At 45.7% G+C, this 71,751-nt stretch overlaps 2 protein-coding genes across 8 annotated transcripts; one reads left to right on the top strand and one right to left on the bottom strand.

Moving 5' to 3' along the window:
- Positions 1-25,961: 25,961 nt before the first annotated feature.
- Positions 25,962-44,502, bottom strand: CEP19 (centrosomal protein 19). 7 transcript variants are annotated; one of them, XM_038416882.2, is made up of 3 exons: positions 44,383-44,502; positions 27,331-27,531; positions 25,962-26,984 (listed from the first exon to the last, which is right to left on the bottom strand). In XM_038416882.2, exons 2-3 carry the CDS (start codon positions 27,458-27,460, stop codon positions 26,623-26,625), a joined length of 492 nt encoding a protein of 163 aa, XP_038272810.1. In that variant the 5' UTR covers positions 27,461-27,531; positions 44,383-44,502; the 3' UTR covers positions 25,962-26,622. The 7 variants fall into 7 exon arrangements, with proteins under 7 accessions (XP_038272810.1, XP_043348186.1, XP_038272813.1 ...); XM_043492251.1 differs by having other exon boundaries at positions 27,331-27,532; positions 44,378-44,497; XM_038416885.2 differs by lacking the exon at positions 44,383-44,502 and adding an exon at positions 39,723-41,342.
- A 4-nt stretch (positions 44,503-44,506) lies between these two features.
- On the top strand, positions 44,507-60,876 carry PIGX (phosphatidylinositol glycan anchor biosynthesis class X). The gene is given in 9 exon segments (XM_038416875.2): positions 44,507-44,554; positions 44,557-44,627; positions 44,629-44,650; positions 46,485-46,587; positions 48,031-48,094; positions 48,627-48,768; positions 50,041-50,254; positions 51,618-51,718; positions 60,200-60,876. Coding segments are annotated over 9 exon segments (909 nt in total). The 5' UTR covers positions 44,507-44,521; the 3' UTR covers positions 60,359-60,876.
- The last annotated feature ends 10,875 nt before the right edge of the window (positions 60,877-71,751 follow it).

Genomic DNA, 71,751 nt, shown 5'->3' with positions numbered 1-71,751 from the left:
AAGTTTGCTAGTCTAGGCCAGCTACAGGTGTCTAATTGCAGTGTAGACACACCTTTCGTTCACACGTCAAGGTGCCTGCCATCAGTCCCACTGTGCACCCCTTGGATAGCTGGTTAGTTTAGGATTGCCAATTTTGGTTGGATGTGTTCCTGGAGATTTAATCACAGGACACAATCTTTAATTAAAGATTCATCTTTAATTCCCAGAGACTCCAGGTCAATCCTGGAGGGCTGGCAACCTTAAGTTAATTACAGTTCCCATAGTGCATGCACCTTAATCCCGTTTCCCTTTAAACTGCTGATCTGCTGCATGTGGTAGGCTGAAACTCCAGTATTTAGTGCTGTTTGCACAGCCCTTGATCAAACATCATGACCAGAGCTTTTCCTATAGTGTGTCAGCACTCTGCAAAGATAGCCAAGATCTCATTTGCAAAATGCTCCGTTGTTTTGTGTGCCTGCAGACCCTGGGATAGTGCCCAGAAACTCTCCCATGCAGCTCACTGGTTTATACCAGAGGGCTGAAATCATTCACTTTGGATCCATCTCATTTTGCCTTTCCTATGCTCTCCAGGATAACACCAGCTGTTAGCTTTTCTCCCCTTGCCAATTATCAACATAGGGAAGTGAAGGGTCAACATAAAAATCAAGCCAATTAATGGAATTGCATCTGGTAGGTGTGTCTGGGAAATAATTACCCCTGGCACTAATGACTTTAGGCCTTCATTTGCCTTTCTGAAGCTATGAGTGACTCAGCTGGTGCTTTGGCCCTGATCACTTCTAACCAAAACTGCAAAACTTCACTGAACGTTGGTGAAATGTGACCCTGGTTCACCCACAGAATAGACAGTAGCAGAACCCAGTTGCAGTGCTACACAAGACAAGACAGGCCCATTACACCTTTAGACACTGAGTAGTATCCCATTCAATCATACCAGATCTGGACCTGAGCTACTTCTAAAGGCAGCAGTGCACACAGTTTCAGACCGAGACTGCATCTGGGTCAAGGAGCTAGCTGGTGATTCACAGCCTTAGTATCCACATTGGCAGTGGGATGGTAGCTCTTGCCACTGTAGCAAGGTGATGACTCACCGGCATGGCACTTCCTGCTGGTTGTCCTGGAATTAGCTCTGTCCCTCAGCAGGGCACCTCCTCTTGTGGGGTCTCACTCTCTGTCACTACTTCTCCACCGTCTCGGCTGTCTACGGGGACCTGCATTACTCCCGGACCACGGTGTCTTCTTCAGGACACAGCCAGAGGGCTGTGTCCCAACTTTGAACTGGCAGCCCTTCACCCAGCTTCTCGCCATAATGGCAAACTGCAGCCCCTTGCTCAGGGGCAAACTGCAGGCCACTTCCCTTGGCAGCCAGTGGGGCAAAGGGGGAGGGGGACTGCCCAGGCCCACCCGCTACTCTGGGCCCCCACACAGGGACCCTATAGATGGCAGCTGCTCACTGCCTCTCCGCCACTACCTGATTTCCCTGGGCCACTTCCCCATAGTCCCAGCACCTAGTTGGCCCCTGTTTCAAGGCCACAGTCTGGGAGCCAGCCAGGCTGGAGCTCCGCATGCTCCCCTGACCCTGCCCAGCACCTCTCTGTCTCAGGCTCTTCTCTCTACAGGCAGCTAGGTCCTTCTCACTCCAGGGCTGTGGTGTTGACCATTAAAAGTCCAGTTGGCAGTGACTCCAGGGCTGGAGTGAGACTCTCACGGCTCCTTATTCACAGTCCTCTTATCAGGGCCAGCTGTGGCCAGCTACCTAGTCAGCCTCCGTCAGCTGCTCTCATTCCTTTTATCCCAGGAGCGAGGTAACTGGCCCGCTACCCTCCAGCACCTCAAAATCCCACCTCCTGGGGTAGAGGGTCTCCTAGCCTGCATGACTCAGAGGTGTCCTGCCAGTCGCTCTCACTTCTCCTCACTTTCTTTAAACTTTAGGGCCAGGTCCTCCTTCTCCTTGTGGGCTTTTTGAGCTCCACCTCCACCATCCAGTGGGCCTGTTCTGGGGCCATCAGTCACATACATAGGCTAATGTCCCCCAGACCCTCTAACTTCAGGGTCTGGGTTCCTGTTGTAGCCTGCTCCCTGACAGTCTGGGTTCCCACTTTCTGCTGGGCCCCCACTGTCCCAGTACCACTGTTGGATACCTTCCATTGAGCATGGCTTCCTGGCAGGTCTACTGCAGTGTTGACCCTGCCACCTAAGGACCCCGGAGGGTCAAAGGCTCTCTCTTCCCTTGAGGGGCCAGTGTCTCCTAATATGGCCCCTCTCCTGGCACAAGAAGCAAGCTCCTTGCCTCCTCCCAACCTTGGGCCTTTCCCACTCCTTCCAGGGCCAAGCTCTCCCTTGTCTGCCCTGGTCTGTGCTCCCTGGGTCTGGGCAATCCCTCCATAGGTGCCCTTGCTGCCCACAGGCCCAACATGTCCATCCCCTCTTGGGTTTCTTCACCCAACGGCCCTTCCCAGGGTCTTGTCCCTTCCTCCGTTCTGGGTGACACTCCTTGCCCCCAACCCAGTAGGGACAGTCCCATCTCAAGCGTCCCCACCTCCCACAGGCATAACAAGCCCTGCACTCCGCTCCGGGCCTCCTGGCCCTGGTGCTCAGCTTTTCATCATGCTCTTGGCAGCTCTTCTTGAGCTCCCTTCTCAGGAGTTGTACCAGGGCCTGCTGCTCCCTTGCCAGCTGCCCCACCTGCTCTTGGAGGGCCCACTGCACCTCCCATAGTCTCTCTTGGGTTTCCTGGATCCCTTGCAGCAGGGACTCCTGTCTCCCTTGTGGGTCATCTGCCCCCTTCCACCAGGTCCCAAGCAAGGATGGCATAAGCACCTTCCACGAAGAACATCTCTGTGTATTCGGGATCCATCATCCCTCAATAGTGGCACAACTTTCCCAGTCTGCAAAGTTTCCCTTGTATCAGGGGTGGACCGTACTTGCCTGCATTCTCCACCACGTGTGACAGACTGCCGACTCACCGGCATGACACCTCCTGCTGGTCATCCAGAAATTAGCTCTTTCCAGCCTCAGAGCACCTCCTGCTGGCTGATTTCTCCCTACCTGTACCTGCTTCCTCATTTCCCCTACCTCTGGCCCCGTGTCCCTCCCAGACCCAGTGCCCCTTACCTTGGAGTGCTGCTCCACACTCTGGGTCTCCCCTCCCAGGGGAACCCCCTCCCCCTATGCCCGCCTTGCCTCAGTGGCTACTACCAGTTGTCATCTAGCCCCCTTTCTCTGGGGCAAACTGCAGTCTGTAATGGCCACTCATCATTGGCAGGAGGGTTGGACCTGCTGCCTTTCTAGCCCCCAGCTGTCTCCCTGCAGCCCCGGTACCTCCTTAGGCCTTCCTGCCAGGCCTCAGCCTGGGAGGTAGCCAGGCCTGAGCTCCCCAGCTCAGCCTGCCCCTTCCCTAGCACTGCTCTGTCAAAGGTACCCTGTCTCTCCCAGGCAGCTAGGTCCTTCTCACTCAAGATCTGGAATGAGACTGTCACAGCTCCTTACTCACAGCCCTCTTATCAGGGCCAGCTGTGCCCTGATTGAGCTGGCCACACCTGTGACCAGCTACCTAGCCAGCCTCCCTCAGCAGCTCTTACTCCTTTTATCCCAGGAGCGGGGTAACCTCCACACTACATCCCATATCTCACAAGCACCTGGAGCAGGCAATGGAATCAGCCACGAACATAAACAGTGCAATGGCAGCTTTACATTCTGTACTACTGACATTATGTATCTGCTGTGGGGAAGCTCCAGGGAGCCGTACCAGGTAAAGTGGGAAGAAGTGCAATACTACACAGGCTAGGCAACAATTGCAAGCAGTGGGAATGGGCCAGTAGGGCACAGGATGGCTAGCATGGATACTGTGGACCACTGCAACTTGCACTGCTCTACGTTGTTGTGCTGTAGTGTAGATGAGGCTCTTGAGTAAACAGTGCCATCCGCACCCACCCCTAGAATCACAATGGGCTGCAAATCATAGATTTTAGCCCCTCACCTTGAAGTCAGGTTTCATCCTTAGGCTGATCTTGGGGTTGGTTTATTGCTTGAGGTCATCCGATAAATGTTTGCATGGACAACCTTTGATACTGGTTTGAGCCTTTCCTCCTATTTGGTTTTTGAGAAGTTCTATTTTGGTTTTCTTTGTTCTTGTTCTGTAACTTGCAGGTACCAACCCTGCAGGCTAGACCGAAGATGAGACTTTGGTCTCTGGTTCGTTCCGTCCATGTAATTAAGCGCTGGAGTCATTGCTTGCTAGGGCAGTCACTGCTGAGCTATGCTGTAGTTAGGAAAATTTGGGCTTGAGCTGAACTCTTCTTTTTTTAAAAAAAGAAAAGGAGTACTTGTGGCACCTTAGAGACTAACAAACTTATTAGAGAATAAGCTTTCGTGAGCTACTGCTCACTTCATCGGATGCATTTGGTGGAAAAAACAGAGGGGAGATTTATATACACACACAGAGAACATGAAACAATGGGTTTATCATACACACTGTAAGGAGAGTGATCACTTAAGATAAGCCATCACCAGCAGCGGGGGGGGGGGGGGGAAGGAGGAAAACCTTTCATGGTGACAAGCAAGGTAGGCTATTTCCAGCAGTTAACAAGAATATCTGAGGAACAGTGGGGGTGGGGGGTGAAAAATAACATGGGGAAATAGTTTTACTTTGTGTAATGACTCATCCATTCCCAGTCTCTATTCAAGCCTAAATTAATTGTATCCAGTTTGCAAATTAATTCCAATTCAGCAGTCTCTCGTTGGAATCTGTTTTTGAAGCTTTTTTGTTGACAGATAGCAACTCTTAGGTCTGTAATCGAGTGACCAGAGATTGAAGTGTTCTCCAACTGGTTTTTGAATGTTATAATTCTTGAGGTCTGATTTGTTCTTGAGGTCTGATTCATTCTTTTACGTAGAGACTGTCCAGTTTGGCCAATGTACATGGCAGAGGGGCATTGCTGGCACATGATGGCATATATCACATTGGTAGATGCGCAGGTGAACGGGCCTCTGATAGTGTGGCTGATGTGATTAGGCCCTATGATGGTGTCCCCTGAATAGATATGTGGACAGAGCTGGCAACGGGCTTTGTTGCAAGGATAGGTTCCTGGGTTAGTGGTTCTGTTGTGTGGTGTGTGGTTGCTGGTGAGTATTTGCTTCAGATTGGGGGGCTGTCTGTAAGCAAGGACTGGCCTGTCTCCCAAGATCTGTGAGAGTGATGGGTCGTCCTTCAGGATAGGTTGTAGATCCTTGATGATGCGTTGGAGAGGTTTTAGTTGGGGGCTGAAGGTGATGGCTAGTGGCGTTCTGATATTTTCTTTGTTGGGCCTGTCCTGTAGTAGGTGACTTCTGGGTACTATTCTGGCTCTGGCTCTGAAGTGAGCTGTAGCTCACGAAAGCTTATGCTCAAATGAATTTGTTAGTCTCTAAGGTGCCACAAGTACTCCTTTTCTTTTTGCGAATACAGACTAACACGGCTGCTACTCTGAAACCTTCTTTTTTAAGGTTCACCTGGAAAATCCTTGGGACAAAAGTTTGGTTGAGGAGGTCTGAATATGGGAGGAGCAAGAAAGGGACACACCAGTGCATGTATAGGAAGAGGGGGTCTCCTCTGTGTGTGTTAAAACTAGAGGGAGCAATTGGCATGTCCCCAGAAGTGACTCCAGCTTCTCTGCTGGCTTCCAGAACTGGAGCTGGGTGGCAATTGATTTTCCTATCCCAAAATGGGACAAAAAGTCAAAGTCTAGAAAATTTTCAGAAACAAAATCCAAAATAATTTTTGTTTGGGTCAATCTAAATGTTTTGTTTTCATTTCAACCATTTTTTATTTATTTTACTTATTTTTTTAAATTATAATTCACTTAAATTTCTAAACCAATAGTTGATTTGAACCAGAGACCCAGAATTTTTCATTTAGAAAGTGCCAGAAGAAAACATTACAACAATTTCTAAACTTTCTCAAAAAAATGTTGAGTAGAAAAAAAAATCACCAACACCAACCCTTTCCCACGAACTTTCCAGTTTCAACAAACCTGCATTTTCAGATGAAAAAATGTATAGTTGAAAATTTCCTGACCAGCTCTACACAGGACATGGTGCCCCATCAGTATCTGCACCCTTGGGCAGGGGGACAGGGACTAACTGCTCAACAGCCTGGAGGTCATATGTCCCTGGTAGAGACAGCTCTGGATCAAAATTTTCCTAAGCATGACACCTGACTCCTGCTATGGCTGCCTGGCTTCTCTTGGCATTGTAGGCAGCCTGCCTGAGATTATGACGCTGCTTTGGTGACCCCTACAGGAATGAGTAGTAAAGAGTCTAGATGCTGTTGCTCCTCACAAATCCTTTATGTGGAAGAGCTCTTTTGTCTACATTAATACAGTAGCTATGCATGGGGCAGGTAACTGGACTAGGACAGCAAATTTACTTCTGATTTTATTTTCTCTGTGGGGCAGAGAGTTTGTTATACCTTCTCTAGAACCTCAAATTATGGTGCTGGTGCTGGGATGAATGTCTATTGGAAGTAGTGTCTTGCTATGACTGTTTCTCGACAGGACTCTGGTCTACGCTACAAGGTTAGGTCAAATTTAGCCGCGTTAGGTCAATTTATAAGCAATGCATCTACACAACCAACCCTGTTCCATTGACCTAAAGGGCTCTTAAAATTGACTGCCGTACTCCTCCCTGGCGAGGAAAGCAGCGCTAAAATCGACCTTGCTGGGTTGAACTTGGGGTAGTGCAGACACAATTCAATGGTATTGGCCTCTGGGAGCTATCCCAGAGTGCTCCAATGCAGTGGTTTCCCCAGGAATTGAAATTAGGGGGGGTGTTCGAATTTACAGGGGTGTGTGTGTAAGGGCCTATGAGGGGTGAGACTGTGAGGGTGAAGGGGGGCTGTATGGCACCATAGTAAAAACTGAAAAATGCTTCATGACCATTTTATTAGATTTAACTAACGTTTTAAAATCATCACACAAATTAAAATTGTCTACTCAGCCTTCTCTGAAGCACTACGTCTACATCCTTCTTGGTTTCTTGTTATAATTTTGCACAACTCTGTTAACGAATTTCTTGAATGCAATGCATTCATCTTTGGTGGCTTCTCGTGTGTCCAGTACTTCCATTCCTTCAGTTGATAATCTCATTAGTTCATTCACATGATCAGGCAGAAGACAACTTCTTTCAGAACACAATACTTTATTCAATGATGAAAAAGAATGCCCAACTGTAGCTGTTGTGACTGGGAGTAGCAAGAGATGAATTCCTACTTCTTTCATCCCAGGAAACATAGTACAAAGATTGAGTCATAGATTCATAGATACTAAGGTCAGAAGGGACCATTCTGATCATCTAGTCCGACCTCCTGCACAGCGCAGGCCACAGAATCTCACCCACCCACTCTTATGAAAAACCTCACCCATGTCTGAGCTATTGAAGTCCTTAAATCATGGTTCAAAGACTTCAAGGAGCAGAGAAGCCTCTCTCAAGTCAACCATGCCCCATGCTACAGAGGAAGGCGAAAAACCTCCAGGGCCTCTCCAATCTGCCCTGGAGGAAAATTCCTTCCCGACCCCAAATATGGCAATCAGCTAAACCCTGAGCATATGGGCAAGATTCACCAGCCAGATACCCAGAAAAGAATTTTCTATAGTAACTCAGATCCCATCCATCTAATATCCCATCTCAGGGGATTTGGCCTATTTACCCTGAATATTTAAAGATCAATTACTTACCAGAATCCCATTATCCCATCATACCATCTCCTCCATAAACTTATCAAGTAGAATCTTAAAACCAGATAGATCTTTTGCCCCCACTGCTTCCCTTGGAAGGTTATTCCAAAACTTCACTCCTCTGATGGTTAAAAACCTTCGTCTGATTTCAAGTCTAAACTTCCTGGTGGCCAGTTTATACCCATTTGTTCTTGTGTCCACATTGGTGCTGAGCTGAAATAATTCCTCTCCCTCTCCTGTATTTATTCCTCTGATATATTTATAGAGAGCAATCATATCTCCCCTCAACCTTCTTTTAGTTAGGCTAAACAAGCCAAGCTCCTTAAGTCTCCTTTCATAAGACAAGTTTTCCATTCCTCGGATCATCCTAGTAGCCCTTCTCTGTACCTGCTCCAGTTTGAATTCATCCTTTTTAAACATGGGAGACCAGAACTGCACACAGTATTCTAGGTGAGGTCTCACCAGTGTCTTGTATAACGGTACTAAAACCTCCTTATCCCTACTGGAAATGCCTCTCCTGATGCATCCCAAAACCGCATTAGCTTTTTTCACAGCCATATCACATTGGCAGCTCATAGTCATCCTATGATCAACCAATACTCCAAGGTCCTTCTCCTCTTCCATTACTTCTAATTGATGCGTCCCCAACTTATAACTAAAATTCTTGTTATTAATCCCTAAATGCATAACCTTACACTTCTCACTATTAAATTTCATCCTATTACTATTACTCCAGTTTACAAGGTCATCCAGATTCTTCTGTATAATATCCCGATCCTTCTCCGAATTGGCAATACCTCCCAGCTTTGTATCATCTGCAAACTTTATTAGCACACTCCCACTTTTTGTGCCAAGGTCAGTAATAAAAAGATTAAATAAGATTGGTCCCAAAACCGATCCCTGAGGAACTCCACTGGTAACCTCCCTCCAACCTGACAGTTCGCCTTTCAGTAGGACCCGTTGCAGTCTCCCCTTTAACCAATTCCTTATCCACCTTTTGATGTTCATATTGATCCCCATCTTCTACAATTTAACTAATAATTCCCCATGTGGCACGATATCAAATGCCTTACTGAAATCTAGGTAAATTAGATCCACTGCATTTCCTTTATCTAAAAGATCTGTTACCTTTTCAAAAAAGGAGATTAGGTTGGTTTGGCACGATCTACCTTTTGTAAAACCATGTTGTATTTTGTCCCATTTACCATTGACTTCAATGTCCTTAACTAATTTCTCCTTCAAAATTTTTTCCAGGACCTTGCATACTACAGATGTCAAACTAACTGGCCTGTAGTTACCCGGATCCCTTTTTTTCCCTTTCTTAAAAATAGGAACTATATTAGCAATTCTCCAATCATTTGGTACTATTCCTGAGTTTACAGATTCATTAAAAATTCTTGCTAATGGGCTTGCAATTTCAGGTGCCAATTCCTTTAATATTCTTGGATGAAGATTATCTGGGCCCCCCGATTTAGTCCCATTAAGCTGTTTCAGTTTTGCTTCTACCTCCGATATGGTAATATCTACCTCTATATCCTCCTTTCCATTTGTCATGCTACCATTATCCCCAAGATCCTCTTTAGCCTTATTAAAGACTGAGGCAAAGTATTTGTTTAGATATTGGGCCATGCCTAGATTATCTTTAACTTCCACTCCATCCTCAGTGTTAAGCGGCCCTACTTCTTCCTTCTTAGTTTTCTTCTTATTTATATGGCTATAGAACCTTTTACTATTGGTTTTAATTCCCTTTGCAAGGTCCAATTCTACTCGACTTTTAGCCTGTCTCACTTTATCCCTACATGTTCTGACCTCAATTAGGTAGCTTTCCTTGCTGATCCCTCCCATCTTCCACTCCCTGTATGCTTTCTGCTTCTTCTTAATCACCTCTCTAAGATGCTTGCTCATCCAGCTTGGTCTACAACTCCTTCCTATGAATTTTTTCCCCTTTCTTGGGATACAGACTTCCGATAGCTTCTGCAGTTTTGATTTAAAGTAATCCCAGGCCTCCTCTACCTTTAGATCCATAAGTTCTTCAGTCCAATCCACTTCCCTAACTAATTTTCTTAATTTTAGAGTCAAGCCACTAGTGATGATAAAAAAGAAGTTGAAGTCAAATCTTCATTCATTCGTCGTATGATATTACACTCTGTGTTCAAATTCTCTATTCTGTCCTGGTGACATGGCACCCCATTGCTGGTAGTGCCTCAGTCCACTCAACTGTCGGTGTTTTATAGGACAGGCATCTGTAAAAGCTACATAGAGGTTGAGTAGAATCTATAAGTCGCTGTTGTAGATTTTTAAGAATCAAGTCTGTGTACTTTTTCAGTTGTCTTAACAAACACTTCTTGTCTTCTTCACTTAAATATTCAATATAAATGCCTTCATTAGTCAATTTCTGGACTGAAGTCTTTGCTTCTTCCAGTACTTTTTCAATGGATAGCTTTCTGATTGATCCAAATTTAGCTTCTATTGCTGGACAAAGATTTACTACAGTAACTCCTCACTTAATATTGTAGTTATGTTCCTGAAAAATGCGACTTTAAGCGAAATGATGTAAAGCAAATCCAATTTCCCCATAAGAATTAATGTAAAGGGGGGGGGGGCTAGGTTCCAAGGAAATTTTTTTTCACCAGACAAAAAATTATATTATACATAGTATAAGTTTTAAACAAAGAATTTAATACTGTACAGAGCAATGATGATTGTGGAGCTTGGTTGAGATGGTGAAATTAGAGGGTGGAAGAGGGTGGGATATTTCCCAGGGAATACCTTACTGCTAAATGATGAACTGGCACTCGGCTGAGCCCGCAAGGGTTAACACATTGTTGTTAATGTAGCTCACACTCGACAAGGCAGCACAAATGGAGGGAGGGGAGACAGCATGGCAGACAGAGACAGAGACACACACCCTGTGTGTGGGAGAGAGAGAGATGCGTATTGCCCCTCTAAGTATGCTGACACCATTCTAAGTACATTGCCTTTAAAAAGATCAGAAAGTTGAGACAGCAGCTGTGGCTAGCAAGCTCTCTCTGTCCTGAACCCTGTCCTGTCCCCACCCTGCTCTATATGGAGAAGGAGTAAGGGGGGCAGGAGTAGGGGGGAGGGGGACACCCTGACATTAGCCCACCTCTTCTCCCCTCCCATACACAGCAAGCAGGAGGTTCCCAGGAGCAGCTCCAAGGCAGAGGGCAGGAGCAGCACATGGCAACTGGGGGGAGGGACAGCTGAACTACCAGCAATTGATAGCCTGCTGGGCAGCTGCTGCACAGGGAATTTAGGGGAGTGGGGAGCTGATAGGGGGCTGCTGGTCCACCCTGGATCCAAGCCCCCACCAGCTAGCTGCAACAGGCTGTTCTTCCTGCAAGCAGTAGACAAAGCAGGCAGCTGCCAAACAACATTATAAGGGAGCATTGCGCAACTTTAAACGAGCATGTTCTCTAATTGATCAAATGTAACAATGAAACAACAACTGTGACTACTTTAAGTGAGAGTTACTGTACTGTTGTAGCAGATGCCTGGATGGCATTGTTTAATGATCCAAGTGGTTTCAACAGTAGACTTATGAGAGAGAGAGAATGGCAATAGTCTTCTCTGAATGTAGTAGCAAAAGTAATCCACCAGCCTCACTACTTAGATCCATCCTATCCTGGTAGATACTTTCCAAAGCCAGTAATAATGGCTGGAGTAATTTAAAGACAACAGCCAAGGATCACAATTTTAAGACAACAGCCAAGAAAGCCAGAGGGTTTTCCCAGGGTGGACTAATATGAACTTCAGACCAGTGTATCTTCTATATTTTCCAAGATATTCACTCTTTTTGGACTCTTGCTGAAAAAATAATATAATGAAGACATAAAATTTATAGCTTTTTAAATGTCTTTTGAAGATTCTGCAGCTCGTACTAGTGCTAGTTGGAGTAGATGGCCTCTGCAGTGTGTATAGGAGAGATTGGGGTTACACTTTTCTCTAAGCAAAGCTTGTACTCCACCATGTCTTCCAGAGAAGTTTGCAGCTCCATCAAATACACAAGCAGCCATCTGTTTGGGATCCAATTGACAAGCATTTGACTCTTCTAAGATGTGGGTTGTCACAGATGCAGCCGATGTGTCTTCTATAACTTGAACATCTAGAAATGCAGCTACTGGCCTACCACTGATATCAAGATAATGTACACAATGACTTAATACTTGATGCCCATTTGCATAGGTGCATTCATCAGCCATGTATGCAAATTTTTTGAATATGGTGCAAGAATTCTTCACTTTTTCAACTGTTGAGTCTTTCACTGTTGCATCACATGCTTCTAGCCAGTCAGTTGAGTTTCTTGCAGAAAGATAGTGAGCATTTGCTGGTCTTGTTTGGAACCAGTGTTCAACTTCAGGATGAACAAGTGACAATGCACTTAACATTGTAGTTTGTAGTGTGTGGTATCTCTTGCTTAAATAGAAAGTATGATGCCACAGCCATGTTTGTTCACATGAACTGTGTTGTGTCTCCAGCATTCTTACTAGCTTCATTAAGTACTTCTAAAATTGGCTTTGAAAGTGGGCTTATAAGGCTTTCTGCATGTTGATGCAGTCCAGAGGACTGGTGTTTTGCTGCCTTTTCATGTAGCTTGTCAGCGTTGGCTTTGCTGATCAGTCTGACAAACCAAGCTCCTCCACTTTTACCAATTATAGCATTGGAAAGCTTTCCTTCTTTAAAAAGAAAAGGAGTACTTGTGGCACCTTAGAGACTAACAAATTTATTAGAACATAAGCTTTCGTGAGCTACAGCTATGAAGTGAGCTGTAGCTCATGAAAGCTTATGCTCTAATAAATTTGTTAGTCTCTAAGGTGCCACAAGTACTCCTTTTCTTTTTGCGAATACAGACTAACACAGCTGCTACACTGAAACCTTTCCTTCTTTGAAAGCTTCATAAGACATGGGGAAGATTTTCAAAAGCACAGATGGGAGTTGGTGCTCAACTACCACTGACTTCACATGGAGCTGGGTATTTAGCTGCCCCTTGCGTCTGAAAGTCTCCTCTTAAATATTCTAATGAGTAACCGCATATTGAAGCATACATGAACTCTGAGGGAGTTCAATCTTTGTATAAGACACCGCATATATGCAGGATCAGTTCTTAATGAATCACCTGGGAGTTATTTTGGACAGTTTGCACTTTGTGACTATTACAATCAGAATGATCTGTATATTACTTGAAAAACTTCAGTAGTACAATTCGTGAGTTAAAGGGATCAGGAAGAGCACTTTAAAATCTTAAACAAGTATAAAAAACAGTTGAATAAAGGCACTGGAATTACAGCATTAACAGCTACTGGTTTATCAGAGAATCTGACTTCTGTTCCACCCAGATCTTTTTGTAAAACAGTTTATGAGCAGTCAGCGATGAGTAACCAAGAATGTGGGGGGAGGCTCCAGGCATCCAGCCACTCCACTCCAGAGGATGGCCCAAGCAACAGAACGTCTGTATCCATGTGTCAGGAATGTCTGTGTCCATGTCCTCCTCACAATCGTCCTTGTGCTGGTGGCTGCTAGCCAGGTTCTGCACATACTGCAGGATAATGCTTGAGGTGTTTACAATGCTCATAATAGCAGCAGTGAGCTGAGCGGGCTCCATGCTTGCCATGCTATGGCATCTGCATGGGTAACCCAGGAAAAAGGCACTAAACGATTGGCTGCCATTGCTTTCATGGAGGCAGGGAGGGAGGGTGGGAGGGGAGACTGATTGTCTGCCGTTGCTTTCACGGAGGGAGGGGCGACTGACGACATGTACCCAAAATCACCTGCAACGATGTTTTTGCCCCATTAGGCATTGGGAGCTTAACCCAGAATTCCAATGGGCAGTGGAGACTGCGGAGACTATGGGATAGCTACCCCCAGTGCACTGCTCTGTGAGTCGATGCTAGCCATGATATTGAGGACACACTCCACCGACTTAATGCGCTTAGTGTGGACATACACAATCGACTATATAAAATTGCTTTCTAAACATTGATTTCTATAAAATCCACCTAATTTCATAGTGTAGACTTACCCTAAAAGATCATCAAGGAGTCTGGTGGCACCTTAAAGACTAACAGATTTATTTGAGCATAAGCTTTCATGGGTAAAAACCTCACCTCTTCAGATGCATGGAGTGAAAGTTACAGATGCAGGCATAAATGTACAAACACATGAAAAGAGGGGAGTTACCTCACAAGTGGAGAACCAGTGTTGACAGGGCCAATTCGATCAGGGTGGATGTAGTCCACTCCCAACAATAGATGAGGAGGTGTCAATTCCAGGAGAGGCAAAGCTGCTTCTGTAATGAGCCAAATACTTGAACAAAAAATCTTCAGAAACAGACTTCAAAGAGAAACAGCAGAACTAAAATTCATTTGCAAATTTAACACCATTAATTTGGGCTTGAATAGGGACTGGGAGTGGTTGGCTCATCTGTAACTTTCACTCCATGCATCTGAAGAATTGAGGTTTTTACCCATGAAAGCTTATGCTCAAATAAATCTGTTAGTCTTTAAGGTGCCACCAGACTCCTTATTGTTTCTGTGGATACAGATTAACATGGCTACCCCCTGATACTAAGATACCATGATTCTCATCCTCCTTGTAAAGCGCTTTGAGATCCAGGGATGAGAAATGCTGTACAAGAGCTAACAAAGTATTTATTTTAATTATTATTAGCAATCAGGATTACTGCCGGCCAAGGCTGAGGCCCTCTTCTCCTTTTCCTTCTTATTTCCACTGCCTTTGACATAGTCAATCTCTCCCTGGTGGGACTTTCATGGTTCTGGTTTGTGTTTGGGTCTCCTCTGACTCTGATTTCTCTTCCAGCATTTCCCCTTTTGGTGGCTTTTCCTCTGGGTCCTCCAGGCTCTGTCCTTGGTCTCTTTATTGTCTCCCTCTCTGGTAAGATTCTATCTTCCAACATACTCCAGCCAGAGACGTTTGTTGTACATGTCAGAAACACCTGTGCACCAAACCATTAAGCTGTGAGGGATCTGAGGAAGCGGCCAGCTCTGTTGAGTTTGTCTCTCACCTGGTACTCGGACAGCACTCGATAAATACTAATAGCAAAGGGTGACTTCAGAGCCTTCTCTCTTACAGCAGCAGGGTTCAGCTGTCTGCATCTAGGACCAATCGAGGACTTGGCAAACTTTTATAACCACATCCAAATCACACAGGCAGCAGAATACAAAGATCCTGTGGCGATGTATCTAGGACTTATCACGGACAACTTTTTTATTTCAGAGTAGCAGCCGTGTTAGTCTGTATTCGCAAAAAGAAAAGCAGTACTTGTGGCACCTTAGAGACTAACAAATTTATTAGAGCATAAGCTTTCGTGAGCTACTGCATCCGATGAAGTGAGCTGTAGCTCACGAAAGCTTATGCTCTAATAAATTTGTTAGTCTCTAAGGTTCCACAAGTACAACTTTTTTATTGTGATCAACACAATAGTCACATTTGATTATGGCTACAACTATTGTTACTACAGACAAACTATTCTTTACAAATGCCATGTTAGAAGATTATTACACCTATAAAAAAGGCAGGAGACCAATGAGCACAGTGACTCTTACCACCCACAGTTAGTCAAGTGTGTTTGACACAAGATTTGGATGTACAGCAGAAGTTTCATTTCACAAGACACTATTATTAGTGGGTGCACAAATGGTACAATAAAGACAGAATAAGTTCAAAATGTCAGAAGTGTCAAAAAGGGCTTAGGGAGGCATCCCACATTTTACCAATTCCTCAATCTTGGGGACTACTGTGTGGAGTCTGCAAAGCCCTCCTGTTACAGCAGCATGAGATGAGCAGCCATCCAGTAGTGTGCAGCATCTTCAATAAAGAGGGTTGTTTCTGAGTCCCCAGGTGTGGTCATTTCCCACACCCCTCATCTGGAATAGCTGCATTTGCACCGGAGATAGCATGGCAGCTCGAAGCCAGGCAGTCTCCCATCAGACTGAGTGATGAGGAAGGTGTTTCTTACAGAGGGAGCAGCTCTGTCCCATTTTGCTTGCCACAACACAGCATCTGCTGTGGAGCTCATTGGTAACATAGTCCAGGTTGATTTTCTGCTGATGAGTCGGCGGCAAGGCCCCTCCTGTATAGCTTTGAAAAGTGGCAGTTGTGACATCACCTGGATTTTGTCCAGGAGATTCTCTGCTGCAACCTGACTCAAAGTGTTAGGAGCTGGGATATTTGAGAGAACTGATAGCCACACAGTGTTCATTGACACTGTTATTATTTTCATCATTTGTTTCAGTCATACATAAAGTAGGTTTGTGTGGGTAGAATTGAATCACGCAGGAACACAGTATTCTCCAACTGAGTAACAGAGAGCTAGTGCTGAGCTGTGCAATGTTTGCACATTAACTCTCTACGTTGAGCCCACAAGCAATTTAAGAGGCCATTACTGCTCTTATTCTTCTGAGCTGTTTTGGTGAGATGATCCTTGTACGTAAGGGTGTGAGCTAGAGTTACTCTTAGATCAGGGGTGGGCAAACTATGGCCCACAGGCTGGATCCGTCCTGTCAGGGCTTTGGATCTGGCCCATGGGATTGCCACTCCATGGTGCCGTGGGGCTAAGCCAGGCTCCCTGCCTGCCCTGGCCCTGCGTTGCTCCCAGAAGTGGCTGGCACTATGTCCCTGTGGCCCCTCGGGGAAGGGGGTGGGCAGAGGGCTCCGCGCACTGCCCTCGCCTGCAGGTACCGCCTCCCGCAGGTCCCATTGGCTGGGAACAGGGAACCGGGGCCAATGGGAGCTTCAGGAGAGGTATCTGCAGGCGAGGGTAGCTTACGGAGCCCTCTGCCCCCCATCCTTCCCAGGGGCCGCAGGGATGTGGTGCCAGCCGCTTCTGGGAGTGATGCGGGGCCAGAGACGCTGCCTTAGCCCCACTGCGTTCTGCTGCCACCCTGGAGCCGCTCAAGGTAAGCAGTGCCAGGCCAGAGCCCGCACCCTGAACCCCTCTTGCACCCCAACCCCCTGCCACACCCCACACCCTTCCTTTACCCCAACCCCCTGCTGCACCCCGTACCCCTCCTGAACCTCAACCCCCTTCCCTGAGCCCCCTGCCACACTCCACACCCTCTCCTGCACCCAACCCCTTGCCCTGAACCCCTTCCTGCACATCACACTCCCTCGCACACCCTCCCGCACCCCAGCCCCCTGCCCCAGCCCTACATTCAGGGCCCTGCATGCAATTTCCACACCCAGATGTGGCCCTTGGGCCAAAAAGTTTGCCCACCCCGTCCTAGATATACGGGCTTTAGGTCATGTGCCAGTTGTTCCCCATTTAAGAAGATGTTGAGCTATTATGAAGCAGTGGCATGGCTGAGATTTTCCATGACAACATTGTCTTTGACCCCCCGGGGGTTAAGTCTCCATTTTGTACAATAGCCACTAATGGCTGTCATGTCTTGGTTCCTGTTGTCCTCAATCTTTCTGAAGTCTCTGTCTCTTGAAGCTAGGCAAATGTCAATTGCATACTTAAATGGCCTTGAAATTGATGGAGGCAAGTTATTCATAAATATGTTGAAAAAAGTTGGAGGAGGAATACATCCCTGAGGGAGTCCATTCTTCTGGATCTTCCATGTGCACAGTTTATTTGTCTAGCATTGCTTGAAACTGTCTGTTTCAAAGCATCATTTCTGTAGCCATAACAACCCATCAAGGTAACATCTTTGACATCTTAACCAGCAGGCCAGTGTGCCAGACAGTATTATATCCTACTGTCTCCTCCATCTGTTGGAAACCATTTTCTATATAATTAGTAAGAGCAAGAACTTGGTCACAAGTGCTCCTATTAGATATAAAGCCTGACTGGTCTTCCAGATCCTGCTCTACTGTGCGCACAATTCTTTGCAGAATTAGTCATTCCAGAGCCAGGAGTCAATAACTGGAGCCTGGGGTCAGAGCTAGTGTCAGAAGCTAACAACTGGAGCCAACGCTCAGTACTGGAGTCAGAAGCCAGGCAAGGGAGCAGGGTTGGGGACTGCAGCAGACTGGAGCAAGGCTGAAACAGGAGTGATTACAGCTGAGGATGGAAGCACTGAGCCATCAACAACACAGTTCTGCTGTGGCTGAACTTAAATGTAGACCTGTTGGCTCCTTTCAGCCAATTGGCTGGGGTGGCCAATCAGACAATTTTGCTGCAGCCCAGCTGGGCTCATTAACCTGCTTGAAAGCTGAACTGGCTAGCCCCAGGCTTAGCTGAGGAAACTCGGCTCACCCCCCTGACACTTGGCCATGTTTGCTTTCAGAAAGCAGTTGCTTTAGGAATTTTGGTTCTCCCAGCGTCCATGTCCGTGACTGTGACTTTGGTACAACTTTTATCAAAGTTTCAGAGTAGCAGCTGTGTTAGTCTGTATCTGCAAAAGAAAAGGAGTACTTGTGGCACCTTAGAGAATAACAAATTTATTTGAGTATAAGCTTTGGTGAGCAACAGCTCACTTCATTGGATGCTGAGCTGTAGCTGACGAAAGCTTATGCTCAAATAAATTTGTTAGTCTCTAAGGTGCCACAAGTACTCCTTTTCTTTTTATCAAAGTGTGATGGCCACCATCATGGCTGGCATGCCAGACATTGAACAGGGGTGCAGCCCGACAGAGCTCAAAGCATGAATCTCTACAGCTTGAGCTACAAAGCCTAGCTCCATTACAGTGAGCTGTAGCTCACGAAAGCTTATGCTCAAATAAATTTGTGAGTCTCTAAGGTGCCACAAGTACTCCTTTTCTTTTTGCGAATACAGACTAACACGGCTGCTACTCTGAAACCTGTCATTACTGAGGCTGTAACACTCATTATCTGTGGTTTGGGCACCAAGAGGAACATAGAATCATAGAAATTTAGGGCTGTAAGGGACCACGAGAAGTTATCATGTACAGCCCCCTGTACTGTGGCAGAATCAAGTAAACCTAGACCATTCCTAACAGATGTTTATCCAACTTATTCTTAAAAACCTACAGTGCTGGACATTCCACAACCTCCCTTGTAAGCCTATTCCAGAGCCTTATAGTTAGAAAGTTTTTCCTAATATCTAACCTAAATCTTCCTTGTTGCATATTAAGCCCATTACTTGTCCTACCTTCAGTGGACATGGAGAATAATTGGTCACAATCTTCTTTAGAACAGCCCTAAACATATTTGAAGACTGTCATCAGGTCTCTACTCAGTCTTGTTTTCTCAAGACTGAACATGCCCAGGTTTTTAATCTTTCCTCATAGGTCAGGTTTTCTAAACCTTTTATCATTTTGTTGCTGTCCTCTGGCCTCTCTCCCGTTTGTCCACATCTTTTCCAAAGTGGACCCAGGACTCCAGCTGAATCCTCATCAGTGCCAAGTAGAGTCAATGACCTCCCGTGTCTTACATACAACGCTGCTGTTATTACACCCATTAATTATATTTGCCTTTTTTGCAACTGCATCACATTGTTGCCTCATATTCAATTTGTGATCCACTTAACCCCCAGATCTTTTTAAGCAGTACTACCACCTAGCCAGTTATTTCCCCATTTTGTAGTTGTACATTTGTGAAGTACTTTGTACTTGTTTCTATTGCATTCAACTTGTTGAATTCTGACTAATTCCCCAATTTGCCATGGTTGTTTTGAATTCTAATCCTATCCTCCAAAGTGCTTGCAACACCTACAAGCTTGGTGTCATCTCCAAATTTTATAAGTATACTTTCCACTCTATTATCCAAGTCATTAATGAAAATGTTGAATAGTACGAGACCTAGGATTGACCCCTGAGGGACTGTACTAGATACATGTTCCCAGTATGATAGTGAATAAGTGATAATTAATCTTTGAGTATGGTCTTTCACCCAGTTGTGTACCCACCTTATAGTAATTTCACCTAAAGCACTGATCCTTAGTTTGCTTATGAGAATGCCATGTGGAACTGTATCAAAAACCTTACTAAAATCAAGAGATGTATCTACTTCTTCTCCCCATCCACTAGGTCAGTAACCTTTTTAAAGAAGGAAATTAGGTTGGTTTGGCCTGTTTTGTTATTGACAAATCCATGCTGGCTATTGCTTATCATAGAATCATAGATTATCAGGGTTGGAAGGGACCTCAGGAGGCCATCTAGTCCAACCCCCTGCTCAAAGCGGGACCAATCCCCAACTGAAACATCCCAGTCAGGGCTTTGTCAAGCCTGACCTTAATAACTTCTAAGGAAGAAGATTCCACCACCTCCCTAGGTAACCCATTCCAGTGCTTCACCACCCTCCTAGTGAAAGTTTTTCCTAATATCCAATCTAAACCTCCCCCACTGCACCTTGAGACTATTACTCCTTGTTCTGTCATCTGCTACCACTGAGAACAGTCTAGATCCATCCTCTTTGGAACCCCCTTTTAAGTAGTTGAAAGAAGCTATCAAATCACCCCTCATTCTTCTCTTCTGCAGACTAAATAATCCCAGTTCCCTCAGCCTTTCCTCATAAGTCATGTGCACCAGCCCCCTTATTTTTGTTGCCCTCCGCTGGACTCTTTCCAATTTTTCCACATCCTTCTTGTAGTGTGGGGCCCAAAACTGGACACAGTACTCCAGATGAGGCCTCACCAATGCCGAATAGAGGGGAATGATCACGTCCCTCAATCTGCTGGCAATGTTCCTACTTATACAGCCCAAAATGCCTTCTTGGCAACAAGGGCACACTGTTGACTCATATCCAGCTTCTTGTCCACTGTAACCCCTAGGTCCTTTTCTGCAGAACTGCCGCCTAGCCACTCAGTCCGTAGTCTGTAGCAGTGCATGGGATTCTTCTGTCCTAAGTGCAGGACTCAGCACTTGTCCTTATTGAACCTCATCAGATTTCTTTTGGATTTCTTTCAATCTTCTAATTTGTCTAGGTCCCTTTGTATCCTATCCCTACCCTCCAGCGTATCTACCACTCCTCCCAGTTTAGTGTCATCTGCAAAGTTGGTGAGGGTGCTATCCATGCCATCCTCCAGATCATTAATAAAAATATTGAACAAAACCGGCCCCAGGACTGACCCTTGGGGAACTCCGCTTGATACCGGCTGCCAGCTAGACATAGAGCCATTGATCACTACCCGTTGAGCCCGACGATCTAGCCAGCTTTCTGTCCACCTTCTAGTCCATTCATCCAGCCCATACTTCTTTAACTTTGTGGCAAGAATATTGTGGGAGACCGTATAACCCTATTATCCTCTGGGTGCTTGCAAACTGATTGTTTAATAATTTGTTCCAATATCTTTCTAGGTATTAAAGTTAGGCTAATTGGTCTATAATTCCGTGGATCCTCTTTGTTCCCTTTTTTAAAGCTAGGTACTATGTTTGTCCTTCTGCAGTCCTCTGGGACCTCACCTGTCCTCTAGGGTTCTCAAAGATAATTGCTAACAGTTATGAGATCGCTTCAGCTAGTTCTTTAAGTAACCTAGAATGAATTTCACAGTCCTGCTGACTTGAATACATCTACCTTATCTAAATATTCTTTAACCTGTTCTGTGCCTATTTTGGCCTGCATTCCTTCCTCCTTATTTTTCATATTAATTGTGTTGACTATCTGGTCACCATTAACCTCTTTTTTGATAACCAAAGCAAAATAGTTATTAACACCTCAGCTTTTTTGATGTCATCAGTTATTAGCTCTCCTTGCCCATAGAGGACCAACATTTTCCTTCATCTTTCTGATGCTCCTAATGTATTTAAAGAACCTCTTCTTATTGCCTTTTATGTCCCTTGCTAGGTGTAACTCATTCTGTGCCTTAGCCTTTCTGAGTTTTTCCTACATGCTTGTGTTATTCTTTTGTACTCGTCTTTAGTAATTCATCCATGTTTCCACTTTTTGTAGGATTTCTTTTTGATTTTTAGGTCATTAATAAAGGGCTCCTGATGGAGCCATATTGGCCTCTTGTTGTTCTTCCTATCTTTCCTTTGAATCAGGAGACTTATCCCACCAAGTCTCTGTGATGCCACTTAAGTAATAATTTAGCTTATGTATGAATACATCTAGTTCTTCCTGTTTATTCCCCATATTCCTTGTATTTGAGTATAGACATCTAAGATGTTTAGCATATTCCCCCGCTGATTTCCCTTTTGTTGCTCCTATGACCCTACTGTAATTTTCCATGTGCCCTCCAACATCTAACCTTCTGTTAAGGTTGCCTTTTTCATACTTAGCTGTGGACTTTTGTCACCTGCCCCATTTGAACCTAGTTGAAAGCCATTCTCATTAGGTGGAGAGTCGGTGCACGAAGCTGCTCTTCCCCTTCTTGGTCAGATGGAATCCATCTTTTCCCAGCAGACCGTCTTCCCAAAACTGCATCTAATAATTTAGGAAGCCAAAGCCCTCCCATTGACCCCATCTGCACAGCCATGCATTCATCTCCAGGATGTGCATGTCCCTGCTTGGGCCCTTACCCTCAACTGCAGGTTGTGTTCTGGTTCACCCTCCTACTCCTGACCCCTTCACGCTAGCTCCCAGAGCCCCATAGTCACTGCTGATCTGATCAGTGTCAGACTTCGCAGTATCATTAGTGCCCATGTGGATGAGCAGTACAGGGTAGTGACCAGAGGCATGGATGAGCCTCAGCAGCCTTTCTGTAGTGTCTGAGGTGGGCTCCAGGTAGGCAGTACCCCTCTTGGGACATTATATTAGATTGGCAGATGGATGCCTCTATTCCCCTCAGAAGACAATCCCCAATCCCCAGCACTCTACACCTCCTCCTGCAGTGGCTGTGAGCCTCCCAGCCTTGGAAGCAAATAGCTCCTTCCCCTCAGCCATTGGGGTCTGCTCCTCACCTCCAGTTGCCAATATAACATACCAGTTCTTCACCCTGATGGACAAGAGACTTGGGTGGAGGGTGGAGCGCTGTCTACTGCCCAACATGGCCAGCAGCCAATTTCCTTCTTGCAGATCAGCCAGTTCTCCTTCCTCCTCTGGTGCTGCTGCAGTAATCTGTAGTTGACTAGCATGCTCCATCCCAGATGTCTCCATGTGCATCCTGTTGATGCAGTCCTTGTGCTCCCAGATGCTATGCAGACAAGCCACCTCCTCCTGCAGCTCTCTTACCTGCTTCCTGAGGGACTCCACCAACAGACACTTCTCACACCTGGTGATTCTCCTGGCTGGCTTTGGTGGGGGATATGCAAGCCACATTTTCAGCAAGTCAAGACCAGCGCAGGGTGGAAACTTCCAGAGTCAGTATGCCTGTCTGGTGGAGGACACGATAGGTGCAGGAATAACTAGCATTGGTGGTGGAGACATGCTGTTTTCCTTCCATGATGGGTTCTTCCTTGTACAGTACTTGCAAGTAAAGGAAACAAAAAACAACATACAACCCTACCTCCCTTGGCTGGCTAACTCCCTTAATTTCCCAGCTGCTTTTGCCTCAGCAGCCAAGTGTCTAAACAGCCACCAGCAGCCTGTGTGCTTTTTAAAGCCTGCACCCAACACACAACTGGAATGTGTGACTGAGCCCCTCTGACTCAGCTGCCTGTAATCCCTGGCCTATCCAATCACAAGCTGCACTGCTCTCCCTTCAAAGGACCCCACTGAGCAGTGAGTCATAAAAATACTGAGAACTACACTCACAGAATACTTAGAAGGGGTTATCAAGTGAATGAGTGATTAGTCTCAGCAGAATTTTCCCTTTCTCAGGCCCCTCCATGTCAGACGCTCTTCTCAGTGGGATGTAGAAAGCAGTACATCATCCCTAGAGAGGTTGGGATGATTCTCCTTGCCCAGGCAGAATTGAAAAGGAACTAACGGGTTACTGGGACACCCCGTTCCACAACACTCTTCTAACCAAATGCTGCATCAGCAGGGGTTAGGATGTTGACTCTATAGTGCTTGAGAAAATGTGGATGGAAGGCCCTGTAAGTAGTCTACAGATCTCCTCATAAGCGGTGTGTGATCTGTCTGTCCACAAAAATCGCTCCTCTTTTCACAGAGTGCATAGTAAATGAGAAGAGTTGTACCTGAAGCTATGATGGCTCTGCTGTATACCTTTATGCCCCTGAAGACTCTGTCCAAATCTAACTCATACATTTTACTTCCTTAAGATGTTTGGATTCATCCAGAAGGAGAATAGTTCTACTTCCTATTATCTGAGGAAGATTGCAGTGACTTTAGGAATGAAGGCTGGTTAGTTCACAGAACTATCATTTGTGAAATACATGTAATTGAGATGTCACTGAGAGCATGCTAAGCTCTGAAATTCCCTTGGACAGAGAGGTGGCAAGTAGGCAAAATACTTTCAGTAAAAAGAGGAAGAGATCTACCAAGTGTGAAGCTGAAAGGTGGTTTTATTAGGATTTGTAGCTGACAGATCAAGATCATGACAGGAATCTGCATATTGCCAGAAGACTGATAAAAGTTAAGAGCTAAGATGAAAGTGAAGATCATCATCATAAGGGACCTGTTGTTTGCAGATGATGCAGCCCTTGTGGCTCACAGTGTTGATGCTCTACAACATCTTATTAGCAAGTACTTTGATTTGTGCAAAATCTTTGGGCTAGCAATAAGCTTGAAGAAGACTGTTATCATGCAGCAAGGCTCTTCAGAACCAGATCCAACTTAGATGGCATTCATCTGGATGTTGTTGACCAATTTGGCTACCTTGGCTCTACTGTTACCAGGAATGTAAATCTTGTTGCTGAACTCACTAGTAGAATTGGCAAAGCAGCCAGGAACTTTGTTTTTTTTGCAAGACAGAGCCATGAATAACAACAAATTGTTAATTAAAGTGAAAATCCATATTTATGAGACATGTGTTTTATCCACTCTTCTATTTGGCTCAGAAACATGGACGACTTACGTCAAACATACCAAAAGATTAAACAGCTTTCATATCAGATGCTTGTGTAAAATTCTTTGAATAAGATAGCAAGACAGGGTGACAAATGTGGAAGTGTTAAACCGTGCTGGTTTGTCATTCATGGGAATGTTGGTTAGTAAGAAAATACTCAGGTGGCTTGGACATGTCAAGTGAATGCTGGATTACAGGATCCCAAAGAGTGTGCTGTACTCTGAAGCTCGTGAAGGATCTAGAAAGAGAGATAGACTACTGCACAGATTTCGGGATGCTTGCAATGATGACTTAATATCCTTTAGAATCTCTGTGGATGACTGAGAAAGGACTGCAAAATGCCGTTCTAGTTGGCAGAGTTAGCTTGTAGATAGAATGACGCATTGTGAGCCGGACAGGATTGAGCTTTGTGATGACCAATGTCAGAGAAGGAAAGAATCTGCTGCTTGGATTCAGAGCATTGCTAGTGCGTGGTTGTGCCCTACCTGTGGATGGGACTGTCATTCGCTCATTGGACTCAGCAGCCATCAAAGAACTCATCGGCGTATACACCATGCTCTGTAAAGAGTGACTGTACCATTAATTATTATTATGATAAGAGTGATATTCCTCAGAAATCTGTTATGTGATAGCGATGAGAGAGACCTCATGGCTTCCTTATAGTGCAATATGCCTGTAGCTGTTGACTTGTCTTTCCAAGAAGTGTTGGCCTTTGGATCCATGGTTAGGCCATCTTGTAAAAACACTAGAATGTCTTTAGCTGCAACTGACTTTGCCTTGATGTGTGTCCCTTGTAACAGCAACATTGAAACTTCAACTGGAACATAGACAGCATTTGTGAATTTCCTCCAATTTGCCAGGAGGATGTTTATCACCTTAGAAAGAGGGACTGCAATTTTTTCCTCTCAGCTTCTTAGATGACTGGTTAGCCAACACTAGATTTTGGTTCAGGATAGGTCCCTGTTGCACTACATTTTGTGTGTGTGTTGAGATTTGAGACATTCCAGTGACATTTAAATTTGGGTCTGGGAGCTAAGGCCTGAGAATTAATAAGATGATTTATAATCACTGTGGCCTGTTCCTTCACTATCTTCTTTACCATCTTTACACTTAGTGGCTGGGGGGGAAGGCATACAGGAGGCCTTTTAGCCCTCTTCTGAGAACAAATTGCTGTTTGGAGAATCTTAGATGCCATGGCTTCACATAAAAGCTACTGGAAGGAGCTGCCATCTAGCAGTGCTCAGAACAATTTTAGAGTAGTAGTCTGGTAAGGCAGCACAGCTAAAGACCTTCACTCCGAAAGTATCATAAACTCTTGTGACTTTCTCCCAAATTGTTGCTCAGCCATTTTAAAGCAAACTTCCCCAAATCTGACCATTTACACTGGACAGTTAAGGGAGACAAATCACTGTTGTCTTATGAATTCCAATTCACTAAATTGTCAATGATCTCTCCAAGGTTAATCTGTTTTCTAAATATTTTATTTCTTAAATACGAAAACGTACATTCATGGAACACTGAGATTGTAGATTTAAACACAACTCAAGAAATCTAAAGGTAAAGTTTTCACTGCAATATTGATTTGTCTACAGAGTATAGATTAAAACACAACAGCCTAACCAATAACAAAATACTACATATTTGCAATAAGAATCTGAATGTTTCTTCTCCTGAGTTAGATGTAAAGATTTGTAACTTTAATGCTGTATTTTAAAGACTAAAATAAAATTGAATAGAAACAAAAATAATCAGTCTAGTTTCCTTGCCAAAGATGAATGAAATGTAAACAAACAAATGCTGAAAGACAGATTTAAAATTATTTCAATTACTTAACAGCTACAAATCTAACCATTTAAAAATGATTTTCAATATCCCCATGTCCCTTTTTATCAAGCTTCACGTAAGACTTTTAAAAGTTTGTCTATTCCCCAAACAGCTAAAACACCACAGGCACTGATCTCTTATTTATCAATGTAAAATGCATCAGTTGTATGGCTTGTAAACACTGTCAGTCAAGCTCTGTAGACTGATGTGATATGATGGACACGGTAATTGTGCTCCCTGTGTTATGAGAATATGGGTTTTCTCTCTCCATACTGATTATCTAGGAGGCCTTGTCCATTATCAGAACTCATTGTCTGACTCTGCATCCCAGCCACAGGATTCCAGCTGCTCATCTTGTGGGAACTCAACCTCAACATTGTAGGTGAAATCTGGGTCATCCTTCTTCTTCCTGTTCTTTTCAAACAGCTCATCCATGATACTCTTCCTTTTAGCCAGCTCCTTGTCATCCAGTTTGTTCAGGTCCTCCTCTGGGTCAATGGTCTCTTCCTGATGAATCTGCTCCAAGGTCTGGGCCAAACTCTGTCCCTGCAAGTGGCCTTTCAGCAAACTGTATAATTTCTGCAGCTGCCGCAGTGAGACCCCTTGTAGGTAAGCCTTGTGCCGAGGGTTATTCTTCAGCTGTTCTGCAGCCCTGCTGCAATCTGGAAAAAAAGTCCCCCCTCCCAAGAATTACTGCCTCAAGCACATAATTCTTAAATAAATAAATAAATGCTCTTTACCCAAAGATTCTCTGGGGTAAAGTGCTGCCCTAGGAGTGCCACTACTCATTTTTAAACTAGACAGCTCAGGTTGGGAAGCTTCCTGGCTTGATCTCCAATCCTGGAGAACATTGGGTATTCCACCTCCAGAGAGTAGTCCTACTACACAACCTCCCATGCAAAGCTGGTGAGAAGAAACCTACCAGTCCCTGAAGAGGTGCCCAGCTGCCATCTCTGCCCCCTCCTGCCTCATTGCTGTTTTACGGAAGGAGGCTTAAGAATACTGTACCTGAGAACTTGGAGAAGTTTCGGATAGGCATGATGCGCTGGCGTGCTCTATTCTTATTTTCATCTTCATAGATCAGGATAATGGATGGAGGCTGAAAACGAATGCCACACTTCTTTGCAGCATAAGTCATCCCAGCTCATTCTACTGGCTGAACAAAATGAAACCTTACAGAGCTCTACTAGGTGTGTGCTTCAATGTTCACTGCAAAAGAAAAAGGAAATCATGAATGAAACTGATGCTGCTCTTTATTTTAAGGATGGTTTCTGATCAGGGTTATAGCAGTTCTGACTCAGAAAAGCACTTAACCCTCTGTATAAGTCTGAATATGTGCTTAAATCCTTTGCTCAGTCAGTGCCGTGGGGGGTGCGACAACCAACTGTTGATTTCCAGATTTGTCAACTCTACATCTGATTCTGGGTTGTTTGGTTGATGTATACATGGCATAGTTTTTGTGTTCCAGGCTTGACGAGGATACCACATAACCAAATGGAGGCCCAAACATTTCTTTTTACTTAAAAAATGGAAAAAATTATATAATGAATCAGTGCATTAGAGACTTTTTCATAAACAATACTCCGCTGCAAATTACAGCCACTGATCTGGAAAAGCTCATAGTTATTTAACCATTTAAAAACCCTTTTTTCACCAATTTCTTGCTATTTATGACCGGTTGGATTAAAACCAAGGCACAAGGTTTTGAATTAAGGGGAGGAGACAACTTGTCTGTGTAAGCAAAGTCTGAATGAGCTCTCCCCGACATCTAGTGGTGAGCTGCAGATAAAGACTTCAGAAGCTGATCTCGTTTGCATGGACACACCCACCCTGCCTAGATGCTCAGCATGATGGGATTGCTCACCCACATGATCACTTGTGGCTGGATTCCCCAGCCTCCTTGTTATTGGGGCAGGAGTAATAAAGTGTTGTTTTCCTTGTTGTGTGAACCAAGGGCAGCAGAACTGTACCTTGCATACCCCAATGGAGGGGTTCACCCTCAACGGAATAGCACTCGCTAAGCAAGGGACATGGGTTCCAAAGCTCAATGAGTTGAGAGAGTGGTGTGGGTTTTAGGCACCATTAGATCTTTCCTCTCTCCAGGGTATAATAAAAGAGCTAATTTAGGCTCAATTGAGAGTCTTGTTACACACTTCAGAGCTGAAATTGCTGATACCTGGGTCTAAGTATTAGACCTACTTTAGGATAATGTCTCTGAGATCCTATTGTATTTATGCAAAGTGTGGGCTATTAATGGTGGTTTGGAATCTTAATGGCTCCTGTTAACCAGGACAATTTTCTGTAGATAGCTCTGTTTTACTTGTAAGTCTTCCTGTATACCTGTGGACTGGCAAGTGGGTAATGAAGTCTTACAGACATATGATCATGTCACCTGAACTGGAATCCATCTTTAACCTGGTGCTTTTCCATTGAGAAGGAGGGGTGGGACAAAGGATTCCAAAAGATATACAAGTGGGTGGAACAGAACAAAGAGGGTGGCCATCATGAGAAATCCCCTAGCTATCAACTGAGTTGAAACAAGGGCTGTACCAAGGGAAAGGATTGTGCCCAGACTAGGAAGGTGTCCAGTCTGTGAAAGAAACTTATTGAAACATCTCTGAGGGTGAGATTTTATCTGTATTCAGTTTTATTACTGTACTAGACTTAGACTTGCGTGTTTTGTTTTATTTTATTTTGCTTGGTAATTCACTTTGTTCTGTCTGTTACTACTTGGAACCACTTAAATCCTACTTTCTGTATTTAATAAAACCGCTTTTTACTTATTAACCCAGAGTATGTATTAATATCTGGGGGGGGGGCAAACGTCTGTGCATATCTCTCTATCAGTGTTATAGAGGGCGAACAATTTGAGTATAAATATATAAAATATCTGAATATAAAACAGATTTATTTGGGGTTTGGACCCCATTGGGATTTGAGCATCTGACTGTTAAAGACACGAACATTTCTTAAGCTGCTTTCAGTTAAGCCTGCAGCTTTGGGGCACGTGGTTCAGACCCTGGGTCTGTGTTGGAGCAGACTGGCATGTCTGGCTCAACAAGGCAGGGTGCTGGAGTCTCAAACTGGCAGGAAAAGCAGGGGCAGAAGTAGTTGGCAGCCCTAAGGCGATTTCTGTGATCCAACCCGTCACAGGTACCTTCTTTGAGTTTTGTCAAATCTTCAGTGAAAGTGTTCTTAAAATAAATTACATGTGCTGGGTCATCATCCGAGACTGCTATAACATGAAATATATGGAAGAATATGGGTAAAACAGAGCAGGAAACATACAATTCTTCCCCAAGGAGTTCAGTCACACATTTAATTAATGCATTATTTTTTTAACGAGTGTTATCAGCATGGAAGCATGTCCCCTGGAATGGTTGCCAAAGAATGAAGGGGCATACAAATGTTTAGCATATTTGACACATAAATACCTTGCAATGCTGGCTACAAAAGTGCCATGTGAATGCATTCTCACGTTCAGTTGACATTGTAAATAAGAAGGAGGCAGCATTATGTCCCATAAATTTAAACAAACTTGTTTATCCTTGAGATTGGCTGAACAAGAAGTAGGACTGAGTGGACTTGTAGGCTCTAAAGTTTTACATTGTTTTGTTTTTGAGTGCAGTTATGTCACAAAAAAATCTACATTTGTAAGCTGCACTTTCATGATAGAGATTGCACTACAGTACTTGTATGAGGTGAACTGAAAAAATACTATTTCCTTTGTTTACAGATATTTTCACTCTAAAAATGATAATCAAAAATAATATAAAGTGAGCACTGTACACTTTGTATTCTGTGTTGTAACTGAAATCAATGTATTTGAAAATGTAGAAAAGCATCCAAAATATTTAAGAAATTTCAATTGGTATTCTATTGCTTAACAGTGTGATTAAAACTGAGATTAATCACAATTAATTTTTTAAATCGCAATTAATTTGAGTTAATCATATGATTTAACTGCGATTAATCGACAGCTCTAATTTCCAGAATAGATTAGATACTCCTCTTAAGAAACCTGCCAAAATTTTGTGAGTTATATCTATATAGCAGATTGTTAATAACTCATAGGGGAGAGGAAGAGTCAGAGATGGGGGACAAAAATTAAATAAAGGCACCAAAAGACTTCCATATGACCAGAGACTGAAAAGACTGGCATAGGCGCCGACTCACCCACCGGCAGCCAAGCTCTCCTCCTCCCCACAGCGTCTCCCACCTGCCAGCTGCCCTGCTGCTTAAGTCCTCTCCCTCCCTCCCAGCGCCTCCTGCACACCAACTGAAGTATAAAAATAATCAATGCTAGACAGAGAAAATAAATTGGGCCCACCTATTTACCTTTTCTCATAATACAAGAACAAAGATACTCTCAATTTAATTGAATAGTAGGACATTTAAAAGTAGAAAATGGAAATGCTTCTTTTACACCTTTGGAGCTTATTGCCACAAGATATTCACTGAGGCCAAGATCTTAGTAGGACTTAAAAATGAGTAGACATTTATATGAAAAACAAGAACATCCACATTACATTGGATGGGATTTTTTTTTTCAAGTCAGAAGGGATATAAATTGTTATGCTTCATGGCATAAGACAGCCACTGAGTGAGGTTAGGAAGAAACATCCCTTATAAGCAGGTTTTTCCATAATTACCCACTACATTCCTTTTTAAGTCACTCTGCCTCTCTGTTCCTCAGTTTTTCCATATGTAAAATGGGGAGAATGAAACTGACCTTCTTTGTAAAATGCTCTGAAATACACAACATTTCTTGTTTCTCCGCTGTTGTCAAAGGCAGGCTATCAGACTAGATGGCTTGCCAGTCAGATATGGCTATTCCTCTGTCCCTAAACTAACTGCCTTATAGGCTGATGGTACATTCTTCCAAATGCTTTCCCATTCCTGGGTATCTAACTACGTTCACAATTCCCATTTCTATTGAGTAGACCGGAATACCAATGGAGGCTCAAAGATCAAGAACACCTTTGCTGCAGATCACCACTTCCATCATAGAATACAACACAGTGGACGCACATACTACTTTCCTTTGAGGGCTTATCTACACTTACTAGTAGATCAGCACTGCTGCATCTGGGTGGGTCTGAGGTCTGGGGATGTCATGTTAAATCGATGGGAAAGCACCGTCCCATCAATTTGTGTACTTTACCTCCCCGAGAAGTGTAAAGGAAGTCGACAGATGCTCTCCCATCGACATAGTGCAGTTTAGCCACTGCAGTAAGTGGATCTAACTAGATCGCATTCAGTTACGTTAGTTACGTAACTGAAGTTGCGTAAGTTAGATCAGTGGTTCTCAAACTTTTTTTTTTCATGGACTACTTGAAAATTGCAGAAGACCACTTAATGATCTTTCCAAATGTTGTTTGTACCATTAGCTAACTATTGTAAAGCACTTTGGATAAAAGTGCTATATTAAAAAAACTTTATAATAATTAATGTTTTTTGTTCTACAAATAAAAGTACACAACTCATATTTTAATATCAGTAGTCTTACCTTTCTAATGTGATGGATGTGCCCTCTCTCCCCAGCTGTGACAGTCCCCGCGCTGGGGCTGGGAAGTGGGTGGGGTGTCTCTCCCCCACCACAGACCTGAAGCTGGGAAGGAGGGCCGCCTCTCCCCAGCAGCCGCAGCCCTGGAGCTGGGGAAAGTCACCTCTTTCTCTGGCTGATGCAGCCCTTCAAGTCCCAAATTTCCCACACCCCCTCTTCTCACCCCACTGCCTCCTCTCACCTACCCCCTATTGCCCCCTAAGGCCACCACCTCACCTTACATGTGCATCTTCTCCAGGGTCCATCACTTAATTAGTGGAGCCACACCTGCACGGCTCCACTAATTAGGTGGATGGCCCTTCATTCTCTTGTTTGCAGCCATCCAGGCACGCACCTTTAGAGGGAACTATCCGCAGACCACCTGAATAGAGTTCATGGATCACAGTTTGAGAACCACTGAGTTAGATCGATTTACCGCGATAGTGTACACCAGCCCTTACTTTTAAAAATGTGAAAAGATGCCAGTCCCCTACCCTACCTCCTTCCCTAGCCATCCCTATAGATTACAGAACGTCAACACAACAAATGTAATAAAATCAAGGTGGATTCCAAATACCATCAAAGTAAGAAAAAAAACCCCACAGGACCACCCCTACCATTTAAATTCCACTCTGAAGAAGGCTGAGTTTAAAGGTGAACCATTTTCTTTATGAAAACCACATAGGAAGATTTCCAATTTACTGCAATATTTTCAAAATTTGCCACAGGAATTACCTATCTTTTTATAATTATTTTGTGCTGGACAGAAAAGTTAAAGTCAGCACATTTCTTTGGACAAACTTCTTTCATTATTTCACAGTCTGTTTCTTATAAGTGAACTGAAATGCTTTTTCAAAGTATAAATGACTACGACAGCTTTTGGAGAACTGAAACCACCAACAGAATGCATGGCTGTCTTTAAGAGGGCAGAGAAATACATTTTAAAAAGCAAATGGAAGTATCGTAACAAATCCATGACCATTCAGATCTTCATGGCAAGAGCAGAGATAAAACTCAGATTCTGTAGTTTCAAAAACAGAGTTCTTTGCTACTGAGCTAAAAGAGAAGTTCTGTCCACTCTTAAAGGGGCATTGTAAACCTGAAATCAAGTTTAATTTAACAAACATAATCTCAGGTACTACCTATCTCTGAATCCTCCTGCCATTTTGTGGTTTTACAAACATTTTACAATTTAAATTTTTTTCTTACTTGTTGCTTTATAAAAGACCCACAACAACAGCAGGGGACATTGACTAAGGATCTGATCCTGCAAACATTTATGCAGGTGCTTAATTTTAACCATATGAGTATTCCAACTGAATAAATGGGACTACTCACGTGCTTATGGTTAAGCACGTATATAAGTATTAGCAAGATTGCTCCCTAACTATAGTCCTAATCCTAAAATCAAATATGCTCATGAACATCCTGCAGAATCAGGACCTAAACAGAGAAACAATGAAACTGATCACTAAACTGGATTCTAAAAAGGAAACAACCTGAAAAATAGACAAAAATATTTTTTCTCTATTTTCTTTCAATTAAAATAATCTTATTTTTACTTGTAATTGTAACTATACAATAGGTAAAAAGATTTCAAGATGTAAATATTTTTAAGTTGATGGCATCAAGATAAAGCTATAGCTAAACCTGCATTATTTTCATGGTTATTAGATGAAATGTGAAATAAGCTGAATTACACAGAATTTAAACAAAAAATGTGAAATTCTAACTTTCTACCAGTTTTTCATGTGCAAATAAAAAGCCTGAGAGATGTGGATGTGAACAGGCAATCAAGTGCTCTTGTAATGGACTGTGCCTTTAAGAGCACTATAGTGGTACGCACCAAATCAGCTATGTCTACACTACAAAATTAGGTTGAATTTATAGAAGTTGATTTTTTTAGAAATCGATTTTATACAGTCGATCGTATGTCCCCTGACTTAAGCCCATTAAGTTGGTGGAGTGCGTCCACAGTACCGAGGCTAATGTCGATTTCTGGAGCATTGCACTGTGGGTAGCTATCCCACAGTTCCCACAGTCTCCACCGCCCATTGGAATTCTGAGTTGAGATCCCAGTGCCTGACGGGACAAAAAACATTGTCGCAGGTGGTTCTGGGTACATGTCTTCAGGCCCCCCCCCCCGTGAAAGCAACGGCAGACAATTGTTTTGTGCATTTTTTCCTGGGTTACCCGTGCAGACACCATAGCACAGCGCCCGCTCAGCTCACTGTCACCATATGTCTCCTGGGTGCTGGCAGACGTGGGACTGCATTGCTACACAGCATCAGCTCATTGCCTTGTGGCAGCAGATGGTGCATTACGATTGGTAGCCGTACTTGTCATCTCCTGGGTGCTCTTGGCTGTCCTCAGTGAGGTCAGTCGGGTGCCTGGGCAGACATGGGTGCTCCTGGCAGACCTTGGTGAGGTCTGTCAGGGGCGCCTGGACATAAATGGAAGTGAAGTTTTGTCTAATGGAGATTCAGTCCTGCCTGGAATATTGGCAGAGGGATAGCTCAGTGGTTTGAACATTAGCCTGCTAAACCCAGAGTTATGAGTTCAATCCTTGAGGGGGCCATTCTACCTCAGGCTGCTTTCCCAGCCAGCAGCACTGCGAGCACCCAGGAGACAATGATAGCTAGCAATCATACTACACTGTGTGGTGGCGAGCACTCAGGAGACGACGGCTGTGGCTAGTAGTCGTACTGCACTGTCTGCTGCCAGCATACCCCTTGCTTCTCCGCTCTGTAAAAGCAATGGCTGAGAATTGTTTTGTTCCTTTTTCAGTGCGGGCGCCATATTGCTGTCAGCATTGTCATCCACCTGCTGCTTCCGCTGCCACTCTGCTCTCCTGCTCATGCCATACCACGGCAAGCATGTAGCCCGCTCAGATCACCACAGCAGTTATAACCATTCTAAACACCACGCACATCATTATGCAGTATATGCAGAACCAGAACCTGCAAAAGCAGGCGAGTAGGCAACGGCAGTGCGGTGAGGAGAGTGATGAGGACATGGACACAGACTTCTTTCAAAGTACAGGTCCTGGCAATGTGGACATCATGGTGGTAATGGGGCAGGTTCATGCCATGGAACGCCGATTCTGGGCCTGGGAAACAAGCACAGACTGGTGGGACCGCACAGTGTTGCGGATCTGGGATGATTCCCAATGGCTGCAAAACTTTCGCATGCATAAGGGCACTTTCATGGAACTTTGTGACTTGCTTTCCCCTGCCCTGAAGCGCCAGAATACCAAGATGAGAGCAGCTGTCACAGTTCACAAGCGAGTGGCGATAGCCCTCTGGAAGCTTGCAACGCCAGACAGCTACCGGTCAGTCTGGAGTCAATTTGGAGTGGGCAAATCTACCGTGGGGGCTGCTGTGATCCAAGTAGCCAACACGATCACTGAGCTGCTGCTATCAAGGGTAGTGACTCTGGGAAATGCGCAGGTCACAGTGGATGGCTTTGCTGCTATGGGATTCCCTAACTGTGGTGGGGTGATAAACGGAACCCATATCCCTATCTTGGGACCAGAGCACCAAGGCAGCGAGTACATAAACCGAAAGGGGTACTTTTCAATGATGCTGCAAGCACTGGTGGATCACTAGGGACGTTTCACCAACATCAATGTGGGATGGCTGGGAAAGGTACATTACGCTTGCATCTTCAGGAACTCTCGTCTGTGGGAACGGCTGCAGCAAGGGACTTACTTTCCAGACCAGAAAATAACTGTTGGGGATGTTGAAATGCCCAGTAGACAGTAGTCAGGAGCTGTTCAACAATAGGATGGGCAAGTGCAAATGCAGAATGTGCATTTGGACGTTTAAAAGCACGCTGGCGCAGTTTACTGACTCGGTTAGACCTCAGCGAAATCAATATTTCCATTGTTATTGCTGCTTGCGGTGTGCTCCACAATATCTGTGAGAGTAAGGCGGAGACCTTTATGGTGGGGTAGGAGGTTGAGGCAAATCACCTGGCTGCTGATTACGTGCAACCAGACACCAGGGTGGTTAGAAGAGTACAGGAAGGCGCAGTGCGCATCAGAGAAGCTTTGAAAACCAGTTTCATGACTGGCCAGGCTACGGTGTGAAAGTTCTGTTTGTTTCTCCTTGATGAAAACCCTGCCCCTTGGTTCACTCTACTTCCTTGTAAGCTAACTACCCTCCCATCCCCCCTTCGATCACCACTTGCAGAGGCAATAAAGTCATTATTGCTTCAAATTAATGCATTCTTTATTAATTCATCACACAAATAGGGGGATAACTGCCAAGGTAGCCCAGGAGGGAAGGACAAGGACACACTGCACTTTAAAACTTACTGAATGCCAGCTGCCTGTTGCTTGGGCAGTCCTCTGGGGTGGAGTGGCTGGGTGCCCAGAGGCCTCCCCACAGCGTTCTTGGGAGTCTGGGTGAGGAGGCTATGGAACTTCGGGAATAGGGCGGATGGTTACACAGGGGCTGTAGCGGCAGTCTGTGCTCATGCTGCCTTTCCTGCACCTCAACCATATGCCGGAGCATATCAGTTTGATCCTCCAGTAGCCTCAGCATTGCATCCTGCCTCCTCTCACCACACTGACGTCACCTATCATCTTCAACCCGCCACCTGTCCTCGCGTTGATGTTGTGCTTTCCTGAACTCTAACATTGTCTGCCTCCACGCATTCTGCTGGGCTCTTTCAGTGTGGGAGGACTGCATGAACTCAGAGAACATTTCATCGCGAGTGCGTTTTTTTCGCCCTCTGATCTTCGCTAGCCTCTGGGACGGAGATGATAGGGGGAGCGTTGAAACATTTGCAGCTGCGGGAGGGAAAAAAAGGGAGAGTAGTAGTTAAAAAGACACATTTTAGAGAACAATGGGTAGACTCTTTCAGGGTGAACCTTGCTGTTAACATTACATAGCACATGTGCATTCGGTACAAGGTCGCATTTTGCCTCTTATATTGAGGGGCTGCCGGTTTGGTGTGAGAGATCATACACGCAGGGCCGGTGGGCAACAGAATTTGGCTTGCAGACAGCCATGGTAAGCCACAGTCTTTTGACTTCTTTAACCTTCCTAACATGTGGGAATGGTTTCAAACAGCAGCGCCCTCATTTCACATACCCATCGGCCATTGGGTTGGCTCTTTAAAATGGGTTGGCCATTTAAAAGGAGGGGCTGCGATTTTCAGGTTAACATGCAGCACAAACCCCACTAACCCCCCCCCCCAATTCTCTGGGATGATCGCTTCTCCCCTCCCACCACTGCGTAGCTAACAGCGGGCAAGATTTCTGTTCAGCCACAGGCAAACAGCCCAGCAGGAATGGCCACCTCGGAATGTCCCCTTAATAAAATTCCCCTATTTCAACCAGGTGACCATGAATGATATCACTCTCCTGAGGATAACACAGAGAGATAAAGAACGGGTGTTGCTTGAATGCCAGCAAATACCAGGACCATACGCTGCCATGCTTTGTTATGCAATGACTCCAGACTACGTGCTACTGGCCTGCCATGGTAAAGTGTCCTTCCATGGAGGACGGAATAAGGCTGCCCTCCCCAAAAACCTTTTGCAAAGGCTTTGGGAGTACATCCAGGAGAGCTTTATGGAGATGTCCCTGGAGGATTTTCGCTCCATCCCCAGACACGTTAACACACTTTTCCAGTAGCTGTATTGGCCGCAAATTAATCATTAAACACGCTTGCTTTTAAACCATGTATTATATTTACAAAGGTACACTCACCAGAGCTCCCTTCTCCGCCTGGCGGGTCCAGGGGTATACTGGCTCCAGGTCCAGGGTGAGAAACAGTTCCTGGCTCTAAGGGAAAATGGTTTCTCTGCTTGCTTGCTGTGCGCTATCTTCAGTCTCCTCCTCCTCCTCTTCCTCGTCCCCAAAACGTGCATCCCTGTTGCGTGATAATCCATTGATGGAGTCAAAGCACAGGGGTGGGGTAGTGGTGGCTGCACCCCTTAGAATGGAATGCAGCTCACCAAAGAAGCGGCATGTCTGGGCTCTGACCCCGAGAGGCCATTTGCCTCTCTAGTTTTTTGGTAGGCTTGTCTGAGCTCCATAAGTTTAATGCGGCACTGCTGCGGGTCCCTGTTACAACCTCTGTCCTTCATGCCCTTGGAGATTTTTTCAAATGTTTGGGCATTTAGTCTTTTGGAACGGAGTTCTGATAGCACGGATTCATCTCCCCATACAGCAATCAGATCCTGTACCTCCTGTTCAGTCCATGCTGGAGCTCTTTTGTGATTCTGGGATTCCATCATGGTCACTTCTGCTGATGAGATCCGCACTCACCTGCAGCTTGGTACGCTGGCCAAACAGGAAATGAGATTCAAAAGTTCGCGGGCCTTTTCCTGTCTACCTGGCCAGTGCATCTGAATTGAGAGCGCTGTCCAGAGCAGTCACAATGGAGCATTTTGGGATAGCTCCTGGAGGCCAATACCGTTGAATTGCGACCACACTACCCCAAATTGGATCCAGCAAGGTCGATTACAGCGCTAATCCCCTCATCGGGGGAGTACAGAAATTGATTTTAACAGACCTTTAAGTCGAAGTAAGTGGCTTCGTCATGTGGACGGGTGCAGGGTTAAATTGATCTAATGCTGCTAAATTCGACCTAAACTCGTAGTGTAGACCAGGGCTAAGTGGCCAGATAAGAGGGTGGTAGTGCAGGTATACAGCGTGATCTTTGAGCAGGCGCCAATAACGGTGTGTTTGTTGGAGCCTCCTAGTTTCTGTCTTTGCTGCATACCAAACTGGGAATATTAGTGTTACACACTAAGGCAGGTTTCAGGGTAGCAGCCGTGTTAGTCTGTATTCACAAAAAGAAAAGGAGTACTTGTGGCACCTTAGAGACTAACAAATTTATTAGAGCATAAGCTTCCGTGAGCTACAGCTCACTTCATCGGATGCATTAAGGACACTAAGGCAGGAAATCACAGTGCAGAATGCAAGACATTGGCTCAGCTGCACTGAGTGAAAAGGACATTGGTGGTCAGTTTGGGCAGGCTAGTGAGGAACATTTTCCAGATCTGACAAACACAGGTTGTCTTGGTGTGCCAGTCCACAGAGCCAGTGCTAAAAGATTCCTTTATCTTATTGCGCCCAGCTAATAATGTAGCAGTGTGATAGAGAATCTGAAGCCAGATTTCCTTTGTCCCAGTCCAGTGTCACAAGACTATCATTTCCCTCCTTTATTTATTCCTAGATTATTGGCTGAGAAACACGAGTTCACAGGGTGCATTATGAGGGCAGCTTTGTTTTTGCCTCTAGTGGCTCTAGAGCAGTAGCCAAGCATGGGAAGCAGAATCAGTGGGAAACAGCAACAGTACTACCCATTGCCAGCTCCTGGTTTGGCACTTAAACTAACCTGAAATAGGAGAGGAACCCTCTGTAAAAGGTGAGGAGGAGGAGCAGCTGTGGGGGAGCACTGCTTAGCTAAACCAGGAACAGGAGAGGGAGCTCTGCTCCCTAAGCCCCTCTTACTTTAACCTCTGAATAAGAGTCGCAGGGCATTGCCCAGCTTGGAGTGTCCCCATGGAGTCCGCTGCTCCCATCCTCTAGGTGGGACATTGTTAAAGATTGGAGATCTTTAATTGTTTTCAGAACTGGATCCAGGGCTGTCATTACCCATACACAGAGTAAGCAGCTGCATAGGGCACCAGGAAATTTGGGGCACCAAATTTCCTGGTGCCCTGTGCAGCTGTGTGCTGCTCCAGACCCAGCCCGTGCGCTGCCTCAGCCCCGACCCCACTCCACCCCTTCCCCAAAGCCCCTGCTCCACCCAGCCTCTTCCTGCCCCGCCCCTTCCCTGTCCCAGTCCGGCCTCCACTTCCCTGAGGACTGAAGCAGGGCCGGGCCTGCACTCACCGGTGGTGGGAAGTGCAGCGGCCCAGCCCCAGCCGCTGGTGAGTGCTGAGGGGTGGTTCTCCCCTGTCCCCCAAGCCAGTTCCCTCTGCACGGAGGCCTGAGGCCAGCTCACCTGCCCCCATCGAGGGGCTGTGGAGGGCCCCAGAATAGCTAGGGATGGCTCTGACTGGATCCTTCTCGGAGCCGGAGGGGAGCCTGTGTGCAGCGAGTGCTTTTGTGGGGGTACAGCAGGCTTGCCAACCCTCCAGGATTGGCATTGATCTCCTTGTGACTACTGAAAGCAATCCGGGTGATTTTAATAGGATATTTTAAGAAAATGACATTACATCATGTTGGGGAAAATTATTTTTCCCCCGGAATAGCTTCAGATAGAGTTGGCAACCCTAGGGTGCAGCCAGTATGTGTGTGGGTAACAATAGACCCCAGTGAGATGGGGGAACATGGGGGCAGGTAGAGCCACAGGCAGAAAGCAGGGAGTGGGGGTAGCTATAACCCCAGTGAGGTGTGGGGTAGGCCATAGGTGCTGGAACTATTTTTTATAGTGGGGGTGCTGAAAGCCATTAAACAAAACTGTAAACCCTGTAAATCAGTGGTTCTCAAACTTTTTTTTAAGGACCACTTGAAAATTGCTGAGGGTCTCAGCGGACCACTTAATGATCTTTCCAAATGTTGTTTGTACCGTTAGCTAACTATTGGAAAGTGCTTTGGATTAAAGTGCTATATTAAAAAAACTTAATAATAATTAACATTTTTTTGTTCTACAAATAAAAGCACACAACTCATATTTTAATACCAGTAGTCTTACCTTTCTAATGTGATGGATGTACCCTCTCTCCCCTGCCATGGCAGCACCTGAGCTGGGGTTGGGAAGGAGATGGGGGGTGTTTCTCCCTGGCAGCTGTAGCCCTGGAGCTGAGGAAAGTCACCTCTTTCTCAGGCTGACGCAGCCCTGCCCATCCCAAATTCCCCCCACCCCATCTTTTCACCCCACTGCCTCCTCCTACCTATCTCCTATTCCCCCCAAGGCCACCGTCTCACCTTACATGTGCTTCTTCTGCAGGATCCAGGCACCTAATTAGCCATGCCTGCGTGGCTCCACTAATTAGGTGGGTGGCCAGAGCCATTCCTAACTATGGTGGTGCCCCATGCAGCCCGAGCACTTGTGGGGGGAGTAGCTGCTCTGCTGCGGGGCCGGCCCCTCTACGGGGGGAGCGGCGCTCAAGGGCTGCAGGGCCACGGGGGCAGCAGCAAGGCAGGGAGGCCCAGGGCAACGAAGGGCATTAGCAGGTGGCTTGACCCCAGCAGCAGGAGTCAGACCCGCACTCACGGATAGCAGCGGGAAGCAAAGCAACCTGGCCCCAGCTTGCTCCAATCTCCCAGCCCTGTCTCTTGGGGAAGGGGGCTTGGAGGAAGGGGTCAGACCCGCCCCTGCAGTCACCAGCGGCGGCAGCAGGAAGCGGAGCAACAAGGCTTGGAGATGGCACAGCAGAACAGGCTGGAGCCGGGTCATTCTGCTTCCTACCGCCACAACTGATGAGTGCAGGGGCGGGCCCGATCCCTTCTGCCAGCTCTAGTACACCCACGGGCCACGTCACCCACGGGAGGGGACTTGGGGGAAGGGGTGGAATGGAGGCAGGGTGGGGGCAGACCAGGGGCAGGAAGAGGTGGGGCGGGGCAAAGCAGGGGTGGGGGTTTGGGGGAAGGGATCGAATGAGGGCAGGGCGGGGAAGGAGCAGGGGGCCTAGCTGGGGGATGGGGCTGGCTGCTGGAGCCAGTGCTGCAAATTCAGCTGCCTAGGGCACCACGAAATTTGGTGCCCCAAATTACGTGGTGCCCTACACAGCTGTGTATTCTGCGTATGCCAAAGGATGGCCTTGTGGGTGGCCCTTCATTCTATTATGTGCTGCCGCCCAGGAACGCATCTTAGATGGAACTATCTGCAGACCACCTGAATGGAGCTCATGGATGACCACAGTTTGAGAACCTCTGCTGTAAATGAGGGAAATCACTTCAAACCAGGCGGTGCTGCCTCACCCCGTGGATCCCTAGTTCCAACATCTATGGAGTAGACAGGGGATGAGGGTAGCTATAGCCCCAGAGGGACCGGGGGCAGACAGGCAGGGGTAGGGGAGGTAGCTATAACCCCAGGGAGGTGGGGGGGCAGGTAGAGTGATAGAAGGTAGCTATGGCCCCAGGAGGCAGCGGTGGGGGTAGCTATAACCCCAGAGAGAAGGGAGAGGGGGAAGGCACGGGGACAGGAGGTAGCTATAGCCCCAGGGAGGCAGGGGCGGGGGTAGCTATAACCCCAGGGAGGGGGGGGAGGGGGCGGGTAGGCAGGCAGGGGGACGGGAGGTAGCTATAGCCCCAGGGAGGCAGGGGTGGGGGTAGCTATAACCCCAGGGAGGTGGGGGAGGGGGCGGGTAGGCAGGCACGGGGACAGGAGGTAGCTATAGCCCCAGGGAGGCAGGGGTGGGGGCGGGTAGGCAGGCAGGGGGACGGGAGGTAGCTATAGCCCCAGGGAGGCAGGGGTGGGGGTAGCTATAACCCCAGGGAGGTGGGGGAGGGGGCGGGTAGGCAGGCACGGGGACAGGAGGTAGCTATAACCCCAGGGAGGGGGGGAGGGGGCGGGTAGGCAGGCAGGGGGACGGGAGGTAGCTATAGCCCCAGGGAGGCAGGGGTGGGGGAAGCTATAACCCCAGGGAGGTGGGGGAGCGGGCGGGCGGGCAGGCAGGCAGGGGGACGGGAGGTAGCTATAGCCCCAGGGAGGCAGGGGTGGGGGTAGCTATAACCCCAGGGAGGTGGGGGAGGGGGCGGGCGGACAGGCAGGCAGGGGGACGGGAGGTAGCTATAGCCCGAGGGAGGCCGAGGCAGGCAGGCAGGCAGGGGGACGGGAGGTAGCTATAGCCCCAGGGAGGCAGGGGTGGGGTAGCTATAGCCCCAGGGAGGTGGGGGAGCGGGCGGGCGGGCAGGCAGGCAGGGGGACGGGAGGTAGCTATAGCCCGAGGGAGGCCGAGGGAGGCCGAGGCAGGCAGGGGGACGGGAGGTAGCTATAGCCCCAGGGAGGCAGGGGTGGGGGTAGCTATAACCCCAGGGAGGTGGGGGAGGGGGCGGGCGGGCAGGCAGGGGGACGGGAGGTAGCTATAGCCCGAGGGAGGCCGAGGCAGGCAGGCAGGCAGGCGGACGGGAGGTAGCTATAGCCCCAGGGAGGCAGGGGTGGGGGTAGCTATAGCCCCAGGGAGGTGGGGGAGCGGGCGGGCGGGCGGGCAGGCAGGCAGGGTGACGGGAGGTAGCTATAGCCCGAGGGAGGCCGAGGCAGGCAGGGGGACGGGAGGTAGCTATAGCCCCAGGGAGGCAGGGGTGGGGGTAGCTATAACCCCAGGGAGGTGGGGGAGCGAGCGGGCGGGCGGGCAGGCAGGCAGGGGGACGGGAGGTAGCTATAGCCCCAGGGAGGCAGGGGTGGGGGTAGCTATAACCCCAGGGAGGGGGGGAGGGGGCGGGTAGGCAGGCAGGGGGACGGGAGGTAGCTATAGCCCCAGGGAGGCAGGGGTGGGGGTAGCTATAACCCCAGGGAGGGGGGGAGGGGGCGGGTAGGCAGGCAGGGGGACGGGAGGTAGCTATAGCCCCAGGGAGGCAGGGGTGGGGGTAGCTATAGCCCCAGGGAGGTGGGGGAGCGGGCGGGCGGGCAGGCAGGCAGGGGGACGGGAGGTAGCTATAGCCCGAGGGAGGCCGAGGGAGGCCGAGGCAGGCAGGGGGATGGGAGGTAGCTATAGCCCCAGGGAGGCAGGGGTGGGGGTAGCTATAACCCCAGGGAGGTGGGGGAGGGGGTGGGCGGGCAGGCAGGGGGACGGGAGGTAGCTATAGCCCGAGGGAGGCTGAGGCAGGCAGGCAGGCAGGCGGACGGGAGGTAGCTATAGCCCCAGGGAGGCAGGGGTGGGGGTAGCTATAGCCCCAGGGAGGTGGGGGAGCGGGCGGGCCGACAGGCAGGCAGGGGGACGGGAGGTAGCTATAGCCCGAGGGAGGCCGAGGCAGGCAGGCAGGCAGGGGGACGGGAGGTAGCTATAGCCCCAGGGAGGCAGGGGTGGGGGTAGCTATAACCCCAGGGAGGGGGCGGGTAGGCAGGCAGGGGGACGGGAGGTAGCTATAGCCCCAGGGAGGCAGGGGTGGGGGTAGCTATAACCCCAGGGAGGCGGGCGGGCAGGCAGGGGGATGGGAGGTAGCTATAGCCCCAGGGAGGCAGGGGTGGGGGTAGCTATAACCCCAGGGAGGGGGCGGGTAGGCAGGCAGGGGGACGGGAGGTAGCTATAGCCCCAGGGAGGCAGGGGTGGGGGTAGCTATAACCCCAGGGAGGTGGGGGAGCGGGCGGGCGGACAGGCAGGCAGGGGGACGGGAGGTAGCTATAGCCCCAGGGAGGCAGGGGTGGGGGTAGCTATAACCCCAGGGAGGCGGGCGGGCAGGCAGGGGGACGGGAGGTAGCTATAGCCCGAGGGAGGCCGAGGCAGGCAGGCAGGGGGAGCGGAGGTAGCTATAATCCCAAGGGGCGGGGGAGTAGCGAGCGCCTAGGCAGCCCCCTGCACTGCCGCTCCCAGCCGACAGACTGGGACAGCGGCCTGGCTGCAGGCAGGCCCGGGGGATGTAGGGCTCGAGCCCCAACCCACCTAACCTCGGCGTAGACGTCCGGAGCCCCATGCGCCGCCCCGATCTCTCGGTTACCACGACAACCGCTCCGCGCCCCCCGTGCAGCAGCAGTGGCTGTATGGCCCCCAGCGGGGCTGCCCAATACGTTGCCTGAACCACAGAAAATGAAAGCGCGGCTCGCGCTCGGTTGTCGGTGGCGGGCTCCGAGTCTGCTCCTTCGAGCTCAGGCAGGCGCGGCCCTTGCCTCTGCGGGGACCTGGCCCTGTGCGGGAGAGTGCGAGGCAGGCGCGGCGGTGAGCGTGGGGTGGGAGCGGGCTGTCGGTGTCCCCCCTCCCCCGCCGCTATGGCCCGTCCAGGCAGGACCCAGGACCCAGCGCCCGAAATCCGTGTGGCGGTCTGGCCGCGTGCGGAGCGCAGACTCGTGCGGAGGATGGCGGCGCCTTGCCCGTGTGTCTGCGGGCCCTGTTCCCCCGTCACTTCTCAGAGCCTGACCTCGGCGGGGGGCCCAGGCCCCCGCCCCCGCCCCGAGTTGCGGGCGTAACTGCAGAGCCCCTTCTGTGCTGGCATGGTGGGGTGGCCGCAGCGCTGACGGGGGCCGGAGGCACATGCTCAGGAGCCCCCCAAGGCGTCTGTGTACATAAAGTGAATTGGGCGGGAGTGGGGCCTCAGCCAACATGAAGTACCGGGTCCCCAGATTTATCTCCACAGGCCTGGCGGCCGAGCCCCATCGGGTGCGCCTGGCCCCCAGGAGTGAAAGTCAAATTGAAAACAATGGTACAGGGCCAGCTCCGGCCCCAGTGGAAGGGGCGGGGCTGGGGGTCAGCGTCTCCCTGGGCTGCGCCGCCGGGGGATCCAGCGGCGATTTAAAGGGCCCAGGGCTTCGGCTGCTGTTGTTGCTACCACAGCAGCGGCCAGAACCCGGGCCCTTTTAAATCACCGGCCCGGGGGCAGCTGCTCCTCCTCCCACCCCATTGGCAGCCAGGGGGTGCAGAAGGGGCAGGGACGATCAAATGCTGCTGCGGCAGTGCTTTAAGCAGGGTTTGTGCCGTGGCAGCGCTTAAGGACCCTGCAGCATTTTAATGTCGCTGCCCCTTTTGCACGTCCCTATCGGCGGCCCTGCTGCTAGGGACCCACCAAGGCCGCAGATAGGGAGCGCAAATCAGCGGCGATGTTAAAGCGCTGACGCAGCAACGCGTTAAGCAGGGTACTTTAAAGCAAGGCGGTAGGGGCCGGGACCTACGGCTACTGTTTACCAATACGCTGTACCAGCCTGTACTACCTTACTTTCACCCCTGCCGGCTCCTTTACGATTCCTTGGCCCCCACATGTTGGCAGGCCTTCTGGCACCCATGCCTGGGAAAGATGGGGACCCGGAGACATATGGAGGCCCTACCAGTACTAGTATGTCTGTGATCCTGACAGTGACCCATCCATGCACATACCCACCCATACACCCACTCTCCCCTATGCATTGAGGGTGTGTACACTGCAGAAATAAGGTAGGTTCTACGCTAGCTCTGGTGAACATACCACTGAAGACACTGGACCTTGGGTTAGCTCAAATTAAAGTTTTCTGTCTCTATTATCCATGTGTCATAGCCTGTGTATCAGTGAACTTGACAGTGACACAGCTACACTGCAGCTGGAAGGGGTAATTCCCAGGTTCAGTAGACGCACATGTGCTAGTTTTGGTTGAGCTAGTACACTAGAAATAGTAGTGTGCATAGTGTAATGGGTGACGAGTTTGGCTAGCCATGCAAGTACAGTCCGAAATGCTAAAAACATACTTTAGATAGGTAGTCTGACCCACCACTATGGCCACATTGCTATTTTTAGAATAGCAATCAGAGCTAGCACCTGTATGTGTATGCACATGCCTACCAGATCCCCGCCAGCAGCAGTGTAGATATGCCCAGCCACAAGTTTTGATGCTAACACAGATACCAACACATTGATTCCAGCTCACATGGACAGATAAGGACAAGGACACTGATAGGCTTTGTGACATGGGAAGTGTTATTGGTGTGCATAATTACTATGATACACAGAGTTTCTGAAGATCTGATTTGAATTGAAAATCTGTTGATGAAATATTCCATATTCATAGGAGCTGTGATTTTTTTGCAGTTGCATTTGGAAATGCAGTGGCAGTGGATGGAGAAAGTGTTTCTTTGGAAAAGTATTCTCACCTTTAGAGTATCCTTGCTTGTTTGCACAGCAGGAAATTTGCGTAAGTTAAATAAATTAAAATATTTAAGCTTTCACTGAGCAAGCTGCCAAATAAATTTTCTAAGCAACTGATAATTGAAACTGATAAGAGATAATTTGTGAATTCCTCGCATACTATGAAATGAGAACGGATGTGAAATAAGAAGTGAGGGAGAGGTTATTAAACTTTCCATTGCAGAATATCCATAAATCCTGAGATTAGTTTCAAATAATACTGTGCTAATCAAACATTTTATTTCGGGGAAGAATGAACACATGTGGGACCAAAATAATCGTTGGTGTAAGCAGGTGCAACTTCATTACAGTTATTGGAGTTACTCTTCCTTATATTAGCAGTGAATTGGAGCTATAGTTTGATAAACAATGCAGAAATACAGAGATGCTTGTGGTTTTACTACTTAATCATAGAATGCTGTTTATGTATTGGTCAGTATTGAAAGAAAAGGTAAAATTTCTAAGATTATAGCTTTTGAAGGTATCACCTATGATAGGAGAAGACACAAAACAAACCCACTGTGTAGTTGCAGTTTTTTTAATTTTACATTGGAATAAAGCCTCCAAAATGCTAGCTCATCTGAAAAAGAAGCAATAATTTTCAGTTTTGTAAATATTCATTTTTTTTCTGGTATTCTGAACATTTCCCACCCTTCTCACTGAAAAGTTTTGTAGGTTTTATTAAACAACATCAGTTATAATAAATTGTTGTTAAGAATGTTTGAAATGTTAGTATAACCAAAAGCAATGTATGGTTCCTGTGCATCGTTCCTTGAATCTTTTTCTATGCTCACTACTGGAAATGATTACAGAAATCAAAAGACAAGAGTAAGTCAATTGAACTTTTCTGAGGTCCAGAAAAGTTATATTATCTTGTGCAGTGAGCGAATGTATTTTGCTCAGTTAAAAACTGACTCAGTGTGGGACCAGGTATCAAATGTCATTAGATTATTAAAATTAACTAGATTTATGTACACAGAAGTATTGTAATTGGTCAAGTGTTTTTGTCTTTTTTGATTGCTTACAGTGTATTCAGCTGTCCTTGTCACAACTGCTTAGTCTAGGCTGGAAACATCTGTAGGCCCTTGGTGGTGTTATTAAGTAACACAATCTGTATTTAGTTAGGACCCAGTCCTGCAAACACTTACACACATGCTTAACTTTAAGCATGTATTTGTTTGTAGGGTTTGGATTTTACGTCTGAGAGCAGGAGAGCCAAAGAGAATGGCAGGTTTCTGGCTGTGTCCAGTGACTTAAAATCCCCTTTATACTGACCACAACTGGGGCCTGTCTCTTGTTTACCATCTTTACTGATTCTACAGTCGCTTCTTCTAGACAGGTAGTAAATTCAGAATTTGCTGTAGCTAGTTAAAGTAGCTTATCATTTTTAGTCCTAACAATGTAGGCAATGCTATAAACGCTGTAAAAATTTATTTTGTGGTGTTTTCAGCTGCACAGGCCACTTGTCCTGATATCACCGTGACTCAACAGCTTCTGAAAGAGGGATTTCATAGGTGAGTTGATGACAGCCATGTACTTGAGCAATGCATCAGTTGCTAGTTACGCAGGGCCCCTGTTCTGCAAACGTGCATGTACTTAACTGTATGCATGTGAGTAGCTCTATTGAACTCATGCATAATTGAACAAATGCATTGCACTGTATTCAGTGGGATTACTCATGAGTAAGGGTAAGCATATATATAGGTGTTGGCAGGATCAGGGCTTAAATATTTAGTGGCCACCTATTAGTTATGTCATGGCAAGAACATGAAGCCAACACGAAAATGTATTTCTGAGTATTTTCAGTAATACTGGTGCATAAGTGGGGAATTAACAAAAAAGAGACATGTTGGTTTTCAAAGATATGGAAATACAATAAAATATTGTTTTCTAAAAGGAAAAGGTCAGATTCTAGATAGATAAATGTTGTTTTCTATATTCTCAGAGCATACTACAAATAGTAGAGAGCCACATCTAATATTTGAGATGATCTGTTTAAATTTTGTGCAGTTATTTGAAATTTGTGCTAACATTTCTTTTTTTAAGAGAGCTGCTAACAAAGGTAGAACTTGGTGCAAGGGATGAAGCCATAGGAAGCTGCACTGTGGCAATTAAAGAACACCTACCAACAGGACTATATGTGGATCCCTATGAGTTAGCATCATTGCAACAGCACAACCTAACAGAGGTACGATGTCCAAGTGGTCATGTTGATTTGGTTGGAAGTGGTTCAAACAATAAAAAACATATGATTTGAATATTTGTGAGTAAATATCCAGTGTCTATAATTTGAAACATTAGCATGAAGATGAACTTTCATCTGCCATTCCGATTTGCCCCTTCCCTCTTATGACAGAGCTTTCTACTATGTAGGGGCACAGTCATGGATGGAAACTAGAATGAAGGGAAAACAGCTTGCATTAGATTGAAGTAACTGTCCAGGAGTTGTTAGGTAAGACGATCCTGAGGCTCTGAGGAACTTCCCCAGAAGATGTGATTATAGTGCAGTTGGAAGACATGTAGGGTACTTCTATAGGATTCTCTTATTAGTTATATAGGTAGTGTGTTTTTCAGAATATTGGGTGTGAATATATTGGCTCTCGAGCAATATAGACTTGTACAGAGTGCAGGGGAGGATGGAGGTATTATGGTTTATGCTGACACCAGTGACCTGGGGAACTGTAGGAAAGAGGCCCTGGAAGCTAAATTTATCCATATAGTTTAGAAAAAGTTTATGGGACTCTACTAAAGCATTTCTTCAAAATGCTCCAGGTTCTTTCACACATGGCCTACTGGGAAACAAGAAGTTTCAGCAAATGCATGCAAAGTAATTGTTAGAGCACTTTGGGATCCTTGGGAATGAGGAAGGATGGCGTTGTGTTTAAGGTGCTATACTGAGACTTGGGAGACTTGTTTCAGGTTCCTGACTCTGCCACAAACAATCTGTGTGACCTCAGACAAGTCCCTTAATCTGTGTCCCTCAGTTCTTCCTCTGTAAAGTGGAGATGATGATCTCTTTATTCCATCCTTTGTCTATCTTGTCTATTTAGGTTGTAAGACCTGTCTCTTACTATGTGTAGTTATGATGCTGAACACAATGGGACCCCAAACTCCATTGGAATCTTTAGGCAGTACTGTAATATAAATTTAAAATATTGGCCCAAATGTAGTCCTCAGGTAACTACCGTAATGCCACTGAAGTCAGCAGCATAACTGTGATGGGCACTATATGAATAGGACAGACACAGAATGAACATGGCTCATTTTATTTTAGTCATCCTGAGGAAAAAGATCTCTAGTCTGGGAATTAAATTGTTGTCTCCCTCATGACATTGTAATAGGGTACCTTGACAGGTTGACTCTTTTAGTCATTTTAATCCTGTATTCCCTATATAACAATATCAGTGTGTTTTTCATGACATTCATTCATCTGTATTGACTATGTCTGTGTTTTCCACAGGCTCTGATGTTTTCAGATACTGTTGATGTGGAATCTCCTGAGTACTTAGCCACAGACCTTGCCATTGTTGTTTACATGAAACCTGACCCTCAGTGTGCTCGGTGTTTTAAAGCCATGTTGCCTGTGCACTGCCGGTATCACCGGCCAACAGAGGATGATGGGGAAGCATTTTCTCTTCTGAAGAGTCCAGAAATATTGATTCATTGCCATAAAAGTGAGAAATACATATAGCTCCTACTTTGTTGTATGAAATAGGGAGGGATTAGAGAAATAATATTACCATATAGAATGTGAAATCCAGACTTTTGGGAAAATCACTGGTGGAGAGAGGTATGTGGATAGTCATTTAAAAATTGGGAAAATAGTGACTGCAAATAAAGGGCAAATTATTTTTTTACATCTATTTGGATCAATGCTACTTTATCCTGACAAAGGGCTAATTTAGGTCTAGTTGTTAATAAACTTCTTGGAAATCCCACCCCAGGTGAAGGAGGATTGTATCCCCTAATATGGGTCTTTAAGATGGGAGTGTTGACAGTTGGCCTGCTCCTTAGAATCCCTGTAGAATCTGAATTGATGAAGGGTTGTATGGCCCACCCGTTTCCACAGCATTCTACTTTGCAATTGATGCAGTTCATGGTTTAGCCTATACAAAGGAAAGTTGAACTATATCAATCAAAAGTATTCCGGTACTTTCCAGCCCTCACAATGTTTAAGTAGGAATATCTTTGTAGGGATTCTTGACTTTCTGAGAGATGGAATGATAGGGGCCTAGGACTCTTTATTTAAAAAAAAAATCCAATATCTCATAATAATGAATCATTTAAAATCTTATACACAATCAAGTCCCCACTCCTACTACAAATGTGTTTCTTTTCAAGAGACCGACTCTCCCTAGCTCACCACCAAACCAGATATGTGAATACGTTTCTCACCTTTATGTCTTTACTCAGGCATTATTTGATGGATTATTTTCACTCTTACATCTTTGGGACTGTAGGGGGGTTCTATATACTTTGATAATGGGATCTCAAGACTCTTTGCCTTCCCTTGTCTCCCTGCCACCTATAGTAAGCTTTAATGGTAGGGGGGATCCACATTTTGAAGTAATAGACTAAATTTAAAAAATAGCATTGCAGAGATACAACAGGAGTCCATAAAGAGAAATGTTAAAATAGGTTATTATGGAATATGGTGGAGGCAGGAACCATAGCAGGGCTGGAAATTAGAGACAGCCCATTGACCAATGGTGAAATCCTGGTGCCATTTGAATCGTATTTCACCCCCATTTGCTATTCAGTGGGGCTAGGATTTCACCACTGGTGTAGACTTTCTTATATATCCAAAAATTTGTTGAGTTTAAGGATTTATGAAAGGGACTGATGGCACTAGTTTGGATCTGCAGGTTTCCCAGCGAAGTTCTTCCAGTGTTGATGTTCTTTCACCCCTTAGCTTTTAGTGAGTAGAGACTGCTAAACTGCATGATGGACAGATATCCCCTTTGAAAGGATTTTGCATTCCATATATTGCTTCATCCTGGTCTGATTCTTGGTGTAACATACTTCTGCTTTCCCTAGGTTTCCCATCAGTTGAATGTTGGAAGTATTCTAAAGTTGAAGCTCCATGTTCAGTGAGAAACAGGCATATCTGTCATTGGAACAATGTGAAGTACAAACCTGTAAGTTCCTATTTCAGACCGGAAGGGGCCTCCTAGATCATTTAATCTAGTCGCTTGCTATCGCAGACAGCCCTGTCATATAATCCCATTCATAAACTTGTAAGAACATAAGAACAGCCATACTGGGTTAGACCAATGGTCCAACTAGCCAGTATCCTGCCTTCTGACAGTGGCCCATGCCAGGTGCCCCAGAGGGAATGAACAGAACAGGTAATCATCGAGTGATCCATCCCCTGTCACCCATGCCCAGCTTCTGGCAAACAGAGGCTAGGGACACCATCCCTGCCCATCCTGGCTAATAACTATTTATGGACCTATCCTCCATGAATTTATCTAGTTCTTTTTTCAATCCTGTTATAGTCTTGACCTTCACAACATCCTCTAAAAAGAAAAGGAGTACTCTAAGGAGTGGCACCTTAGAGACTAACAAATTTATTTGAGCATAAGCTTTTGTGAGCTACAGCTCACTTCATCGGATGTATTCAGTGGAAAATACAGTGGGGAAATTTATATACACACACAGAGAACATGAAGCAATGGGTTTTATCATACACACTGTAAGGAGAGTGATCACTTAAGATGAGCTATTACCAGCAGGAAGTGGAGGGGAGGAAGAAAACCTTTTGTGGTGATAATCAAGGTGGGCCATTTCCAGCAGTTGACAAGAACGTCTGAGGAACAGTGGGGGGTGGGGGGGAATAACCTGGGGAAATAGTTTTACTTTGTGTAATGACCCATCCACTCCCAGTTTCTATTCAAGCCTAAGTTAATTGTATCCAGTTTGCAAATTAATTCCAATTCAGCAGTCTCTTGTTGGAGTCTGTTTTTGAAGCTTTTTTATTGAAGAATAGCCACTCTCAGGACTGTAATCGAGTGACCAGAGAGATTGAAGTGTTCTCCGACTGGTTTTTGAATGTTATAATTTACAACACACACTTTGCTTCTCTACAAAAGAAAAAGGACACTAAACTATCTAAGCTACTACATGCCACAAGGGGCCACAACAGTGGTTCCCTTAACCCACCCAGCAATATTGTTAATCTATCCAACTATACTCTTAGCCCAGCAGAAGAATATGTCCTATCTCGGGGCCTCTCCTTTTGCCCCTCCACCTCCACGAACATGATACAGTTCTGTGGTGACCTAAATAGAATTCTATTTTCGACGTCTCCGACTCAAGGAATATTTCCAAAACACCTCTGAACAACATACTAACCCACAGAGACCTTCCTACCAACACTACAAAAAGAAGGATTCTGGGTGGACTCCTCCTGAAGGTCGAAACAACAGACTGGACTTCTACACAGAGTGCTTCTGCCGACGTGCACGGGCTGAAATTGTGGAAAAGCAGCATCACTTGCCCCATAACCTCAGCCGTGCAGCACACAATGCCATCCACAGCCTCAGAAACAACTCTGACATCATAATCAAAACGGCTGACAAAGGAGGTGCTGTCGTCATCATGAATAGGTCGGAGTATGAACAAGAGGCTACTAGGCAGCTCTCCAACACCACTTTCTACAAGCCATTACCCTCTGATCCAAATGAGGGTTACCAAAAGAAACTACAACATTTGCTCAAGAAACTCCCTGAAAAAGCACAAGAACAAATCCGCACAGACACACCCCTCGAACCCTGACCTGGGGTATTCGATCTGCTACCCAAGATCAATAAACCTGGAAATCCTGGATGCCCCATCATCTCGGGCATTGGCGCCCTAACAGCAGGATTGTCTGGCTATGTAGACTCCCTCCTCAGGCCCTACGCTACCAGCACTCTCAGCTATCTTCGAGACACCACTGACTTCCTGAGGAAACTACAATCCATCGGTGATCTTCCTAAAAACACCATCCTGGCCACTATGGATGTAGAAGCCCTCTACACCAACATTCCACACAAAGATGGACTACAAGCTGTCAGGAACAGTATCCCTGATAATATCACAGCTAACCTGGTAGCTGAACTTTGTGACTTTGTCGTCACCCATAACTGTTTCACATTTGGGGACAATATATACCTTCAAATCAGCGACACTGCGATGGTACCCGCATGGCCCCACAATATGCCAACCTTTTTATGGCTGACTAAGAACAACGCTTCCTCAGCCTTCGGCCCCTAATGCCCCTACTCTACTTGCGCTACATTGATGACATCTTCATCATCTGGACTCATGGAAAAGAAGCCCTTGAGGAATTCCACCATGATTTCAACAATTTCCATCCCACCATCAACCTCAGCCTGGACCAGTCCACACAAGAGATCCACTTCCTGGACACTACGGTGCTAATAAGCAATGGTCACATAAACACCACCCTATACCGGAAACCTGCTGAACGCTATTCCTACTTACATGCCTCTAGCTTTCACCCAGATCACACCACACAATCCATTGTCTACAGCCAAGCTCTGTGATACAACCGCATTTGCTCCAACCCCTCAGACAGAGACAAACACCTACAAGATCTCTATCAAGCATTCTTACAACTACAATACCCACCTGCTGAAGTGAAGAAACAGATTGACAAAGCCAGAAGAGTATCCAGAAGTCGCCTACTACAGGACAGGCCCAACAAAGAAAATAACAGAACGCCACTAGCCATCACCTTCAGCCCCCAACTAAAACCTCTCCAACGCATCATCAAGGATCTACAACCTATCCTGAAGGACGACCCATCACTCTCACAGATCTTGGGAGACAGGCCAGTCTTTGCTTACAGGCAGCCCCCCAACCTGAAGCAAATACTCACCAGCAACCACACAACAGAACCACTAACCCAGGAACCTATCCTTGCAACAAAGCCCGTTGCCAACTCTGTCCACATATCTATTCAGGGGACACCATCATAGGGCCTAATCACATCAGCCACACAATCAGAGGCTCGTTCACTTGCGCATCTACCAATGTGATGTATGCCATCATGTGCCAACAATGCCCCTCTGCCATGTACATTGGTCATACTGGACAGTCTCTATGTAAAAGAATGAATGGACACAAATCAGACGTCAAGAATTATAACATTCAAAAACCAGTCGGAGAACACTTCAATCTCTCTGGTCACTCGATTACAGACCTGAGAGTGGCTATCCTTCAACAAAAAAAACTTCAAAAACAGACTCCAACGAGAGACTGCTGAATTGGAATTAATTTGCAAACTGGATACAATTAACTTAGGCTTGAATAGAGACTGCGAGTGGATGGGTCATTACATAAAGTAAAACTATTCCCCCCCCCCACTGTTCCTCAGACGTTCTTGTCAACTGCTGGAAATGGCCCACCTTGATTATCACCACAAAAGGTTTTCTTCCTCCCTCCCACTTCCTGCTGGTAATAGCTCATCTTAAGTGATAACTCTCCTTACAGTATGTATGATAAAACCCATTTTTTCATGTTCTCTGTATGTGTATATAAATCTCCCCACTGTATTTTCCACTGAATGCATCCGATGAAGTGAGCTGTAGCTCACGAAAGCTTATGCTCAAATAAATTTGTTAGTCTCTAAGGTGCCACAAGTACTCCTTTTCTTTTTGCGAATACAGACTACGGGTGCTACTCTGAAACAACATCCTCTGGAATGAAACAACATTCCACAGATTGACTCTGCATTGTGTGAAGAAATACTTCTTTTTGTTTGTTTAAACCTGTTGCCTATTAATTTCATTGGGTGAATCCTAGTTCTTGTGTTATGAGAAGGAGTAAATAACACTTCCTTATTTTCTTTCTCCATACCAGTCATGATTTTATAGACCTTATCATATCACCCCTTAGTCATCTCTTTTCCGAGCTGAAAAGTCCAAGTCTTATTAATCTCTCCTCATATGGAAGCTGTTCCATACCCCTAATCATATTTATTGCCCTTTTCTGAACCTTTTCCAATATATCTTTTTTGAGATGAGGTGACCACATCTGCACGCAGTATTCAAGATGTGGCATACCATGGATCTGTATAGAGGCAATATGACACTTTCTGTCCTACTATATATCCCCCTCCTAATGATTCCTAACATTCTGCTAGCTTCCTTGCCTGCCCTTGCATATTGAGTGGATGTTTTCAGAGAACTATCCTCAAGAACTCCAAGATCTCTTTCTTGAGTGTTAACAGATAATTTAGACCCCATCATTTTATATGTATAGTTTGGATCATGCTTTCCAATGTGTATACTCTGCATTTATCAACATTGAATTTCATCTGCCACCTTGCCGTCCAGTCACCCAGTTCCGTGAGATCCCTCTGCAGCTTTTGAGTAGTTTTGCATCATCTGCAAATTTTGCCACTGTACTTTTTACCACTTTTTCTAGATCATTTATGGTCCCAGTACAGACCCCGGGGGGACACCACTATTTACCTCCCTCCATTCTGAAAACTGACCATTTATTCCTACCCTTGTTTCCTATCTTTTAACTAGTTACCAATCCATGAGAGGACCTTCCCATCCCATGATAGCCACCTTGCCCAAGAGCCTTTGGTGAGGGACCTTGTCAAAGGCTTTCTGAAAACCTAAATACACTATATCCACTGGATCCCCCTTGTCCACATGCTTGCCAACCCCCTCAAATAATTTTAGTAGATTGGTATGGCATGATTTCCCTTTTCAAAAACCATGTTGACTCTTCCCCAACAAATTATGTTCATCTATGTGTCTGACAATTCTGTTCTTTACTATAGTTTCAACCAGTTTGCCCGGTATTAAAGTCAGGCTCACTGGTCTGTAAATGCCGAGGTCACCTCTGAAGCCCTTTTTAAAAGTTGGTGTCACATTACCTATCCTCCAGTCATTTGGTACAGAAGCTGATTTAAATGATAGGTTACAAACCACAGTTAATAGTTCTGCAATTTCACATTTGAGTTCCTTCAGAACTCTTGGGTGAATACCGTCCGGTCCTGGGGACTTATTACTGTTTAATTTATCAGTTTGTTCCAAAACCTCCTCTAATGTTACCTCAATCTGGGACAGTTCTTCAGATTTGTCACCTAAAAAGAATGGCTCAGGTTTGGAAATCTCCCTCACATCCTCAGCCATGAAGACCAATGCAAAGAATTCATTTTGTTTCTCTGCAATAGCCTTATTGTCCTTGAGCTCTCCATTAGCATCTCGATCGTCCAGTGGCCCCACTGGTTATTTAGCAGGCTTCCTGCTTCTGATGTACTTTCAAAAAAATTTGCTATTGCTTTTCTGAGTCTTTGGCTAGCTGTTCAGATTCTTTTTTGGCCTTCCTAATTATATTTTTACACTTTACTTGTCAGAGTTTATGCTCCTTTCCGTTTTCCTCACTAGAATTTAACTTATCCTTTTTAAAGAATGCCTTTTGCCTCTCTCTGCTTCTTTTACTTTGTGGTTTAACCACGGTGGCACTTTTTTGGTTCTCTGTGTTTTTTTAATTTGGGGTATGCATTTAAGTTGAGCCTCTATTATGTTGTCGAGCTTCATTTTAAAACTAGGTTGGTTGTTTGCACCTACCACTCCTACTGGGAGGCTGTTCCAGAACCTCATGCCTCTGATGGTTAGAAACCTTCTAATTTCCAGCCTAAACTTGTTCCCGTCCAGTTTGTCCCCATTTGTTCTTTTGCCAATGTTGTCCTTTTTCTTAAATAGCTCTTCTCCCTCCCTGGTGTTTACCCAACTCTTGTATTCATAGAGAGTAGTCATATTCCCTCTCAACCTTTGTTCTGCTAATCCAAACAAGCCAAGCTTTTTTAGTCTCCTCTTGTAAGATAGACTCTACATTCCCTAATCATTTCTGCACCTGTTCGAGTTTGAATCCATGTTTCTTGAACATGGGTGACCAGAACAGTACACAGTATTCCCAGTGAGGTCTGACCAGTACCTTGTACAATGACATTAATACTTCCCAATGTCTACTTGAAATATCTTGCCTGATACATCCTAGGATTGCATTTGTCTTTTTTTTATGGCCACATTGCATTGGTGCTCATAGTCACCCTGTGATCAGCTTATGCACCTAAGTCTTTCTCCTCCTCAGTGTTTTCAACTGATGAGCCCCCAGCTTAAATGAGAAATAGTTACTTGATTATTTTTTAATTTTATCTGCCCATAACTACTCCTAACAATGTCTAGCATATTTGGTGCCGGGGTCAGTGGGGAGTGGGAAAAATGGTGGAACTCAACTCATGCTCTACTTCCATTAAAGGATTTTTCTTGCATACACCCTTACGAGAACTGACTGGTCTATAATTCCCTGGGTTGTCCTTTATTCTCCTTTTTTATACACAGGTACTATATTTGTCCTTTTCCAGTCCTCTGGGATCTCTCCTGTGTTCCATGAGTTCTCAGAGATAATCGCTAATGGCTCAGAGGTGTCTTCAGCCAGTTCCCTGAGTATTCTAGAATGTATTTCATCAGGCCCTGCTGACCTGAAGACATCTAACTTGTTGATTCTTAACTTGTTTTCCTATATGAGCCTCAGATCCTACCCCATTTGCACTGATGTTCATTATGTTTGTTGTCTAATAACTGCTAACTTTTTTTGATGGAAACTGAAACAAAAACGTCATTTGACACTTCTGCCATTACTGCGTTTTCTGTTATTGTCTTTCCTTCCTCCATTGACTAATGGGCTTACCTTGTCCTTGGTCTTTTTCTTGCTTCTAAAGTATTTGTAAAATGTTTTCTTGTTACTCTTTATGTCCGTAGCTAGTTTAATCTCATTTTGTGCCTTGGCCTTTCTAATTTTGTTCCTAAATGTGTTGTTTTTTAATATTCATTCTTCATAATTTTACCTAGTTTCCACTTTTGCTCTCTCTGTACATTCTGTGCTGTCCTTTTCCTTGATGACGGTTGCTATCTCTGGACCTTTCCCCCTCCTGTAGTGATTTACCTGGAGCCCTGAGGTATAACTGATGTTATGCATTGGTCTTCATAACTAGGCTTGGCAGAATTCTATTTTTTTATATATATAATTTTGATGGTTAATATAGATGTTTATTTTTAAGCATTTTCTCAGTTTTTACCAATTTAAATTTTCACAGTTGTGGGAAATTGAGGGTCAGACAATAATTATTTAATTATAGGAGATGCTGAGATTCAAAAAGTTAAAGCTCTATAACCACTGAAATACAAATTGTCAACATCACATGTCAGAATATACAAAATAAATATCCTTATTCTAATAAGTTCTCAAGCAGCATTTTTCTTACTTTGCTTCTCTGTAAATTTTTATTATCATTGATGGAAATATTTTTTCATCTGGTGTGTGTACAGTGAAATAGACGCTTACTGACATTTAACAATAAAAATCTAATCCTTCCAAGCCTATGCATAAGGATTTTACTCCTGGTTTGAAGAACAAAAGGAGGAAGAAGAAAAGGAGTACTTGTGGCACCTTAGAGACTAACAAATTTATTTGAGCATAAGCTTTTGTGAGCTACAGCTCACTTCATCGGAAGGAGGAAGGTGAATGTGAATGTTCTTGGGTTCATACATTTTGTGTTGGAAGATTATTTTTAGAGAAAAGTTTAAAGAACGATATAGGGAAAGGCCTTTCATGCCAATCTGGATGCAAACCTATGGCTTATGTCTCTGATGAAGTTTTTTTTATTTCATTTACACTGGTTCTGGATTCAAGTCCTTGATACAGCACTTGCTTTGAAACTCAACAGTGCTGCCGTAGTGCAGAGATTCTGAAATAAGAGTGACCTGGCACAGTAATTTGAGCAACTCTGCATCTCAGAAATCTTTGGAGGCCAGAGAACATTAAAGGTGACCTGCAAATGATTTAAAGAAAGTGGTGTTTGTGGCTTTTTGGCTTCTTTATATATAAAGACAGCATGAAAGCTTTTGGTCAGTTTTTCTTTTTCTTTTTCTTTTTCTTTTTCTTTTCTTTTCTTTTCTTTTCCCCATGGAAAGATCAGGAATATTATGTCTGGTCACCTGCTTTTACTGGAGGACTTCTTGTTTGCTATTCTTGACAAAAATGTTCAGGACTTCGTTAATAATAAGGAGCATAAAAGGATGCAAGCCCTTTTTTTGTCTTTGCAGGTCAGAGTTACATGAGAGTTATTTATCCAGGTATTCATTCCATAAGCTTATTTCTCCAGTCCTACAGTGTGCAGAAGTTGCATAATGTCCCTAATGTCAAGGCTAATATAAGAGCAAAGCTGTAGAGAAAATAAATGAACAGTACAGTGCCTCTGGTACTGTGTACCAGATAAATGCCCCAGAAGTTCAAGAAGAAGCCAGTTCTTAAGATGGGCAGACAGACCAAATGGAAATGTCTCTTCCCCCAGCTTTGACTTTTGAACTCCAATACTGTATGAAAAGATAAATCTTGTAAATGAACGGAGAGCGCCTGAGCAACTAGAGTGGTTAAATGATGTTGAGGGCTGTTTACTAACATTAAATAGACTGTGCTGTGAAGCTTGCTTAATTACTATATATAAACGAGAAACAAAAGCTTTTGAAAATGGAATAATAGCTCAAGAATATGTTTTTACTCGGGTTTAACATCCAACTCTCTCTTCATAGGTAAATAAGGAAGTGATACTGCAGGTTCCAGTGGGGCTCAAACAACATGGTGCCTTGGTATGTGCAGTGACTTTTCTTACCACCGTCCTGTGCTCCAGTCTGGTTCTTGCAGCTGTATGCAAATATGGACACTTCTCCTTGGTGCACTGCTCAGAATGAAACTGAGCAAGACTTTATAGCTGGAGTAAGTACGAAACAATGAGTACCATGCATTAAATTTAACTGAATGCAAACTTAGTCAGTTCCATTTAGGGTTCCATAAATGGAATGCAATTTATTATCTATCACCTGTATTACGGTAATGCCTAGAGGACCCATCTGAGATCATGACCCTTGTGTGCCAGGCACTGTACAAACACCTAGTAAGAGACCATCCCTGCACTAAAGAACGTGCATTCTAAATAGACAAAGCAGACAAAGGATGGGAGGGAGAACAAAGACAGAGAGAGATGAGGTGACTTTCCCAAGGTCATGCACCAATTCATTGGCAGAGCTGGGAACAGAACTCAGGTCTCCTGTCTCCTAATCTAGTGTGCCCTATGTGCTGGACCACAATGCTCTCGTTACACATTCTTCTTCCAAGATTTTAAACAAACTGACTTGGTAGATTGATTATTATCAGATAAAGAAGTTCCCTGGTCATTAAACGTTTGAATTTTAAACTGTTACATAATTAAGCTCTGTTGTATTTGAATTTGTTTTGTGAGGCTGTACATTTAACCTGGAACAGGAAAGGATTTCCAAGTATTGGAAAGACACAATGATCTCCGTTTTATTAACGTTGACTTGCAGGAGGCAGCCAGATTTATATGATTTTAAAGAGGTCTTAAAATTTGGAAGAAACTTGCAGGTGTTTACTGAGTAAATCAGAAGCTGGACTAATAACTCTGATTTTTTAGAGGATAATAGGGCCTGTGAAATAATAGAGCCTTATCCAAATAGGAATTATTTTGAGAAAGTTCTATGGCATGTTTCAGAGTAGCAGCCGTGTTAGTCTGTATTCGCAAAAAGAAAAGGAGTACTTGTGGCACCTTAGAGACTAACAAATTTATTAGAGCATAAGCTTTTGTGAGCTACAGCTCACTTCATCGGATGCATTTGGTGGAAAAAACAGAGGAGAGATTTATATACACACACACAGAGAACATGAAACAATGGGTTTATCATACACACTGTAAGGAGAGTGATCACTTAAGATAAGCCATCACCAACAGCAGGGGGGGGGAAGGAGGAAAACCTTTCATGGTGACAAGCAGGTAGGCTAATTCCAGCAGTTAACAAGAATATCAGAGGAACAGTGGGGGGTGGGGTGGGAGGGAGAAATACCATGGGGAAATAGTTTTACTTTGTGTAATGACTCATCCATTCCCAGTCTCTATTCAAGCCTAAGTTAATTGTATCCAGTTTGCAAATTAATTCCAATTCAGCAGTCTCTCGTTGGAGTCTGTTTTTGAAGCTTTTTTGTTGAAGTATAGCCACTCTTAGGTCTGTGATCGAGTGACTAGAGAGATTGAAGTGTTCTCCAACTGGTTTTTGAATGTTATAATTCTTGACATCTGATTTGTGTCCATTCATTCTTTTACGTAGAGACTGTCCAGTTTGGCCAATGTACATGGCAGAGGGGCATTGCTGGCACATGATGGCATATATCACGTTGGTAGATGCGCAGGTGAACGAGCCTCTGATAGTGTGGCTGATGTGATTAGGCCCTATGATGGTATCCCCTGAATAGATATGTGGACAGAGTTGGCAACGGGCTTTGTTGCAAGGATAGGTTCCTGGGTTAGTGGTTCTGTTGTGTGGTGTGTAGTTGCTGGTGAGTATTTGCTTCAGATTGGGGGGCTGTCTGTAAGCAAGGACTGGTCTGTCTCCCAAGATCTGGCATGTGTTATGCAGGAAGTCAGACTAGATGACCACAGAGGTCCCTTCTGGCCTTGGAATCTATGAAATGATGCTAAGCTGGAATTTAATACTTGGAAGACTGGAGGTAATCATCGGAGCTATTAAGAAATACAAGGAAACGGAGAAGAAATTGCTTCATTAATGGAAAAACTGAGCTGCCCCAAATATAACTTGTTTCTGTTGTTTGTCAGTAGGGGGCATTATGAGTTTAAGATAACTCCTAAGGCAGATTTGTGCAGAAGACTGTTTTATTTCCCATATACCTAGGGGATATTAAATATAGGTGATTCTGTTTATGAAATTACAGATGCAATAAAAAGCAAAAGTCCTGTCTTTCAAATTCTATTCCTATACCCTTCTTATGTAGCCTATAGTTGCGCAGCCTAGTCCTTCCTCTGTCAGCAGAATTGGCCTTTCCGCTTCATCCACAGTTACAGCTTTTGGAATTCATGGGCATTGTTCATCTCCTTCTGAAACTCAATGAAGAGCTTGTCTTGTGACTTCTACCGCAGGTTGGAAAGTGATTAGGCACTAGTCTCTTGTTTTCCCTTGACGAAGTGCAGAATGATGATGGCTGCGCCAATACTTCATCCACTACCTCAGTTTGACTCCTCTGCATCTGTTTGGGGGAAAGGAGACATTTAAAAAAAATTCAGATAGACTTTATTTGTTACTTATTTAGCCGTGTCTCAGCAGCTGTGCCATGATGAGATCAGCTGTGAGCGTCTGTTGTTTAACTTGTCCTGGGATGGGTTTTTTTTGTTTTAATTTCCAAATTTGAGTTTTTTGGGTTTTTTGCTGTGTTATGTCCAAACACATGCTTTATACTGCATGCTGAACCTTGGAACTGTGCCATCAAAAGTGGCCCCCAGCTCTGGCAGATAGTTCTCTTTTGAAGTTCCTCCCCTTGTTCAAGATTATATTAATCTTGAAGACAGTTAGATAACGTTCAGCGTGAATTATTTAAAGTGATTAGCCCACCTCATACCATTGCCTAGAGAAAGAAAACTGAATTTCCATGGGACAAATTAGGAAAATACTGCTAGTGGTGAAACTTAATGAGTGAGTGGCTGAGAAATGTGCAGAGGTGACCATAAAAATGGAAAACAAAGTTCACAGTGGTAAACCGGAGTAGGAGAAATGGTGTGTATCTTTATGAATTGCACAGAGCCAAGCATGCTGTTGTTCCTAATCAAATAGTTTGCTTTAAAAATTAGGTGCCTCCTGGTGAGGTTAGCATTAGTGCACTGATTAGTTTTGTTTGTGCCTGGTCATTGTAGTGCAAATGTGGAACAGCGTAGGATAAATTGCTTAACATTTTACTTATTTTCATTAATGTTTATGTTAATTATTTCAAGTTAATTTGAGAGAAATAATCTTCTGCTCTGATAAATTGCAATGGTGTCTATTCCTGAATTTCTGGTAGAGATAGGAATTTGGTTACAGAATTAGCAATTTGGGTCTAGTAGGCTTAATCTTTAGAAGCTTTAACTGAGTTTAATGGTCAGGACAACCCCTTTTCCCCCTTTGCAGACACACTAATGTTCTTACATGTTCTTGCTGAATGCAGTGTCTGCCTCCATAAAGGTCTAATGTGCCAGTCACTGTGATATCTAGGTATCGGTCATATCTTGGGCTCAGTGGCGAGTATAGAGAGGCACTGGGGCAGCTGCTTGCTATTAAGAGTTGCCAGGGATTTTGGAGACAGGAAGAGGGGACAGTGTGGTAGTTTTTGGTGTGGTTGAGGGAAGTTATCTACAGTAATTGGAGCACAAAGATGTATTGGTAGGCAGAGAAGAAGGAATTTGAGAAGATAAAGTGGTGAAAGATGAGGGAAAAGAAGGAGAGAAGGAAAAATAGTTGGGGGGGGGGAGGAAAAGGCCAACAGGTTAGGCTGAAGGTATGGAGACAGGTGGAAGCTCTCATTGATTTCTGAATTAAAGATAAGGATGTGTAAGGTGAGGAGGAGCATTATTGTGAAGGAAAGAATAATTCAATTCATGTAGGTAATTGGAGAAGGGGATGTAATGCAACATGAGTTTACCAGAGGTAGATCATGCCAGACTAACCTGATTTCCTTCTGAAAAGCTAACTGATTTTTAGATAAGGTAAATGAAGTAGATTTAACTCCCTTGGACCTTGGTAAAGCATTTGACATGGTACCACATGGAAAATTATTAGTTAAAATAGAGAAGTTGGGGATTAGTATAATTTACAATGTGTGTAAGGAACTAGCTAAGGCAATGGGTTGTGTTGAAAGGCAGACCGGAGGGAGGTTACTGGTGGATTGGTCTTGGAACTGTCATTAATATTTTTATTAATGACCTTGGCACAAAAGTAGGAGCATGCCAATGAAATTTGCTGCAAAGCTGGGAGGCACTGTAAATACAGAGGAGGATCGGAATATTATCGAGGAAGATCTGGATGATCTTGAAGACTGGAGTAACAGAAATGGGATGAAATTCAATAGTACAAAGAGCAAGGTCATTCAATTAGGGTCTAAACCTAAGAATTTCTGTTATAAACTGGGGCTTATCAGCTGGAAGTGACAGAGGAGGAGAGGGACCTGGGTGTGTGGGTCAGTCACAGGATGACTGAGTCACCGGTGTGATGCAGCTGTGAAAAAGGCAAATGTGATTCTAGAATGTATCAGGCAAGGCATTTCCAGCAGAGATAGAGAAGTATTATGCCATCGTACAAAGCACTGGTGTCATAAATATAAAGGGAAGGGTAAACACCTTTAAATCCCTCCTGGCCAGAGGGAAAAAAACCCTTTCACCTCTAAAGGGTTAAGAAGCTAGGATAACCTCACTGGCACCTGACCAAAATGACCAAGGAGGAGACAAGATACTTTCAAAGCTGGAGGTGGGGAGAAACAAAGGTTCTCTCTGTCTGTGTGATGCTTTTGCCGGGAACAGAGGAGGAATGGAGTCTTAGAACTTAGTAAGTAATCTAGCTAGATATGCATTAGATTCTGTTTTGTTTAAATGGCTGATAAAATAGCTGTGCTGAATGGAATGTATATTCCTGTTTGTGTGTCTTTTTGTAACTTAAGGTTTTGCCTAGAGGGATTCTCTATGTTTTGAATCTGATTACCCTGTCAGGTCTTTACCATCCTGATTTTACAAAGGTGATTCTTTTACTTCTATTAAAATTCTTCTTTTAAGAACCTGATTGCTTTTTTCATTGTTCTTAAGATCCAAGGGTTTGGGTCTGTGTTCACCTATGCAAATTGGTGAGGATTTTTATCAAGCCTTCTCCAGGAAAGGGGGTGTAGGGTTTGGGGAGGATTTTGGAGGGGAAAGACGTTTCCAAGCGGTCTCTTTCCCTGTTATATATCTGTTAGACACTTGGTGGTGGCAGTGATAAAGTCCAAGGACAAAAGGTAAAATAGTTTGTACCTTGGGGAAGTTTTAACTTAAGCTGGTAAAACTAAGCTTAGGAGGTTTTCATGCAGGTCCCCACATCTGTACCCTAGAGTTCAGAGTGGGGAAGGAACCTTGACAACGGGTAAGACCTCATTTGGAATATTGTGTACAATTGTGGTCACCCATATTCAAGAAAGATTAATGCAAACTGGAAAAGGTGAAGAAAAGAGCTCCTAGAATGATCGGGGGAATGGAGGGCCTATTTAATGAGAGGAGATTGGAAGAGCTTAGCAAAAAGAAGGCTAAGTGTATGTGTACACTACGAAATTAGGTCGAATTTATAGTAGTCGATTTTTTAGAAAGCGATTTTATACAGTCAATTGTGTGTGTCCCCACTTAAGACCATTAAGATGGTGGAGTGCGTCCACAGTACCAGAGCTAGCGTCGACTTCCGGAGCGTTGCACTGTGGGTAGCTATCCCACAGTTCCCGCAGTCTCTGGCACCCATTGGAATTCTGGGTTGAGAACCCAGTGCATGATGGGGCAAAAAACATTGTCACGGGTGGTTCTGGGTACATGTCGCCAGGCCCCCTCTCCCTCCCTCCATGAAAGCAACAGCAGACAATCGTTTTGCACCTTTTTTCCTGGGTTACCCGTGCAGACGCCATACCACGGCAAGCATGGAGCCCGCTCAGTTCACCATAGGTCTCCTGGGTGCTGGCAGACGTGGGCCTATATTGCTACATAGCTAGACTGCTAGCTGCCGTCATCGTCTCCTGGGTGCTCGCCAGCAGACAGTTCAGTATGACTGCTAGCTGTCATCATCTCCTGGGTGCTCATGGTGCTGCTGGCTGGGAGAGCAGCCTGAGGCAGAATGGTCCTCTCAAGGATTGAACTCACAACCCTGGGTTTAGCAGGCCAATGCTCAAACCACTGTGCTATTCCTCTGCCAATATTCCAGGCAGGACTGAATCTCCATCAGACAAAACTTAAAGAAGAGAATGACCTGAGTCACTCCCATTTATGTCCAGGCGCCCCTGACAGACCTCACCGAGATCTGCCCGGAGCACCCATGTCTGCTCAGGCGCCCTGACCAACCTCACCGAGGCCGGCCAAGAGCACCCAGGAGACGACGAGGACAGATACCAGTCATACTGCACCATCTGCTGCCACAAGGCAATGAGCTGCTGCTGTGTAGCAATGTAGTCCCACGTCTGCCAGCACCCAGGAGACGTACGGTGAACTGAGCGGGCTCCACGCTTGCTGTGGTATGGCGTCTGCACGGGTAACCCAGGAAAAAAGGTGCGAAACGATTGTCTGCTGTTTCTTTCATGGAGGGAGGGAGAGGGGGCCTGGTGACATGTACCCAGAACCACCTGTGACAATGTTTTTTGCCCCATCATGCACGTCTGCTGCCAGCCTACCCCTTGCTCCCCACTCCCTCCGTGAAAGCAAGGGCCGAAAATTGTTTCGTGCCTTTTTCCATGCGAGCACCATATTGCTGTCAGCGTCGTCATCCACCCGCCGCTTCCGCTGCCACTCTGCTCTCCTGCTCACGCCATACCACGGCAAGCATGGAGCCCGCTCAGATCATCATGGCAGTTGTGACGGCTCTAAACACCACGCGCATTATCCAGCAGTATATGCAGAACCAGAACCAGAACCTGCAAAAGCAGGTGAGTAGGCGACCGCAGCGCGGTGAGGAGAGTGATAAGGACATGGACACAGACTTCTCTCAAAGTACGGACCTCGGAAATTTGGTCATCCTGGGGGCAATGGGGCAGGCTCATGCCATGGAATGCTGATTCTGGGCCTGGGAAACAAGCACAGACTGGTGGGACCGCATAGTGTTGCAGGTCTGGGACAATTCCCAATAGCTGTGAAACTTTTGCATGCGTAAGGGCACTTTCATGGAACTTTGTGACTTGCTTTTCCCTGCCCTGAAGCACCAGAATACCAAGATGAGAGCAGCCCTCACAGTTCACAAGAAAGTGGCAATAGCTCTCTGGAAGCTTGCAATGCCAGACAGCTACTGGTCAGTCAGGAGTCAATTTGGAGTGGGTATATCTACTGTAGGGGCTGCTGTGATCCAAGTATCCAATGCGATCACTGAGCTGCTGCTATCAAGGGTAGTGACTCTGGGAAATGTGCAGGTCATAGTGGATGGCTTTGCTGCAATGGGATTCCCTAACTGTGGTGGGGTGATAGACGGAACCCATATCCCTATCTTGGGACCAGAGCACCAAGGCAGCGAGTACATAAACCGGAGGTGGTACTTTTCAATGGTGCTGCAAGCACTGGTGGATCACAAGGGACGTTTCAACAACATCAACGTGGGATGGCCGGGAAAGGTACATTACGCTTGCATTTTCAGGAACTCTGGTCTGTGGGAACGGCTGCAGCAAGGGATTTACTTTCCAGACCAGAAAATAACTGTTGGGGATGTTGAAATGCCTATAGTTATCCTTGGGGATCCAGCCTACCCCTTAATGCCATGGCTCATGAAGCCATACACAGGCACCCTGGACGGTAGTCAGGAGCTGTTCAACAATAGGCTGAGCAAGTGCAAATGTAGAATGTGTATTTGGATGTTTAAAAGTGCACTGGTGCAGTTTACTGACTCGGTTAGACCTCAGCGAAACCAGTATTGCCATTGTTATTACTGCTTGCTGTGTGCTCCACAATATCTGTAAGAGTAAGGGAGAAACGTTTATGGCGGGGTGGGAGGTTGAGGCAAATCACCTGGCTGCTGATTATGCACAGCCAGAAACCAGGGTGGTTGGAAGAGCACAGCAGGGCCTGGTGTGCATCAGAGAAGCTTTGAAAACCAGTTTCATGGCTGGCCAGGCTACAGGGTGAAAGTTCTGTTTGTTTCTCCTTGATGAAAACCCTCCCCCTTGGTTCACTCTCCTTCCCTGTAAGCCAACCGCCCTCCCCTCCCCACTTTGATCAGTGCTTCCAGAGGCAATAAAGTCATTGCTGTTTCAAATCCACGCATTCTTTATTAATTCATCACACAAATGGGGGGGATAACTGCCAAGGTAGCCAGGGAGGGGTGGGGGAGTAGGAAGCACGGGGTGGGGTGGTGGAGGAGGGGAGGAAGGAAGGACAAGGCCACACTGCATTTCAAAACTTGTTGAATGCCAGCTTTCTGTTGCTTGGGCAGTCCTCTGGGGTGGAGTGGTTGGGTGCCCGGAGGCCCCCCCACCGCATTCTTGGGCGTCTGGGTGAGGAGGCTATGGAACTTGGGGAGGAGGGTGGTTGGTTACATAAGGGCTGCAGTGGTGGTCTGTGCTCCTGCGGCCTTTCCTGTTCCTCAGCCATATGCCAGAGCATATCAGTTTGATCCTCCAGTAGTCTCAGCATTGCATCCTGCCTCCTCTCAGCACACTGACGCCACCTCTCATCTCGCTTGTCCCTCCTATCCTCGCGTTCATTTTGTGCTTTCCTGGACTCTTACATTGACTCCCTCCATGCGTTGTGCTGGGCTCTTTCAGCATAGGAGGCCTGAATGAGCTTACAGAACATTTCATTGCTAGTGCATTTTTTTTTGGCTTCTTAGCTTTGATAGCCTCTGGGACGGAGATGATAGGGGGAGCGATGAAACATTTGCAGCTGCAGGAGGGGAAAAAAGGGAGATTAGTCTTTAAAAAGAGACATTTTAGAGAACAATGGGTAGACTCGTTCACAGTGAACCAAGCTATTAACATAACATTACATAGCATGTTTGCTTTCTTTACAAGGTCACATTTTGCCTCTTATATTGAAGGCCTGCTGGTATGGTGTGAGATATGGTTTCAGACAGCAGAGCCCTCATTTCACATACCAAACAGCCGTTGGGTTGGCCCTTTAAAATGGATTGGCTGTTTAAAAGGAGGGGCTGCGATGTTCAGGTTAACATGCAGCACAAACTCAACTAACCCCCCCACCTCCCCACATACACACACCCTCCCCCCCAATTCTCTGGGATGATCGCTTCACCCCTCCCGCCACCGCATGGCTAACAGCAGGGATGATTTCTGTTCAGCCACAGTCAAACAGCCCAGCAGGAACGGCCACCTCGGAATGTCCCCTTAATAAAATTCCCCTATTTCAACCAGGTGACCATGAATGATATCACTCTCCTGAGGATAACACAGAAAGATAAAGAACGGATGTTGCTTGAATGCCGGCAAACACCGGGACCATACGCTGCCATGCTTTGTTATGCAATGATTCCAGACTACGTGCTGCTGGTGTGCCGTAGTAAAGTGTCCTACCATGGAAGATGGAATAAGGCTGCCCTCACCAGAAACCTTTTGCAAAGGCTTTGGGAGTACCTCCAGGAGAGCTTCATGGAGATGTCCCTGGAGGATTTCTGCTCCATCCCCATACGTGTTAACAGACTTTTCCAGTAGCTGTACTGGCTGTGAATTCATCCCAAGTCCTCAGGGCAAATTAATCATTAAACACGCTTGTTTTTAAATTCTCTGGGATGATTGTTTTACCCCTCACCCCACTGCATGGCTGGTATCAGGGAAGATGCCTGCTAGCCAAACGTGAACAGCTCAGCGCCAATACCCCCCACCCTGCCACTTGGCTAACTACAGGGAGGATTTCTTTTCAGCCACAGGCAAACAACCCAGTAGGAACGGCCACCTCTGAATGTCCCCTTAATTGAATTCCCCTATTTCAACCAGGTTACCAGGAACAATATTACTCTCCTGAGGATAACACAGAGAGATAAAGAATGGACGTTGCTTGAATGCCAGCAAATACCGGGACCATATGCTGCCAGGCTTTGTCATGCAATAATACCAGATTACTTGTTACTAGCATGGCATGGTAAAGTGTCCTACCATGGGGGACAGAATAAAGCTGCTTCCCCAGAAATCTTCTGCAAAGGCTTTTAGAGTACCTCCAGGAGAGCTTCATGGAGATGTCCCTGGAGGATTTCCGTTCCATCCCCAGACATGTTAACAGACTTTTCCAGTAACTGTACTGGCTGTGAATGCATCCCAAGTCCTCAGAGCAAATTAATCATTCAACACGCTTGCTTTTAAACCGTGTATTATATTTACAAAGGTACACTCACCAGAGGTCCCTTCTCCGCCTTCTAGGTCCGGGAGCCCGCCTTCGGTGGGTTGGGAGGGTACTAGAATTAGGGTGAAGAACAGTTACTGGCTGTCGGGGAAAACAGTTTCTCCACTTGCTTGCTGTGCTTCAGCCTCCTCCTCCTCATCATCTTCCTTGTCCCCAAAATCCGCATCCCTGCTGCGTGAGAGTCCATTGACGGAGTCCACACACAGGGCTGGGGTAGTTGTAGGGGCACCCCCTAGAATGGCATGCAGCTCATCATAGAAGTGGCATGTCTGGGGCTCTGACCCAGAGCGGCTGTTTGCCTCTCTGGTTCTTTGGTAGGCTTGCCTGAGCTTCTTAAGTTTCACGCGGCACTGCTGCAGGTCCCTGTTATCGCCTCTGTCCTTCATGCCCTTGGAGATTTTTCAAATATTTTCATAAATCCATAGATACTAAGGTCAGAAGGGACCATTATGATCATCTAGTCCGACTCCCTGCACAACGCAGGCCATAGAATCTCACCCACCCACTCCTGCGAAAAACCTCTCACCTATGTCTGAGCTATTGAAGTCCTCAGATCGTGGATTAAAGACTTCAAGGAGCAGAGAATCCTCCAGCAAGTGACCCATGCCCCATGCTATGGAGGAAGGTGAAAAACCTCCAGGGCCTCTTCCAGTCTGCCCTGGAGGAAAATTCCTTCCCGACCCCAATGAGGCGATCAGCTAAACCTTGAGCATATGGGCAAGATTCACCAGCCAGATATCCAGGAAAGAATTTTCTGTAGTAACTCAGATTTTGACATTTTGTCTTTTTGAACGGAATTCTTATAACACAGATTCGTCTCCCCATACAGCAATCAGATCCAGTATCTTCTGGGACTGGATGGTCACTTGTGCTGATCAGCTCGCCACGTTGGCCAAACAGGAAATGAAATTCAAAAGTTTGCGGGGCTTTTCCTGTCTACATGGCCAGTGCATCTGAGTTGAGAGTGCTGTCCACAGCGGTCACAATGGAGCACTCTGGGATAGCTCCCGGAGGCCAATACTGTCTAATTGCGTCCACAATACCCCAAATTGGACCCAGCAAGGTCGATTTCAGCGCTAATCCACTCGTCGGGGAGGAGTACAGAAACCGATTTTAAGAGTCCTTAAAGTCAGGAAAATATGGCTTCATCGTGTGGATGGGTGCAAGGCTAAACTGATCTAACACTGCTAAATCCGACCT

Source organism: Dermochelys coriacea, chromosome 9, assembly GCF_009764565.3.
Source record: "Dermochelys coriacea isolate rDerCor1 chromosome 9, rDerCor1.pri.v4, whole genome shotgun sequence".
NCBI lineage: Eukaryota > Metazoa > Chordata > Testudines > Dermochelyidae > Dermochelys > Dermochelys coriacea.
This window is presented reverse-complemented; position numbering and strand designations above follow the sequence as displayed.

Bases quoted from the DNA above. Each gene is read 5' to 3' on its own strand.
- CEP19 (XM_038416882.2), bottom strand. From the start codon at position 27,460: ATGACTTATGCTGCAAAGAAGTGTGGCATTCGTTTTCAGCCTCCATCC. The intron at 26,985-27,330 runs GTACAGTATTCT...CTTTTTTTCCAG, and splicing joins AAACTTCTCCAAGTTCTCAG to ATTGCAGCAGGGCTGCAGAA.